Genomic DNA, 72,089 nt, shown 5'->3' with positions numbered 1-72,089 from the left:
ACCAAGACAATTCTTAAATATATCCACATTCCTAGGGCTCAACAGTAGGGCCAGAACTGTTTAATATAGTAAATATGCAGTTGATTTCTGTAAATTAGATTCATGAAGGAAAAGAAAAGCCTGAGTGTGGCACATAAAGTTGATCTCAGTTTACCTAGACAGCCTTTCCCTGTGTTGGAGCAGTTGGTGTTGAGTCACAGTGCCTTGGGTGGCAGTGTGCTGTGACAGGCCTGAGGTATAACCCTTTAACATAAATGGATGTGCATCCACCAGTTTCTGCTTTCCAGTTTGCTCTACAGCAGCACGGTTTAAAATCTATTTTTCTTGAACAGGAGAAAAAATAGAGATGTAACAAAAGAACTTCAGCCTACTTGGCTCTTTGTACTTGGTGGAACCCCTTATTTGAAACATTTTATCCTTACAATGTCACATTTTATAGCTAGTGGAAACAAATGGGCCCAGTGGTACTCTGTACATATACTCCCGGCCAAAAGACATAATTGAAATAAATTGTAAGAAACATCAAATAGTTTTTAAAATATTAAAAGTTCCGAGAAAAACCTGCTATCTCATAGCTATAGATATTTTATTTTAGTTTTCATTTTCTAGCAAGTGTTTTAGGAACACCTAGAACAAACAGCAGTAAGTAATTCATCACTCGCAGGAAGTAGAGTTCTCCACAATACCATTTTTGTGATGGCAGAAAGGCCTGGAGAGCAGTTTTGAGACTGGTAAAGACAGCCAGTCAGGGTGTTAAGGTTGCTTTTTAAGATGATAGGAATGACCTGTGATTGCATAGTGAAAGTAGTGTGACAACTCTGTAAATGTCACTGAATGACAAAATCACTGGAATATTAGAACAAAGCAAATAATTTGGGGTAACCTTCAGTCCTCTGAGTAAGCCACAAACCAACAGGACTTTTCATTTAAGGACATTTGTAAACTTTCCAACCCTTATCTCTTTGAAGGACTTTCCATGCTAAAATTTTAAAGACAAAACTCATGCAATACTCTTAACTACCAATAGGTTTCGAAAGCAAGAGTCCTTGTACTGAAATATGAAAATTACAATATTTGTGTAGGAGCCTTTTCTTAGATTGAAATTAATGGTGTGTCATGGAAATAAAAGAAAGATAGGCATCCCTGGAAGCAGAAGGATCTCTATTCAGATCTGGCTCCATTGTCAATTAGGCAATGGCCACACACCTGCCCTGAATTTGGTGTTTTCAAATCCTCACTGACTTAGATAAACTGACTAGTTAAAACAGCAAAAGGTCTGAAGTCTGCACCTTTAAATCTTTTTTCTATTTTCACTGTTGTCCTGTCTTGTGTTCCTCCATTTCATCACTTCAGATTTTACCATGTTAATCCCAAAGATTGAGGAGAAAGACCACCCACACAAATCATCATGGCCAAATTAATTAAAGCAAGTTTTTTATTCCTGCAAGTGAGCTGTTTCTCCCTAAAAGGTGGATTCAAGAGATCAGCATTGGACATGAGAAAGACAAATATATATATATATGGAGTAGGGGCTTTCCAAATGGGGAATTTGGTGAGCAAAATTAGGGTTATAAGAGTAGAACATAAGCATAACAAATTAGTCACAATGACTTCCTGAAACAAAGACATGATTGCAAGGTAGTCATAATAAGGTAGTCATAGCAGCAGGTAATCAAAACAAGGTAGTCATAACAACCTTTTGAAACAAAGGAAGGGTTCCAAGATGGTTTTGAAATAAAGACATGGTTGTAATTTCCTGGAAAGACAATTCAGAACCATTTGTAGTTAAGGTTTAATCATAAACAGGAATGAGCTCAGGTTGTCTTTACTATAAGATGGCTTTTAAGTCTAAAATGGAAGCAGGCTAGTTCACCAACTACCTCAGACTTCTAAACCTAATTCCATAAACTCTCCCAGATGCCAATCTGGCTGACACGGCTCCTCCCTATCAAAAGCAGAACATATTAAGTTATATTATCAAAATTGTCTGTGCTGTTCAAGTAGAGATACTGTGTCTAGATGGGATATTTAGCCTTCCTATTCCAGAATAATATGTTTGTCCTCCAAATCCCTGTTCTGGGTCAGGCTGGCCCCCTGACTCTGACTGGATAAAAGAGAACAAAATAGTGCAATTCTCTGCTCACCTTGGAATTGGGCTGGTAACATCCCTCAAGAAGTTATTCTTCTGCAACTCTGAGGGAAACTTCCTGCTGTGACTCTAACTACTGAATCAATTACAAATAGACTCGTCTTCCTTAATTTAAGACCATGAAATTCCTCTCCTTTATTTTGCTATTTTGGGACTACCTGCTTAGGCAATAGGTACCCTCTCCTTCTATATTCATATAAACTTTTACCTAACTAATGTCTTTTAAAGAAAAGAGTGTAGCAATCCACATTTGATCTACAAAATAGCAGATTACATATGGATTTGGAATTCCTGAATGAAGGGGATGGGCTCACTGTGGGGCTGAGTTCACCTTGAGTAGAATACAACAATGTGGTTTCCTGCCATCTTGGCTAAGGGAGGCCATTGAAATGGAAGCAACCACGTGACCTGGCTATCTTCTTTGCTAACTATATCAAAAAGAAGGCTGACAAATATCATATGACTTCACTACCATCTTGGTAATGTCACCAGATGGTACAAGCCAAAATTTTGGCACCTAATAAAATTTCATATTCCCACTGATACATCTGGGCATCATCAAACCCCTTTTATATTTAACTAAGTAATTAAAAAATTAAATATTAAACTATATTTAGTTATATTTAACTGTATTTAGTTATATTTAACTAAAAAAATCAGACCTCCAAGTGTTTAATATTTAATTTTAATGTTTTGTTTTGTTTTCATTTGGGTGCAGTTTTGTTTTTTTTTTTTTCAAGACAGGGTTTCTCTGCGTAGCTTTGCGCCTTTCCTGGAGCTCACTTGGTAGCCCAGGCTGGCCTCGAACTCACAGAGATCTGCTTGGCTCTGCCTCCCGAGTGCTGGGATTAAAGGCATGCGCCACCACCGCCCAGCCTTGGGTGCAGTTTTTACATGATACATTTACTACCTTCTAAGACCTAAAAGTTTTTTTTAGCCAAGTGTCTCCAACACTGGCAGACTTATGAATGAAGCTAACCCTTGAAGGTTTACAGGTGCCTGGTGTTAAACTAATTAAAAAAGAAGTAATTGTAGAGATTGAAGGCAGCGAAAGAGACTTGGTCTGACCTTAAGTGGGACTACATCTATTCATGGTGAGGGGGGATTTTGTCACACACTTGTGCAGATGGCTGAAATGCCTACAGAGTTAGATGGGAGGTGGCCCTTCATAGAGGTGGAAATGAATTCAGTAGACTGTAGGGCGTTAAGTCTCAGAAACCCAGGACAAATGGATAACTGTGATGCCTATTAGCATATTGAAGCAATGCTGGCCAGCTCTCCCAAGATCACTCAGTACCTGTGGCTTCTCACAGCACTTCTTACCCCACCCTCTACCCTAAACTTCTCCCTCCCACAGGTCAGCCTTCTGCTTCCCTTCCCCTAGGCAGATCTCTATATAAGCCAGCTATTTTGGCTACTGGCTACACGGGTCTCTTGGCCTCTTGGCCCTGGCCACCTCGCTTGGTCCATATCTCCTCTCTTCCTCTCCTTCCCCTTTTTTCCTCTCATGGTCTGGTTTAGCCTGCCAGCCATATTCAGTCTGGAGTCTTCCTTCTGCCTGCTTTCTCCTTTATATCTTTAATTAAAATCTCCACACTTTAGGAGGAGTCATGGCCTCTGTCTTTAATTTCATTTGTACATTCACAAGGGAAGCTGGGAACCCTTCAGGAAGAGACTATAGTTCCTAATTCTGAGAGGATATTTTTAAAACGCAGAGCAGGGTGTTATAACTGCCTTAAATTTTTTATTTTTCTGAGGAGGGTCATTGTCAGAGGGTGTAATTATAGGTTCACTGAAGGGGGGGGTGTCCTGTGGTCATGTAGCAGAGGAAGAGTCTTAATGATTCACTGAAGTGGGTCAAGCGATTGATGTCTTGTATTCCTGAAGAGACATGGATAATAATTACTAGATGGCTGTAAGCAGATGATATATTAGAGTAAAGCAGATATTTCTCAGGAAGGTTGAGGAATAGGGTGGAACAGAAGCAGGAAAAATGAAGTAGGCTGGGGAGACAAGGTGGGCATAGTGTTCAGGGTGAGAGTGGCCAGTCCCAATGCCAGGATTAATGCAGTGCTCCAAGCCAGCAGAAGCAGCAGGGAGCTACAGATCATAAAAGAAAGGGAACAGGAGAAAATAGAGGATTAATGTAAAGAATTGTATATGGCCTGGGATAAAGGGATGAAGGTCATTTTTAGCCAGATTTTCTTCACAGCATCTAAAAGATCTTTTTGCAAATAGAGTTGTAGGGTGAGAGCTATTGGGAAAGCTTGTGTAGAACATTTTGTTTTAGTATAGGGTACAGTAAAGTAAGTAAAAGATTTTAAAAACAGGGTAGAAACATAAGTATGAGGATGATAAGGAGGAAAAAAAAAATGAAGAAAGGAGCCAGAGTGTGCAGGAACCAAAAGCTCATACACAGAAGGAAGCTTGAGGTTGAAATTTTTTCTGGTCCCTGTCTTTAGGCCCTATTCCAAACCAGTTAGGATTTGTTGGTGTGGAAGCAGCATGTTTGTGGAGGACACAAATCCCATCCTTAGCACTAGTCCTTTCTAATTGTGAACACTGCAGCAGCCATGGAGTGGAACTGCTTTTGAAAGATGTCCAACTGATCTGAGGTGGTGAGAGAGAGGTTCATGGATGCAAAGAAGGCTTTAGCCCAGCTGTTTTAGTTCTAAGTCAAAAGTGTCAAGAAGAGGGATAAGTTGAATGGCCCATGGCCCATTAGTCCCCTTTAGAGGTCACTTGAACTGTAGCCGGAAGTTATCTGAGGTCCTGCCAGGCCCCACAGTCCCTCAGTCACTTATGAAATAATCATTCAGAGGCTTGATATTAATTACCAACTTATGGCCTATGGCAGTCTTCTTGCTAGCTAGCTCTTAGAGTTTAACTCAATCCATAACTATTAATCTATTTATCGCCACATGTTCCGTGGCTTTACCTGCATCCAATTACATGTTGCTCCTAGAATGGTAGTCTGGTGTCTCCCCAACTCTGCCTTTCTCTTTCCTGTGTCTCTCCTTGGATTATCTACCTGCCTCTAAGATGCCTTGCCATAGGCCAAAGCAGCTTATTTATTAACCAAGGGGAACATAGGCCAAAGCAGCTTATTTATTAACCAAGGGGAACAACATATATTCACAGTGTAAGGATATCCTCTAGTATGTTTCGATAGGTTTGGGGGTGTTGATCTCTCAGTAACTTCTTCAAGGCTAACAAAGGAGCCATGAAGGAAGAAATAGTAGTTAGAGGCAGCAAAAGAAGGTCCTTCCAAGGGGCCATGATAAGACTTTTTAAAAATTTTCTAAAATTCACCCTATTAACAGAATCTTTGGGTTAGGCGGGGGTGGGAATGAGGGAGGAGCGATGAGAGGGGGATCTGTGGTTAGTATGTAAAATGAATAAAAAAAAATTTTAAATAAAAAAGAATCTCTACATTTTCATTCCTTCATTACACTCAATCAACGGTCATGTCAAATACGTAATAAATAGTTTACATCATAGGCTGAGTGAACAAAGAAGGCTAAAACCAACTCTACTCCTTTTGTTGATGGACAAATTTCTAGGTTGCCACATATGGACAGCAGTAAGTACATGTCTTATTCTATTTAAAAAGAGATTCATTGTTTAGAGGCATAATTTGTAAAGCAAGACATCAAATTAAACGAGCTTGAGCAGACATTGGCATCACTGCCAAATCCCAATACTCCTTGTATGCTTCAAGGCACTGTCTCTGGAACTCTGTATCTGGGTAGAGAATAGAGTATATTCTCAAAACACCAGAGGTGAGCCCAGGTTGGTGACAGTCTTCTTTATCTATGTCACCCCTTGCTGAAGAATCTGAAAGCTTGGATTGCCACTTAATAGAATAATTTGTTAAGCCTACAGTTATAAAGCTGCCAAAGACTGCTTGGATATTCTGAACAACTTTACAAAAATATGAGTTTGATGATAGAGGATCTGTCATCCTCCTTTAACCAGGGAACATAGGTAGTTCTGGTGTGGACCCTGAAATTGACTTTTGCTAAGAGAAAGAAAAGAAAGCAGAGAAAAAATAATGACCAATTGAGCTAGCAAGAAGGTTCCATCCCAGTGGGGTGTTAGGCTTATGTACAAGGTTCCCCTAATCATAGCATCCTCATAAGCCAATTAGGGATAAATTGAGGGCAGAGTAATTGCTATTTGCGTCTATGTTGTTTAAGGTATTTAGGATGTGGATCCTAAATTAGAGATCCTCCATTTAGCAAGGCAATCCATTCCCCTGTCATGTGAGACAAGAAGGTAGTTCCTGTTTAGATGAGGAGGTTTTTGTTGTTGTTTGTTTGTTTGTTTGTTTGTTTGTTTTCTGTCTTTGCCTACATGACCAAAGCTGGCCAGGTCTATGCAGCTGGAGGCAGAAGTAGTAGACTCTTAGCAGAGCTAATTTCCCATGCACTCTTGTCCTGTAATATAACTTACTCTGGTGGGATGGTGTTCTGTTCGAGGGAATTTGTGCTCCATTCAACGGAACTACTTGAGTCTGGGGGTGTCTTACCATGCAAGTATATTGTAGATTTAACCCATTTTACTCCAGTATTCACTCTTTTATATCCAATTTTTAATATACCTGAATTTGAATGTTATTTTACATTAAACAAAGTTAACTTTAAACCTGTTTTGACTTACTTGTTTTAGTTTTACCTTTGACAACATATACAGAAAGCTATCTAATGGGAGTTGTAAATTGGTCTCTCCTTCTAAATTTCTCTTTGCAAATAAATTATATTTGAACTTAGCATGGCTGACCATTAGCTTGTATCTTAATTATCTTTAACAATTTACAATAAACTAGTAACTATTTTATAAGATTAGGATTTTATAATTTTATCCCTGGTAAGTTGGGGCATTAAAAATTAGAATTCTTGAATTAAAGATTCCTTAGTGTCAAAATAAACTTTAAATCATAAATACAGTCCACAGAGAGACTGGAACTTCATTTCCCTGATCCTTTTATAATGTGCTTATACAAAATGCCAGGTTTTCATATGATTCAGTTCCAAAACAAACTGTCTTGGAGCTGGTTTTGCCTCTTCAGTCTAGTAAGCAGAGGGCTAAGTGAGTCTAGCTGTTTTTTTTTTTTTTTTTTTTTTGGGGGGGGGGGTACTGTCTTAGTTGGTTTATACCACATGGTCACCTTAACCAAGATGGTAGTGCAGTCACATGGCATGATCTTTCTAACCTTAGTAAAGATAGTGGCTGAGTCACATGGCTGCTGAGATTGTAGTAAGCCACATGGTTGTTATTTACTCAAAGGGGGAGCTTAGGTCATGAGCCAAGATGGTGGCAAGCCACATGGTACTCCAAAGTGAGCCCATCAGGCATATACCCTTTTCCTAAACAAGAGTTGAATCCAAGTTACATACAGGATATGCCATGGCCAATGAAGATTATCGATACAGTCTTTTTAAATCATACTCAATGAATTTACAGATTCTAAAATACAGAAAGCTAATGTTTCAACAAAACTTTAAAGGTAGTAATCAAAACCAAGGGAGAAAAGGGCAGCAGGGACTCAGAGTGTTACGCACCTTGACATTTGTAACCTCTATGGGAAGTAATTTACTTCTTAGCTGTTCTCAAGGGCAGAGTGTCTTTTTCTAGTCTGTTCTGTTTTTCTCTTGCCCCTGTCACAGAGTCAGGTGGATGCCCTAACTCAGGACAGAGATTTTGGAGAAACTTTTAAATAAACATGCTTCGGGCTGGGCCAGATGGGCCAAAGTCCAGTCCTGGAGCCAGTCTTCTCAGCGGAGTAGAACAGCGTGGAACAATATTTCAATATTATCCATACTTAAACGACATTGAAATCTCTGGAAGACTGAACCCAGTGATCCACATATCCATCATGAGCTTGTGTGTGTGTCTCCAGACGAAAGGAGACAACCTGGAATGCTTTTGCCTCTTAGCTATTTGTTAACAGCTAAGTACCTTTAAAGGTACAAGCAGGGTTTTTCTATGCTAGAAGAGGCAGGAAGACAAGTAGGCCAAAAGCATAAGGAAAAGAGGCATCAGGCAAAAGAGTTCTATGAAGATACAAGTTTGGAGGCCCAGCAGAAACAGTGGGCCTTCTGGCTGTGGATGTGGTTCTAAGTGAGAGGCTTGAGAAAGATTTAAGTGAGTTAAGAGCTTTACAGTGCAGAAGGGCCGTGGGCTTTACAGTGCAGAAGGGCCGTGGGCCATGCTGTCATTTCATCTTATGTAGTTATCTAAATCAATTTAGGTATGAGAAATCGACATTTTCAAATTTGGGCCAGCTGTAGACATTTGTCCAATGTGTATTGAGTCCATATTTGTATTGACATACTAAGGAGAGTTGCTTGCTTCAATTCTCCTAATTAGAGCTCCTCTAAATTAGCTCTCAAACAGGCCAATCTTTTGGTACAGAAAATTTGGAATTCATGGCTTGGCCCAGGACAAAGGTACAGACAAGGGTCAATGTCCAGTTGTTTTGAGCATCCTTGTGGTGGTTTGAGTGAAAACAGTCCCATAGACTCATAGGAATTGACACTATTAGAAAGTATGGCCTTGTTGGAGGAAGTGTGGTCTTGTTGGAAGAAGTGTGTCACTGGGGGTGGGCTTTGAGGTTTCAGAAGCTCAAGCCAGACCCAGTGGCTCAAGTTTTCCTCCTGCTGCCTGTGGATCCAGATGTGGAACTCTCAGCTGCCTATCTAGATCCATAGCCACCATATTCGCCACCATAATGATAATGGACTAATCCTCTGAAACTGTAAGTCAACCCAAATTAAATGTCTTCATTTAAAAGAGTTGCTATGGTCATGGTGTCTCTTCTCAGCAAATAGAAACCCTAACTAGGACAATCCTCTACATCTAAAAATGGCCAAATGTACCTGAAACATAAGGGACATCCCAACCTATACAATTCCAGAGATAAGGAGCTCCAGGGCCAGTAGAAGGTTGTTAAGAGTTTTGTTACCTGTCTCTCTCTGACCAGGGCGGAGGAGCATATGAAAGGCATGGAGGTTTCTGGAAGGCTCAGATTTCCCATTCCAGGTTTGAGCACCATATGTTAGATTTTTTTTTTAAGAAAAGGAGACAGCTGTAGAGATGTGGAAGGAAAAAAGAAAGAGAGGCTTGGTCTGATCTTTGGCAGTGCCATGTTTATTCTCGGCAAGGGGGCATCATGTCACTGGCATGTGTGGTTGGTCAAAAAGTCCACAGAGGAAGATGGGAAGTGGTTCCTTATAGGAGTGAGATGAGTGCAAATGACTTCCATAGTCTTCAAGGTAGGCTGAGAAGTGTGGCCCTTCAGCCAGCAGTTACCACTAATGGAGTCTCAAAGGATAAATTGCCTGATGCTAGACAAGTTGCTGTCAGTGAAGAGCTGTGATGGCAGGCTCTGCTGTGTCTTGATGCCTGATATTTCTTCCTGATATCTCCAGGCTCATTTTCCTCTAACTGAGATGAAATGGTCTCACCACCCCCACCTCAATACTCTATTGTCCCACATGTGTCCACTTTTATCCTTGCCAGATCTAGCGGTATTTTTGCTATTAAGTTTCCTTTTCACAATGAAAATTATAAAAATATAATTCCAACAAAAATCAAGTTCAAAATCTTGGCTTATTAAAAACATATCATATGTGTAATTATATTTATATATATATGTATATATATATATATATATATATATATATATATATATATATATACTATCTGTACACTTGTGATTATGGTTTGTTGTCCATCATGTAATATAAGTAAATTGAATATAAGTAAATGCTCATATAAGCTAAATTTATACCAACTTCATTCTGTTCATAGTAAAATTAAAATTTCGAGAAACATGATACAAGACAAAAACATATATTTAATAAGTGTGACTATGTGAGTAAAACAAATAAGGATGGGTAATGGTCCTAAATCTCTTCAAGACAAATAATATGAATTTTTAAATTTAAAAGTTTTAAAACTGCTTTAAAGGACAGGATATGTATAATTATACAATTGTGGTCAAGGTGTCATGTCCTTGATCCTTATTCCAATTTTGGTCTTACAATATGGTCCCTATTGCTCTGGGTATAAATTAACTTTAAGAAACAATTACTCTTACTTTAAATATGTATTTCCCATTAGACAATTCCCCTCCCTCAGATACTAAACTCTTTATTGAAAAGATTAAGAGAACAACTTACATCTATGTTGTATATGCATATGAGTATATATAAATACAAACATTTTAAGAATATTTTTGACCACTACTGCCTCTTTAAAAATAAACAGGTTTTTCAAAATCCTCATTTTAGCCAGACCTATGTAAGAGAATAATCTAATTATTTTTAAATTATCATTTTGAAACTAACTTTGATGGTCATAGACATCTTAGAGTTTACATATCATCTTAATGTGTTACAGCATAATGATATGTTTTTAATTACTCATCTCTGGTTATTTTGTGAAAAAAAAGATAGTCATAAGTGCTAATCTTTATCTTGCTTTTGATGCCTTATCTTACCTTGGATGCCTCATGAATACTAATAAAAAGTTATTTTTTTCCAACAAGAAACATTTCAAGCTATCCGTTATAGTAACTTAAAATTTTAATAAGAAATTCCAATTTGTTTACAAAAATAAATAGTACTTTACCTGTGTTTAACACTGTTAGATATCTAAGATGCTGTTAGGTCATGACTGAGGTAATGGGAAAGTAATATGAATCAATCTTCTCAGCAGTTACTTAATGGTTTTAAATGATTTTTCAATGTTCCAGTCGATCTTTGAAGAGAGAAGTGAATGAGATAAACTGGAGATGCCAACACAGCCCCCATGTAAGGGCTAGAAAAACCCTTATTCTTTGCTTTCCATTCTATATTCCCTTCACTCTTAGCTAGTAAATATATTATTCACATATGGACCATCCATCCATCCTTACCAGGTTAGTTCACCACTGTTGCCCATGTATCCTTACAAGGAAAGAAGGGAGAATGAAGAGCACTAGACAGCTTCCACAAGACACCAGATATATATCCTTTTGACAACCAGGGCCAATAATGTCAGTTGGAATGATGATTTTGCCTTTCATGGAGTGTCTGAAAAGGAGCCTAAAATGCTCAGCTAGCAAATGTGGCTTTTTTTCCCAATAGGGTTCCTGCTGTATGCACTTGCAGATTTGCTTCTGCTCTGGGAACTGGGATTTCCCACTCTGTAGAGCTCAGAGCTTCAGGGATAAGGAGCATAGACAACCATTGCATCAGTAGGAGGAATGGTCACTAGGCCCACACCTGCTTCCTCATCCCTTGCATCCCAGATCCATTCATTTTTGCCTCTCATGACACAAGACAATATAAAATCACTTGGCTTAGTTATATACTGTGTTCTAGAGAGTATCACATGCCCTGTTAAGTGATGATCTGAAGTGTTCTTCATCTCTCCTTCCAGTAACCCACTTCTATACTATGACAGGCTGCACCCCATGTCATGGGCTACTCTCACATCTCCTCTGTTGAAAAGTGGAACATTTAGTAGGTTGATGAGGTCTAGTATTACCAGAACTGTGCTTTATAATGAGATATTGTATGGTGGTGCTGCTAAGAAAGCCAGAACATGGCCAGAGTCTATGTCTTATCACAATAAGAATTAGACTCTCTTTGTGAGTGGAAGGGTCTAATTGAATAGACTTGCCATATAGTGGCTCATGGTTCCCTCAGAGAGTAAGGTCATGTCAGGACTCAGTTCTTTCTCACAGACAGATGAGACTAGGCAGTAGTATTTATATTAGCCTGGCTAAGAAGGAACTTATATGTTTGTTCCTACCACATAGCCACTTCTTGCTCTTTACTCATGATATTGGCTGATGATTGGGCATGGCTGGCATCTTATTGACTTAGTCTTTGCATCCCCTTAGCATTCATATGGAAATAATGCCCAAGACACAGAATTTCACAATTTGGCAAAGCATCCTTGAAGATGGTATAAGCTCACCACTGGAGTGGCTGCTAGAAACATGGAAACATTTTGACTTAACTAAAAGAAGTAGGAATGTCAGAATTGCCATGTTATGAAGGGGTGAAGAAATACAACCTTCTGGGAGGCAAACTTGTAGAAATAGGGATACTAATGGTGCTGGAAAAGCATCACATGATGTGTCATTGAAAGGTCCAGAGGGTTTACTATTGGTCAGAGCAACAGAGAAGGTGCAGTGGAGAGCTTCCAGCAGTATCAAATAGATGGTAATGGGAATCACTGGTAACCACTTGGTATGACTGGACCCTAAAGAGTAGCATCTGAACCAAGACACCTCAACCATGGGAAAACAAAAGATATGCACATTACAAAGTTATTGCAGTTTGACTGTAAGAATCCCCAAGATAGAGTAGCCATAGAGGGAACGTGACTTGTTGAAAGTCTTGGGGAGGTGTACAGATCTAGCAAGCCCAAGTGCAAAGCCAAGAAAAATGATTCATTTGTTTATGGAAGGGAAGACAATTGTCTCCTCACCTCCTGTGTCTCCTTGGAAAGGTCATGGGGGTAGAAATAGTTTGAACCTTTTCGATATTTGAATAAAATATAAAATTCAGACAGCCTGTATGTCTTGGCATTTATGACCTAGAAATGTGGCAGAGCTGTGGGGTTTCATTTTACCTGAAATATTGAGTAGGCAGTAATCTTCTACTGCCCATCATAGACCAGAACTCTAAAGTGGGCTGTGGTCATCTGGCACTCTAAGCCACGTGAGAGAACTTTTATTACATCTCTGGGTCAGATCAAATAGGTAGACAAATGGTCACAGAGCTTGTTGTAGTGCTTAGAGTCCTCAGAGAACCAGTCTGTAACTGGTGTTTGGGTGAGGGGTCGGGGTGGGGTCTTTCCCTGAGTCCCATGTGAGAGAAGTTTGTTATACTTCTTCGTCAATCACATACCTAGACAAATGGCCACGAAGATGACTGTAGCATTCAGAGTCCTCAGAGAACAAATCTGTAACAGGTGTTTGGGTGGGTGGGTGAGCTACGGGGAGTCCTTTCCTGAGTCCTATGTGAGAGAAGTTTATTATACTTCTTGATCAATCAGATAGCCAGACAAATGGTTACCAATATGGTTGTAGCATTCAGAGTCCTCAGAGAACAAATCTGTAATAGCCACTTGAAGTAGACAGTTAAGGATGGGGTGTCTTTTCCTGAGTCCTATCTGATCAGAGCAGATGTAAAATATGAATGACTATAACTACAGTCAAAGTATGGCACACCAGCACACCAGTTTCTGTTGTACTACCAGTTTTCGGGTGTTCTAGTGTCTCTCCCTTCCTGTGGATTACTTGGACATTTTGTCAACTTGTCGGTAGCTAGAATCATTTGGGAAGAGGGAATTTCAACTGAGAAAATGCCCCACCAGTTTGGTATGTAGGCAAGCCTGTGGGACATTTTCTTCACTAATGGTTGATGGGGAAGAAGAGGCCCCGGTCCATTGTGGAAGGGGACATTCTTAGAAAGGTGGTCCTGGGGTCTATAAGAAAGCAAACTAGTGAGCCAGAAGGATCAAACCAGTATGCAGCACTTATCTGTGGCCTGCCTTCCAATTCCTTCCCTGTTTGAGTTCCTGCCCTGACTTTTCTCAGTGATGGACTTTGGTGCAGACCTATTAGCTGGAAAACAAACAAACAAACAAAAACAAAACCTTTCTTTCACAAGTCACTTTTAGTCATGGTATTTTGTCATAGAAAAAAAAAATCCCTCTGACTTAGACAGAAATTGGTGCCAGAATTAGAGCAACCCTGTGACAGATTAATTAGGGAGAGGGTATGGAAACACTTTTGAACTTCAGGCTGGCTGAAAAAGCCATTTAGTGCTCAGAGCTCAGCATAAGGTCTGTAGGATTTAGGTGACAATGACTAAGGCCATAGGCAACACTCCTTCATTCCCTTTGTTCCAGTTCCTGCCCTGACTTCCCTGAGTGATGAAGTGTGACCTGAATGTTGTCAGCTTAAACAAACCCCTTCCTTCCAAAGTTGCCTTGGCCATACTGTTTTATCACAGCAATAGAAACCTTAACGAGACTCATTTCATAAGTAAGCAGTCTCAAGTGGCCTTAAGCACATGAATCACAGATCCTAATGGTCACTAGAGTCTACAACCAGGAAGGAACCAACATAAGCAGTTCAAACTGAATGTAGTCACCTCTCTGATTCTTCAAGTTCAATTGACTGTGAATGGAAATACTTTATCTGCACTCAATAAGAAGGATCTTTTGTCATTGTTTCATAAACATCAGAGTGTAGCAATTATTTCTATAGCATTTTCCTGGCATTGGCTGTTGTAATATGGAACTGGTCTAATTAAGAAAGAGTATACATAGGCTATCTGCAAACATCATGACATTTTACACAAAGGCCTGATGGATTTCTGTAGACATAAGATGGTCAACATAAGGAGCCTGAGACCCAATTCCTCATAGACACCAAGGGACAACTATATGCCTTCTCCATCAGCTCCTATGCTCATCCCAATAGGTTTAAATCAGTCTGCTGAGCCTCATAGATGATCTGGTGTTTTCTTTTTAATCTTACATTTATTTATTTGACTGTTTACCTGTGTAAGTGTGAGGGCTCACGCATGCTATGGTGCATGTGTTGAGGTCAAAGGACAATTTAGGGGAGTGGGTTCTCTCCTTCCACCCTGTGGGTCTCAGAGATTGAACTCAGGTCATCAGACTTGGCAGCAAGCACCTTGACCAGCTGAGCCATCCTGTTCCTTTTTTTTCTCTTTTGAGAATCTGCTTCTTGTCTCTCGTTTTCATTCTATCTTTTGCCTGCACAAGGCCTATGCCCTAGTTTAGCTGATGCTCCTTTATCTCTTATCCCTTTTATGTCTGTTTCCAATAAAGATTCCTGTTTTAATTTCTTCTTCTTTATTCCACCATTTCATGCAATTTCTCGAATTTTGCTACCTGACACATGGAGTAGCTAAGACCACATTATGACTGAACAAGAAAGATGGTGGTAAGCCTGGGAGTAGGCTGTAACCTGATTATAATCACAGGTTACATTCAGCAGTTAAGAAAAGGTTTGGTAACTCAAAAAATTTATTGTGAGATTCCTATTTTTAGTACCTAGGGCTCACCAGCACAGAGAAGAAACTGGTTGCGAGAACGAGAACATGAAATGTCTGGACCATTGGATTTCTAAGGACATAGCTTCCTGTTCCTCTTCTGAGGTCATCCTCTTCCCAGTCCTCCACTGACTCACTGTTCTCTGCACTTTCCAAGGTATTTTTGCTGTTCTATTTCAAGTTCTGCTTCTTGGGGCCTCCAGAGTTCATCTGATGCAAAGTAGCCTTTTGCCTTCTACATAATCATCTATGATGCCTCATACACTTTATTCATTAATAATTATCATTTCTGGATTTTAACTTGTTATTATTGTCTCACTGTCCTTCTCTCCTTAGCCCACATTTTTTTGCTCCTAACAAAAATATAAACTTCATGAAGACAAGTATCTATTTATTTGTGTATCTTCAGATCCTGGAACAACACATGGCTGATATTTCATAAAAACTGTTGAACAAATAAGTAGAAAAACTTACATAGAAACTGATGTAGCTTTTCAAGGATTTGTGAATCTTAGTTCAATTTAGCCTGGGGGCCAAATGTTTCAGAGTTGACTAGACTATGCCAGCAAACTGGAAAGACCACCAGTTGTATAATGTCAAATTGTTCAATACTTTACATTTTGGAAAACTGACTAGGTAAGATGAAGGTGTGGTTATGGAAAGTCTTAGATATATGTTGCTATCATCTGCAGATAGTCTGAACACATAAACAGATAGACTATTCATCTCTAATGATGGGAGGGTAGGGTGTGGAAAGAAGGGGTAGGTTTTATTTTCCTAGTGATGTCCCCCTCTTCTCCAAGGTGGAGTAATGGATCCTTACTTATAAAGGGGATGAGCATGAGAACACTTCAAATCATAGCAATAGTCAATGTGAGATTTCAGAATAATTCAATTTGTTCCAGTATGAATAACAATGTGTGTCTGGGCAGACATGGAGAGATATTGATCAGTGCATTTGTTAAATTTCAAGTCAGAAACATCTTAAAGATTATTTATAACATTTACAGAAAATGATTTGAAATCAAGATACATCAATTCACCATCAATATCAAGTAGTTGAGAGACAAAGTAGAACTGAGAGCAATATCTCCTAACACAGGAGATAAAATAACAGAATTAGTCTCTTCAGAATTTGCTAGTGTGTTAGTCAGGTGACTGATAAAACCTGCTTTCATATTGGATATTGTTTTTTAAAGCTTTTAACTTTTAAAGCTTTTAACTTTTAAAGCTTGAATTAGGAAGTAGAATTCATTCAGATTATGGATTTTAGTTTTTTCTCTTGAGTAGCCATGTTTCTGAATAACTGTGATATCAGAATTGTTTTGCATATAATAGACAAAAAATGAGTAAGAGGTTAGGTCAAAGTTGAGAGAGTCTTGACTGGCCTCAAATTTGTGGTACCCCTGCTTCTACCTCCTTCTGTAAATCCTACCAGCGTGTGCTACCACAACTGGCAAAGTGAATATGTATGGATAAAGGGGTATACTGTGTGACTCTGTGTCACATTGCAGCTTCCATGATGAGATTTTTCCCCTTCTTCCTTTTTTTCACGTTTTTTTTTTTTCTCTTAAATTTTATTTAGTTTTATTTTTGGAGGGGAAGGGAAGAGGGAGATGGGTGGGATCGGGAGGTATGATACGAAAGACACAAAAGAATAAATAAAAGTTTTTAAAAAAGATGAGAGGGTCCCAACTGTGCTTTTCCCTTCCTGATACATTCTTAAATCTCCAGTTTTACAAGTGAACATTCTGGATATTTTGGTGTTCTCTCCAAAAAGTAAAATGTGGGAAAAATCTTTGCTAAACATTTAACTATGTGAGTTGGAGTAAAATGACAAGAACTCTGCTGTAAAATGGACCCTATATAGGTTAGGTTTCTCCTAAGGGCTGAATGTGAACTTGACGTTGATTCAGACACATGGTATCCACTGTGCGCTGTGGCTCTGTGAACACAAACAAATGGCTTAGCACAGCAACATTCTCTCATTGGCTCAGCCCCCATTGTTTGCTGCACTTAGTCACAGCTCACAGTTGATGCCGATGGCTATCTATGTCTGGGACATTTTAACCTACATAGAATTAGACAATTTGCAATATTTTCTTGATGTTATTTTTTTTAATTTCAAGTAATATTGTTTGGTTGCCATTAGCACTTGGTCCCACCCCTCCCTGTCACTCATGTGCTTTTTAAAGGCCAGATTTGGCTAGTTAGTTACCAAATTTTAAATTTTACAATATCAATATCATAGCACTTTTACAACTCTGTAAGATTCTTTAAGTAGGATATGGTGATGCATACCTATAATCCTAGTACTTGGAAGGTAGAAGCATGAGGTCATCCTTAGCTACATAGTGAATTTGAGGTCAGCCTGGGCTATGTGAGACCCATGTCCCAAATAAAAAAGAAAGTTTAAAACATTATATGCTCTCATTCAAATAATCAGCAGCACATATGGCAACTAAGCTAAACCTTTTCACTGCCATTTCCAAGGCTCCAAAGGCCTTTTTCAGTTTTTATTTCTTCCTTTGCACCTAAAGTACTCTTGGCTTGGCAGATAGTATTTATCAAAAATCCAACATACACAGTGAGGTAAATTCAGCCTTCTTAGTTAAGGTCATTGTTATACATAGAGTTCAATTTGTGTGCACATGGGGCAGCCTGAAAACTCTGTTCATCTGTGTCTGTGAAGCAACTATGATCTGTAAGACAGTGCACACTAAAACAGGACTTTAGCGTCTTCATCCATTATGTAGATTCCATAATGACAATGATGATAAAGTAGCTAGAAGTCACATTTTGTCACATGGAGAACAGAGTTTATGGTTCTATATCTTCCTGCCTACCATATGAACTTGTATATATCTTATAGCTTACTAATAAGAGGTACATGCCATCCTTATCAACAAGACTGAGACCCACACAAGTGTTTAAGTGGTAAAGGACATACAGCTGTCAATACATGTGCCTTCCTCTGTCATGCCAGCCTTAGCTGCTATCAAGTTATGCTGTACCCAGCCGAATAGGATATAACCAAACTAGAGTGAGCCTTCTAGAGCACAAAGGTGTTCAAATCAAAAGTACTGCATAGCTGAAACAGACCTCTATAGTTTTGATAATTCTAAAATCTTCCTGTGACAATAAGCATGATTCCTAGATCTTCTTTCCGATGGGTTAATTCAGCTGCATCCTGTGCTATTAAAGCCTGTTTGCAGTTACTTCTTTTGCTGTACCCTCTACTCCAAATTCTGTCTTTAAATCCAAATCCTCCTTGGTTTATGTGTTTTATTGCTTTCAGATAACAAATGGTTAAATCAACACTCAAGCTTGGCTCCAAGACACACAACATGGTAATTTTTAAACATAGGTCACTATAGTTTTCCAACTAAAAATCAAAACAGAATCATCATGATTTATTATTTATTTTGTTGAATCTGAATCTTATTTGAGAGACTACGAATAACATAAGACAGCATGGCTATTTTCGCTGCACTGTGTGGGACTTCATTTGCTGATGGTACACTCTTGGGAGGGGTATCATTTTCCTCTAGCTTCCTAGGTTTCTTTAGAATTTCCACTGCCATCCCCAATAATAGTGATTAAACCTGGGATTTCACACAGGCTAGGCAAGCATGCTACCCACTGAACTATATCCCCAGCCAGTTTTTTAAAAATCCTCCTCTTGTAGATCAGCAGTTCTCAATCTGTGAGTCACGACTCCTTTGAGGATCAAATGACCCTTTCTCGGGGTTGCTTTTAGGTATTTTCTCAAGGTTAAACAGATGTATTTAGATAGGTAGATGGTCTTCAAACACTTCAAAGACCTACAGAATATGGCACTTAATATGTTTAAAAACATAAGGCTTTTCATGACAGCGATACAAGTCTGCTCATGACAGCACCAATTTTCTTCAGAGAAGATAATGGGCATCAAAGAAACTCCATATGGAGTTTGCTTTCCTTATAGTAAAGTCCAGCCATTTGGACAAAAAACTGCCCTTGCCTCAACTGCTGACAGTATACTGTCCAAACTGGACCAGCAGGACTCAAAAGAAAGCAAATCCCAGAACTTGCCAAGAGAAGGTAGGACAGTCCTTCAAAATTCCCTGCTTCTCAAAAAAAGTCTGTCAGATATACTAGGCCTGTAGGCCAGAGATGGATGCCCCAACATTACAGAAGAACTTAGGGTGACTGTCCAGGTAGCCAGATGTTCTCATCATTAGATAATATTTCACCCTTCTGGGGTCTTTGTTGGAGTTAAAGACTAAATAATTAGATTTAAAGTTTTCCTTAGTTATAAGAGCTAAATTAGGTATAAAACTTCAGATTCACAAAGATAAAATAGATAGTAGAATATTTTCTCTAGTTTTGCCCAACACAAATGGACTAGTATTATCACTGTAATTCTTACTTATTAACTGTTTTGGTTGTATATAATTTTACTATGTTAAAGTTAAAACTTGCTTTTTTAATTAGAGAAAAAGTGGGAAATGTGGAATACTCCTTTACACTGTGTGAATATGCGTCACTGTGGTTGGTTTAATAAAGAAGCTGACTGGCCAATATCTGAACAGGATAAAGTTAGGTGGGAGAGCCAAACTAAGAACTCTGGGAGAAAGAAGAGTAGATCTGGGGAGCTGCCAGCAGATGCAGAGAGAAGATAGGTGTACTGTACTGAGAAAAGGTACCAAACCATGTGGCAAAGCATAGATAGAAATATGGGTTAACTTAAATGTAAGCGTTACCTAGTAACAAGCCTGAGCTATTGAGCAAACACTTGTAATAATAAAACAAGACCACCAGAAAACATATTTACATTATGACTCATCACAGTAGCAAAAATATAATTATGAAGTAGTAATGAAAATAATTTTACAGTTGAGGGTCACCACAACACGAGGAACTGTTAAAGGGTCACAGCATTAGGAATGTTGAGAACAACTCACTAAATTGCCCAGGGTGGCCTTAGGCTCACTCTGAAGCCTGGGCAGGCCTTGTATTTCTAATTTAGTCCTGAAAAGGTGGGATTTCAGGCCTGTGATACTAGTTTGACTATGCTTTTATGCTTTCAGGATTTCCATTTGTAATAATTCCCAATTGTAGCATGTTTGAGATAAAGCAGAATTGTATACCAATTATGGACATATGGAAGAATATCATCTAATGATGATGAATATGATATTCACCATATTTCCATGTCAGACACTTCATTCTTCCATAAACTTCCTCCTCCTTTTATGTGTCTACAGATGTAATACTTATGTTTAAAACCTAACAGGTCAAAGTTCTTCTGAGGCTACATACAATTTCGATTTTAAAGACTCCCTGAAAATGTTAGACAAGAAACAGGAAACTGTCCTTGGAGCATACTGAGAACCAGTTTGTCATTGTGTTTGTATGTCCTGCATCAACAGTGATCAGGCAGCCTTGTTTTTTAAGATATGTGTTTTTATATTTATGGAATGGACAGTTTGTTGATTTATTTAATTCAAAGGAAGGGCCTGTATATAATGTTTAATCTGAGAAAATATGAATCTTGTTATGAGGTAAGATGTATAGGTTGCCCCAAGACTTTACAAGTTGCAGTTTTCCCACTTGACATTTAGATATCTTTCTATACATTGTTTATTTCACTTTCAATGTGTAATTGTCTTTAAGCACCATTTATATCTAAAAAGAGGCCCCCAAAACATCAAATATAGACATGATATGCTGAATTACAATAGCATAATTTAATACAATATCATTACATTTAAACACATACATATACACTTGCAAATCTACTTATTTTGAGTATAATTCTGTATAATATTTTGACAGATAAAAATATAGGTTTTGGAACCATTATATGCATTTGTCTATGCAGTAGCAAACATACATTATGGCAAACTTAGAATAAATTATACATGATATCAGAGTAAATTTTGTAGAAGGATAAAAAGGAAAATGATGATTTAATGTTTAAAATATAATGCTAATTCATTATTTACAAATAAAAATTTCTATACACATTATATTAAATCCACTCATTTCAAGCTTACATTCATATGATAGTCACATAAAATTCATTACTTTAAGTGTAGCAATGAAGTTGGATTTGGCACTGAGCATTTGACAGCTTGTTGAAATATCACTCCAGCTACAAGCTTGATGTTCTGAACATGTGGTGGGGAATACAATTTACCTAATAAATATGGTGCAATTATTGGTAAAGTGTGGAAGTGAAACTCCTATCTTGTTCCATTGCTATGTAAGGTTATTACCTCCCAAGTGAGAGTGAAACACCTGGGCTATTTTGATTTCACTGGGGATGGATTTGAAAATGAGATCAACTCATGAGTCTGAAATAACTTACAGATGTTTCCATGCCAAAACAGAGCAGACCTTCGACAACTTGAAGCTTATTCCCTTGCTTGGAAATCAGGGAGAACTCATGCCAGAGTATATGATGAATGTCTTGGGATTCTTCATTCCACCTTTTGGTATTTTAATACTTTAAATATCATCTTACTTCTCTTTAGCAAATTTAATGGGCATGTGATTTTTGATAACTGTTTTGATAGTGTGTACTAGTGCTTCAAAAACAAAACAAAAATATACTGTTTATTAGTTTATGCTCTATTTAGCTTTAGCATTCTGAGGTAAGGCAAATGTTTCTCTCCTAATTACCAGTAATATTATTTATTCACTGTAATTAAATAAGGTTATTTGGACAATTGTTGACTATGAACATTACAATGTAATGTCCGTGAAAAGAGCCTACTTCGCTGTGGACTCTACAGTATGAGTGAGGATTGTTGATATGCATAATGGAAGCACATACCTCAGCCATCTGAGGGAGGACATGTGATGATAATGTGGGCAAAATTCACTCTTTTGTCTGTGATGGGAGACCTGGTGGGTCTGAGATACCATATTCACCAGAAATTTCATCCCTTTCCTTAATTCCTTTTTATGCTGTTTTATCTTTTTTTGTCTGTGTTTTCCTTGACTCTTTTCTCACCCCACACTGAGAATCTCAGACTCCATACTTGCAAGTACAAGACTGGTGGATGAGGGAATTCTCTATTCCTTAAGCGTATACATGATTCACTGAAGAGGCTCAAGTATTGAGATAACAAAAAAAAAAGAGAACATTCCAATATCTAAAATCATTAAACTTCACATTTTGAACATCACACTGGGATTTTAAGCCACATGTTTTAAACAAAGGAGGTCTGCCTATTCATGATTTGAGACAGTTTCAATGGTAAACTATAGACAAGAGTTCTAGGGCTTGGAGCACAAGGTTTGTACTTAATGCTGAATACTACAAACAGGAACAAAATTACATTTAACCATTGACCTCTTGAAAGTCATGTGCACACCAGATATTAAAATGATGGCTTCTTCTCTTTAGGATTTGTTTTTACTTTTTTGGTTTCTATCACATTTTGAAATTCAGTATATACACTTGTGGGGATCTTTCCAGCCCCTAAAAGTGGCTTATGTGTAAAAGGGCTGGAGTAGATCCTTAACACTAAACTATTCTATTAATGAATGTCCAGAAATGAGTGGGGTTTGTTGTCCAGTCTCTCTGTGAGTTGTTTGGGAACGGCTGGTAATAAATACGCAGTGAATGCAAGCTGTTGCAGTAATCATCACCTGCAACAGGTGTTAGACAATGGCCTTTCTTTACATATGGCTCAACTTTGTCTCCAGTACTGACTTGGAAAATAAGCCAAGACACTATATTTGTAAGGAATGACAATACTTTATATACTAGAGCTGGATATAGAAATATGTTTTTCCTCTTCCCTTTTCTTATTTTTCTTCTAGACTTATTGCTGTAATGCTGCCCAATAACCTTCCATGCTTTGCTTCGGGCATTTTTCTTTGAGCATATGGCAATTGTGGACGTCATCAAAGAGTTCAGTGCTTTTTTTCCCCATCCCAACATGGACTCTATTTTCCATCATTTATACATAAAAATGTCTCTATTAAATAAATTATGTTTGTGTTGCTTGTGCTTAGAATAATATATGGCCTCACTGGAAAAAAATACAACAAATTGTGGAGCTGGGTGTGTAGCTCAGTAGGCAAGCCCTTACCTAGCATGTGCAAGGTCCTGTTGTGTTAGATCTCCAGCACCACACAAAAATAAAATCAGAAGAGAGAAAGAGAGGGAGAGTTTGGGAAGAGTGAGGGGAGAGAGGGAGAGAGAAACATGGAGAAGGGGACAGAGAGAGGGAGGGATGGTTGGATGGAAGGATGGATGGAGAGAGAGAGTGTGTGTGTGTGTGTGTGTGTGTGTGTGTGTGTGTGTGTGTGTTCATGCAGAAGAGCAAGAAAGGGTAAGTAAGAGAGTGCACACTGAAAATCGAGCAAAAGTCACATTCAAATCATGGAAGAGCAGGCCAATCCACACATGGAGAGGAGTAAATTGATTAACTCACTGCATCGTTTACAGCAGTGGTTGCAAATCAATGCAGCCTATGCATTGTAGCAATTAAACTGATGTCCAGAGCTGTCTTAGCCAGCAAAGATGATCAGAACCATTCAGTCTCCTTTCCATGGGCTCATTAATAAATACTTCCTCTTTCCATAATAAAGATAAGTAATATTTGGCCATTTTCTTTGGCTGGGGCTTTACTCACTTTTATATGCTTGACAAAGCTATTTAAAACTAAAAGTGCTGTGATGAGAAACAAAGCTGTTACTTTCACACTTCCTTCTCACTGTGCAATTGTTATTTTTTTTCTGAACTCGTCCATTATAACTTCTTTATTCCTGAAAATATTCCCCCTCTAAAGATTTATATTTTAATATGTGTTAGATATGCTCCAAACCTTCTTTCCAGGACTATCCTACAGCAACGTTCTGTTCCGTATGATTTAGATGGGGTCATTGTAAGTTATCTTCAGTTCCAGATCCCTCTGGACTAGAATCAACATCAAGGAGGGCCTCTTTATTGGTGAAAGTTGAGCTGAGAGTTAGGCTCTGTCGAGGCTTCACAGGTGCAAGTTCATTTAATTTGATGTTCTCATTTCTGACTAGAATAGTCTTGTCCATGTTCTCTTCACTGTGCCTCGAGACGACGGCATCGAATACATCTAGTTTCGGAGGCAAGGTTCCACTTTCAAATAGATATTTGGCTAGATAAGAAATGCAAATGTTGGTCAAGAATGAGGTAACCATGGAGAGAGTTTTAAAGGGGAATCTCTGATTGTATATACCATTCTTGTCAGAGTAATAGCCAGGGTAGAAGATTAGGGGCTGCAAGTACAGATATGGCTCTCCTCCAGTAATTCTCAGGAAAAGTCCAAAAATGTAACCTGCAACAGCCCCGTAAGTGTTGGTTCCTTTGATGAAGAGGACACAGAGCAGCTGTGGGAAGATGATGATGTAGACAAGGTCAGAGCTCAGGTACCAGAGCCCATACACCGTCTTCGTCAGCAAGGCCATGGCTGTTGCAGATGCTCCAAACACAAACACCGTGATCCTCATGACCCACACAATTTCTTTGTCTGATGCCTGTGAGGAATCAGTGCAGGGTCAGCTTTGCAAACAATGTGCTAGCTCTTTAAGTGATGAACAGGATAAATGTCTACGCTTTAAAAACTGATCTTATGCAGTGCCCCATGTTCAAAGCTGGTGTAACCTATGACACTTGGGTATGAGGGCTTCTTGTACCATATGAATGAAGGGAGACTATGGAGCCTTTCTCTGAATGGACGGGCACAAACTGAGATGACCTAAGGTCAGATGTCACACATAAACTATGGCAAAGTAAGATCTCACTTATCCACATGAGGCACTGGGAGTATGAACATCTTTAAGGCTTGTCTTTTGTAGGAGTCCTGCCATTTTTAAAGATAACTACTTTTTTTGGTGCCTTAAACCAGGTATTTCTAGGGAATTCCCTTGGTAAAACATCAATGGGCCATTTTTTTTCTAAATTGCATTTGTATGTAAACACGTGTGTGTAAAGGCACATGCTATGGTGCCTGTGAGAAGGTCAGAAGATAATTTACAAGAGTCAGTTCTGACTATGTGGGTTCCAGGGATAGAACTTGGGTCACCAAGCTTGGTGGCAAGCATATTTTCCCTACTGAGCCATCTCATTGGCTTCAGTGGACTTATTTTGCTGACTATGACCTAAAAAACCCGGTGAGAGGCCAAGCTTTATATGATAGAGAAACACTCATGAGAGGGATTCATTGTCCCCTAAGGACCACAGTAGCAAACTGTACTAGAACCATTTGGCTCTATAGAGAAAATCAAATTGAAAGGCTACTGTATGTTAGAGGTATCCTTCATAATTCAAAGACCACAGCAGTTGTTACAAAAATAGTGTGAAGCAGCTCACCATGACTTATGGCTATCAGAACTCTCTAGGACCCTAGCATATTTAATCAGATTAAATGATTTTCTAAAATTTCTGAAGCTGTATTTTCTTTCACCAGAAAGACAAGAAGTTTAAGATAAGGTAAAATGCCAATCTCTTATGAAATAGTTACACGAATATGTTCCCTTTAGTGTGAAAATAAAAAATAGCATGCATTACTATGATTCATTTGCAGGATAAATAAATTCACTACATTTAAATATGTGTGTTCAATCAAATATAAGGGCTGGATTGCAATATAGACTCAATGTGTATACATAGATTGAGTATCCTTTATCCAAAATGCCTGAGAGCATAAGTGTTTTATATCCAGAGGGGTTTATTTTTATATTTTGTAATATTTGCATGCTCATAATGAGATGCATTAGGAAGGAAAGTCAAGTTTAAAACAGAAAACAATTTACATTTCATATATACCTTGTAGGTATGGGATGAAGGTAATTTTGTAACACTGTGTTTAGTAATTTTGTAAATGAAACAAGGTTTCATAGTATGGGACCTCCCACTTGTGACATCTAGCTGATTTTCAAAATGTTTGGGATTTTGGAACTTTCCAAATTTGCCATTTCAGCTGATAGAAATTCAACCTACAATGGTTTTATATATATATATATATATATATATATATATTATATATGTTTATATATATTATATTATATATATATTACACATATATTAACAGCAAATGCAGTGGTAATGACAAAAAATAATAATGACAGATTAGAAGGCTGGTCTTACATTTTGTCTGAAGGAAAGCTGGTAGATATTCCGTGCAAACATGGAGCTCGCAGACAGGATGGAAGAGTCAGCTGAGGACATCACAGCAGCAGAAACAGCTCCCAGCCCAAAGAAGGAAATGTACACAGGGCAGAGGTACTGCAGCACAATCGGGAGAATCATGTCTCCTTCCTCCTTGGTCTTGGGATCTGGAAACCCATATGCAGTCTGGTTCCAGTCTGTGGAGCAGAAACAACCATCACAACTGAGAGTCTCTGTGTCATCTACTGAGGTGGGAAGTCCATATGCTGGTCATGTAAGAGTCTGATCTGCCTGGCTCCTGTGTGTGTGATAGCATTCAGGCTTAGTCACACCTGCTGGGCCCTCGCACACAGATATTCTTTGTGTGCTGTGGAACATACTTAGAATCATAGAAAACAAACTTTCCTAAACCAAACATTTCCTTTAGACCACTTAGAACTGAATGAATGCCTACAGTTCATTCTGTGAGGCCCACGGACCTGTGCACACACAGAGATCACAGCAGATTCCCCCCAACCAGACCACCCACCCCGCTCACTCTTTTCCTGAAGATACTGTAACAGCCTCCGAAGAAAATGTAACAGCCTTGGAGCTGCCTTTGAGTTAATTTTCTCCCAAGCAATTCTATCTTACAGAGGGTTTTCTTTAGGAGAAAGGGGGCAGCTTCTTTTCATTCATGAGGCTCAGGTTTCTTGGAGGTCTTTAAATTTGGTCTAATAAATGACTTAAAAATGTCAGTTTATATTTGAATACACTGCTTCCATTTTGTTATTTTTTTTTGTGTGTGTGTGTGTGTGTGTGTGTGTGTGTGTGTGTACATGTGTGACCATGCATGTACAGCACTCAAGTCAGCTATAGCATACTAGTATGGAGGTCAAAAGACAATCTGTAGAAGTCAGTTCGCTCCTTCTACCATTGGTTCTAAGGATGGAACTTGGTTTATCAAGTTCAATGTCAAGTGCCTTTACCCTTGGGCCATCTCATTGTCCCTGTGTTGTCTGGTTTGGTGGCAGGCTGTGTTGACAAAGACAAGGGACATGGATATGTACATTAGTTAGCTTCTTTGATACTTGGTGATCTTCCTTGATGTTGTAATGCCAGGACCAAGCAGTAGTGGGTTCCTTGGATGCTGCCATTCCCCCACTTCCCATTATACTCATCATTAAAGCCATGGCCATATTCTAATAGGGCTAATGCTGCAACTGAGGGAGTTATTAAAGAGCATTACCAAGAATGTACACCAAATCCAAGAAAACAGTAGGCTGTATGCTGCTTTTGTTATTCTGCTTACACCTGCATGCACACACAGAGTGGGTGGCAGAAGCAAACCATAGTTTCTTTTTACAGAAACAGACACTGATGAGGACCTTTGCCAATGTTTTTATCATTTAGTTATTGTTTTATGTCATGTATGAACATGGAGGGGGAAGATTATGCTACAAATCATGACTTCCGTTTTAAAAATTAAAATCAAAATAAACCAAAATAATTCAATAAATGTTATTTTTATAAGAGACAACAGGGTGGATGATGAACTCTTTCAAATCAGTTTTAGTTACCTCTACTTGCAGAATGCTTCTCAATATGGGTTAATATTACATATTTTCATTCCCAATGCTGAAAACTGCCTCCTAATCACACTTAAAACAGCCGTAACATAGTTCTGTAGTTCATAAAATGCTCTATTGATCACACATCTCAGTCTCTGTCATTATGCTTTTATGATCTTGTGTTTATCCCTCCCCTGGGTCTTTGAAACCCCAATCCTCAAGGTGATGTTATTGATAGTAGGTAGGGAGGTGATTAAGATGCAAAGGTAGAACTCTCCTGGCCATGACCAGTGCCTTTACAGGGAATCTTGCTTCCCTTTTCTACCATGGGAGAAACATGAGAGACAGGAATGATTAAGTTCAAGAAAATTAAAGACAATATTTCATAAATGTTTCATAGAAGCCAACAGGGAAATAAACATTTTATATTGCTTTTTCTGTTGTCTTAGTATTTAGTTTATCTTTACCAATATATTTACTGCTTAGTTTCTGCAGGGAAAATAAATATTCCTCCTGGTGAGCCAACTATTGAAAATAGAAGGCTAAAATCTCAAGTTCACAATGGTCCATGAAGACCGAATGTGATCAGGATTGTCTCCTAAGCCAGTGGCTTGCAATTTCTGCTTTTCTTTGTTTCACCAGGGGTCTGTAGAAAGTTTTCAGTGTCCATTTTTACCATTTGTAGTTAGACGCACCATGCAATAGCCAAAAATGGAGTAGTATTTTTAAGCCCCTCTCCATCCTCAGGTTATATACTGTGTGGATCACAGTTGATCTCCGGTTTGACAGAAAGGAGTTACTGATACACCAAAGTTGAGTGTTTCCAAATGTTTCATCATTGAGTGAGCAACAAAAACCAAGTAGAGATCATGGAACTAGAATTCCATTTGGTAAATGATGTAACAAAGGCATAGTAGGGCTATGCAGAAATAATTAATTTACTGTGTGGGGGAAAATGGGATGTGAGATAGAAAGAACTGCCTTTCGAGATTTGGGACACTACCTTGAAAATGTGACAAGGTGCAGGAGGCTTACCTGTGGAGGCTCCAATGGCTCCTATGCATATGGCAGGTAGAGCCATCACCAGGCACCCAAACGCTGCTAGGAAGGACAGCACCTGAGCGTAGGTGGCTGAGGATGAAGAGAGAACCCTCTGGAAGTAGGCTTGCCAAGGGATTCCACCCAGCATCTGCATGAGAACCCAGGGATTCAGAGTAAGTCAAATGAAGGAGGAGGCAAAGGAGAGGGTTCTTTTTTAGGAGCTTTGTAATACAGCATCAATCAACTGCATTTAGAGTAGTTTTAGTAGAGTTGTGAAGTATGGAACACACTCCACAGATGGCAAATCTCAACTGCTACCACTGTGCTTGCTGGGTTGTGAAGTTTTGGCCACTTCCACATGTCTCAGGTTAAATTCTGGTCTTCTGGTTGAAGGAATCCGTGTCATTATTGCCTCTGGGTGAATCCATTGTATCATGAAAATGGAGTCAGCATGAATCTAGTTAGTATCCTTGTTAATAAAACAAAAGAGCAATAAAAAAGTGAAGGGAGGTTAATTGTCTTTTCTACCATGTAAGGACACAGCAAAAATGTGTTCTCTATGAAGGGCCAGCCCACACCAAACACAGCCTGCCATCGCCTCAATTCTGGACTTTGGTTGGTTCTAAGCCATTCACGTAATGGTAGCTTGTTAAAACAGCCAGAGAATGTCAAGGCGTGCCAATGGTGAATTTTTTTTAAACACTGGACTCCTTGCATTGTTTCCCATTGTGACTATGCTAGACAGTGTTTTTTCCCCTTAATTTATCTGCTCTTAGTGCCTTAAAATTACCCAGAAGTCTTCAGTTTATACTGCGATGGAAATTTCAACCATCATAAAAATTTTTTAAATGAATTGAAATTCTGAAGATCTGTGATGAAATCCTAATCATGTAACCCAATAATGTCTACAGACATTAAGCGTGTTGTGGGCATGAGAGTGGAATGGAAAGACACTGTTTTCACACTTCTCTGGGAGATTCAATGCACTGTGGCACACATTGAGTGGGCACAAAGCTCAATGACACATTAAAGGGAGTATCAGAACTTTTGTCTATAATCGTTTTTACTGAATATCTTACTGTGATGTGGTTTTTCAATTAAATGACATATATGTTAGCACAGAGTATGTAAACAATTGGCAAATGTTCATAGATACACCAGAAGTATGCTGGAAATTTTCACTGAAGACACAAAATCAAAAAGATCGGTGGCAATGAACTGCAGTATAATTGGCTACAAGACATCTGCATGGAAACAAAACTGAGAAACAATTATTTGGGGGTTGAGAGAGAAGGAGATAAGTGGATGCCTACATATCGATCAGGAAAGCCTGCAGAAATGACATCTGAGTTGGATCTTTAGGAAGATGAGAGTCCCTTGAAGAGATGTTAATATGAAAAAAAGTAAAAACACCATGATACTCAGGTACTGTGAGACCAATGCACACATCATCATGATACCCAGGCAGCTGTGGGATCACTGCATATATCACTGATACCCAGGCAGCTGTGGGACCACTGCATATATCACTATAATGCCCAGGCAGCCGTGGGACCACTCATACATCATCATGATACCCCGGCAGCTGTGGGACCACTGCATACGTGATATTAGTAGAGTTCAGTGTATGAGTAGTGGTCAGAGAGAAGCTTGGAAGATTGTTGACTGTCCCCTGAAGTACTGATCCTTTTCCTGCCGTCAGATGAATGGAAAGCTGGTATTCAGTAAGTAGCACACAAATGAGGGAATAGACGAAGGCGCTTGCTGTGTCGCCCTGTGTCTTTCCTTCAGGGATTTAACTCTGGGGTGGCTGTCTTATTTATATTTACTTCATCTTGCCAAGCACAGTTCCTGATATACTGAATCCAGAGTACTTTCCCTTCCTGTACAGGTCACACATATTCAAAAGTAAAAACAAATAGTTAAAAATAAATTATAAAATCCATAACTCCATTCCTCAAATATATTATCTTCCAAAAACATTTTCCTTTCTTTAAACCCATACATTGGTATGTCATTAATATCTCCCACGCCCATGAATGATATGAATTTATGCACTTTTAGGTACAACCATCCTGAACATTCCTGGTTTTTAAGTAAAGTAAAATCTGGCTATGTTTTCAAAGAGACAGGTTTACATGCTGAGAACCTGACCCCAATCTGATGGTATTTGGAGCTGAATTGAGCTTTGGGGGACATAATCAGATGATAAGAGGGGAGTTATTCCAAAAGGGATTGGTGACCTTTAAATTATGCACTTATTTTTTACACCATGGGAGGGCACAGTCAGATGTTAGCATCCTAGAACCTGAGGCGAACCCTTGGCAGAACCCACCTATGTTGGCTCCCTGACCTCAGACTCTACTGCTAGTGTGTGGAAAAATAGATTTCTGTAAGTGGTACTTGGTTGTGGTAGCCCTATTGATGGAGACAGGGGGTAATTTGGAGAATGTGTGTAGAAGAATGACAATGAAAAACCAAGGTAGTGAGGCTTTAGGTGCAATGTAGAGCCAATTAGGGATGCTGGGGCTGAGAAAGGCCTCCAATGCCATTGGCAGGACTTAGGAAGCATGTTAAAATAGAGATGTGTGGAAAAATAAGCAGATCGAAGATCATCAGGATGACAACGCAAAGCTTATTTCTATACTTTCTCCTTCCACTCAATGTATGCTATTTAATTTCTACTTGTCAAATAATTGGGATCATGAGTCTAAGAACTGGATATAATGTTTTGTTTTATGGATGAGTCTTATGAGAATTTCAATGTGTTACGGGAGAAAGGACCAGGAGATTCTATTGCTCTGCTTTAATTCCCAGCTCAGCACAAGGTTGATAGTCAACAAGATGCCAGCTTCTGCCTTTCATCATCTCCATGTAACTATAAACACACTGGTGGGCAGTGTCACTTTACATCTCACTCTTTGTATTTATAAATATAAAGCACACCAGAAAAAGAAAGCCAAGGGGTTATCTTCACAATTTTTAGGAGGGAAGCCACCATTGGAAACATACTTTTCCCCAAGTTTTCCTGCCTTTTATTGGGAAATTCTTACTGGGAAAAATGCACCCACTCTGAGGGTTGAGGAACTGCTAATACTCAGCAAAGTGTCACACAATGCATACATAAAATATTATCCATTCTCTAACGAAGAAACAAAAATAACCAATTTCTCCTTCACTGTGTTACAAGAAATAACCAATTTCTTGCCTTAAAATCAGATGCCATGTATTATTTTTATATATAGTCTCCTTAGTTAGCAGAGGCATAAAATCTGGTGGAGTTTGCATGGTTCTTCCCCCTTCCTCAGCCTGCACTCTGCCATGATTTCCTCTACGCCCTTCTCTGATAGGGCTGTCACCACGGTTCTATGTGTTTTAAGCCACCTCTACCTCTTGAGGACTCCTCTTTTGGAACAACTCCCTAGTTGTTCCAAACTTACCTCATGCACTGAGTGCCTAGACATGAGGTTCCAGCCTTGTGAGACAGAAGTCAATTCAGATACGGCCATGAATCAGCAGGTGAAGCTTTAAGTATACATGTGAAAAATCCTGAACATGCCTTTGATTTTATGAACAATTAGACCACATTTTTTTCAGATCACAGTGTCACTTACCAACAACAGAAAATTATCAAGCCAGGTGTAGACTTCAATTGGTTCAATGGTTCCCAGCCAGGGACTCTGGTATTTGGTGTGCACAGCAGTGAATCCAATGTCGGTGACTGCAGGATGTGACAGGGCAAAGGGCACACTGATCCACTAGAACAAAGAGTGACATTGGAGCATTGGCTATGAGCTTAACTGTTCTGGATATGCATGAGTCATGTTTCTAGTTCATCTTTCTCAGAGCTTGTGCAGTTTGATAGTTTCTCTTTCTTAGAGAAGGACCTAAAATTATGTTCTCTAAAAAATGCTATGAAATGGGGGTTTAGATAAAAAAATTAACTACTCATGTGTTTGATGATATTGGATCATATAAATCATAGAAGCAGTCAGCTAAATCTTTAAGGAAAAAAGCATTTCATCACACACACACACACACACACACACACACTTTAGTTTTCTGTGAGTTGGTCAAGGATATACATCCATTAATATGATACGGAAAGAGGTGATGGAAAGATGTGCCACACATTGGTAGAGAGGGACAGAGCTGAAGGAATTGGGGGAAATGAGACAAAAAGAAGCAGCCAGACACTATTCAACTTACAACAGGCTATGTGGATGAAAGCACTGTAAGCCAAAAATGCTTTTAACCCACAGGACCTACCGAACACTACTGCTCAGCAACAAAGAACACTGAAATATGTTGGTTGTTTCCCTGTGTGATTGTGTGGTGGACTTGGAACAACAGTTGTCTCTCACTGCTGAGAATCAGAGAGGGTTGAGCTGAGTTTTTCAAGTGCAGGAAAAGATGTAATTTCAAACTTCAAATAGATTTTTTTTTAATTGTGCTTGGCTTTTGGACCATTGTAAAGTCAAATATCCTAAATGGAAATATCTCAATTAAAGTCTCATTTACATATGGTGTGTGTAAGTGTGTGTGTGTGTGTGTTTGTGTTCAGATTTGTTGGGCAACAAGGTTTGCTTGCAGAGGGGTGACTTCTGGAAATTAGAGACAAAGATAGACTCAAGGTAACTGGAAGCTCGAGGACATTCTCTAAAGCTTGACAAATATTTAGATCTAATGTCACAGATATTAACAATGCGTTTCAATACATAAACAAATAGGAGTGCCACAAGTGGTCTCTTCTACCTCCTGACAAAGGTCTGAAGGCCAGCAGAGACATTGGCAACTGAAAGATGTTAGTAAGAACAGGGAGGTAGAGTCAACAGCCTCTGAGTTAGAACAGGGAACAGAAGCTAGAAAGGGAAAACTAAGCAAACCAAGTGTTCGGTTTCAGATCTCCAAGGATGATTACAAAACCCACAGAATAATGCAGTATGAGAAGGTATGATTAAAGTATAGACTGATTATATATGCTTGTATAGGAATTTTTTTTTTTTTTGGTTTTTCGAGACAGGGTTTCTCTGTGTAGCTTTGCGCCTTTCCTGGAGCTCACTTGGTAGCCCAGGCTGGCCTCGAACTCACAGAGATCCGCCTGGCTCTGCCTCCCGAGTGCTGGGATTAAAGGCGTGCGCCACCACCGCCTGGCTTGTATAGGAATTAAAGCTGGAAAAATAAACTATTTAGGCAGATAATTCTATAGTGCTTTAATTAAGAAACCCATAAGTATGTAGTATTCTTTACTAAATAACACACACACACACACACACACACACACACACACACACACACACACACGATCTTATTTAACCAAGAAATAAAAAGACATGATCTTATTTAACCAAGAAATAAAAATAGTTAACCCCCATAACTTATCCCCTTAGTTATGCCTTATGGCCCAAAAAAATCCAACCATATATCCCTACATAGGTTTGCCCTTCCACACCTACACCAACACACTTGACTCATGAGTCTGTATGGCTTTCGTTCTGGTCTCATGCAAAGCAATGAGGCAGGATATATATCATTGGTAGATAGATTCATCCCCTGGGGTTGGGCTTCTTGAGATAACAAGTGCATCAATTATGAGAGCTGCCATCACCGCACTGACCTCGCCTCTGACACTCCCGGAGAACCGGTTTTGTGTTCTCTGCTTTGTTTATGGATATTTATAATGATGCTGAGTAAAAACCGGAATTCTGCACATCCACTTAATTTGGGCAATTTAAAAATAAGGAGTGGGAATTCCTGAGCAAATTAAATTTTCTCAAATTTAATTTTACAATGTGTGAATGGCACTTTCACAAACACAAACAGTGTCTAGGAGATGAATGAGAAATGCAGGTTTTGTGACTAGATGGGAATTAATATTTACTGTGTAAGTCAGATTGTAGTCAATGGATTCCTCTGGGACATTGTTTTTGATGATACAAAGTTGCAATAAGAAGTTATGAGAGTCATTCTTTTCATCTCCAAACATGGAGGGTAAAAACTAAAATAGTAGAGATTTTTACTGTAAGAAAAATAAATAACAGAGAAGAAAATCGGAATATTTTGATCCTGATTGGGAAAGTGAGTACACATGCTTTCTCTGTGGCTCTGCATAAGGACAGCTTGACATGATACTTGTATTTAATGAGACTGTGCACATGGACCCATATCAGCCCATGCCATAGAAAGAACACACATTTGTTTTTATTCTTCTTCTATATGAATTAGGTTTTGTATACTATCATAAATGTAACTGTTATTTTGCATTTTAAGGTTTGAGGATGCAAAGTGTCAAAAGTAGACTAGAATGTATTTAACATGCCCAGAGTGCTTTCACTGTCGTCCTGATATTACTCATGCTTCATGGTGATTGTATTCTTTACTTAATAAGAGGAGTGTGATCTGATTTATCTAGGAATAACAGAAAGAGTAAATCTTGCTAATCCCTTATGTAAGTAAGCCCCTCATTTTTAGATCCCTGCCATAGCTTCCATGTCCTGCTAGTCACCCTGTAGTAACTAACAGAAGATGGGGTGAAGTATTTTGTCCACATTACCACTGGATTAATTTTGTTCATGAAAAGAAAGTGGTGCCATTGAATACCAAAGAGGGTCACTAGCAAATTTGATCCAAACTAATAGGGGTGGAAAGCAGGACGCAGATATTTGTAGCAGTTAGAGTTACATACCTTTCTGTCAAACACTAACAAAAATAACCAGGGCTTTTGATTTAGCCAGCTCATAGAGAAAAAATTAGTATTTCAAATAGTATTAAATCTACTGTGTATTTTTCATGATGGAAAATCATATATCCACTGATTTTTTTCTGAGTTATAATAAATATTATTTTTTAGCAGAAAATAAGGCACACAGGGAGGGAGAGAAGGAGGAAGGGAGGGAGGAAAGGAGGAAGGGAGGAAGAAAGGGAGGAGAGAAGGAAGGGAGGGAGGGAGGGAGAGAGAGAGAGAGAGAGAGAGAGAGAGAGAGAGAGAGAGAGAGAGGAAGGAGGGAGGGAGGGAGGAAGGAGATAAAATATGAGGGTGATGTCACTTACCAGTCCTATAAAAATGCAGAAGAGTTGTACAACATCAGTATACGCCACAGAGTAGAGCCCACCCACTAGGGTGTAAAGAATGGCAATGAGTGCAGAGACTATGACCGATGCATTCACATCCACATCAATGATCACACTGATGGTGGCTCCTAGAAGAAAATGACCAGGCATCTCAGTGGTCAAGGAACACATGTGATTCTGCCTCCAAAGTGAAGTCACAGCAGATATGTCCCTGGGGCTTGTAAGGTGTACAGGATGACATCAGTGGAAAAGAACTGCTGTATTAAAATGTGTATGCCTTAGTCAATTAAGTGTATCTCTCTACACACAGCAGGATACACTTAAAGTTGGTGTTTTGCTATATAATCTATGTAAGACATATCTAAAGCACATGACAATAGAACAATTTGAAATATGGATAAATACAACTCCATTCTCAGAACTTGTAATGCTTTGACTGTATGAAATTCTGACTTAATTAAACCTGTACGGCAGACTTCCTTACATCCATAAAAAGTCTTTCTGAGAGGCATGACTACCCCTTTCTCTAATTTACAATCAATTCTTATTTCTACTTTGCCTTCTGCTAGCCCACAATAACAGGCAAACCCTACAAGGTACCAAAGAACTCAGTCAAATTTATAGGGGAAAATAATAAAATGGGTAAATGGAGTTATCAATTTCTTTCTCTCTCAAAGTCTTCAGAGATCTCTTTAAATTGTTTAGTTGGTAAATGTGTGGACTCTACCTAGAACATACTGAGAGTCTTGGCTTTGAAAAATCATAGTTTAGGGACTGGAGAGATGGATCAGTGGTTAAGAGCACACATGACTCTTGAGAGGACCCTGGCTCAGTTCCCAGCAACCAAATGGTGGCTGGCAACCACCCATAATTAAAGGTCCAGGAGATCTGACACCCTTACCTTCTGACCTTCATCGGCACACAGTACACATATATACATTCAGGCAAAATATTCAAACATACAAAATAAATAAATCTAAAATAAAAAAGAGAAAAATCATAGTTTAAGCAGCTTTCATCTTCAATATTTTTGTTTTCTTGCCTTATGGCATTGTTTGTTGGTACCTGTCTTTCCACTGAGAATTTTATGAATAGGCAGTTTGGAACACTGTTGTCTCTTCCTACTCCTTAACAGGAAAGCTCATAGTGTATACCAACCAGCAGGGAGAAACATGCATTATTTAAAGAGCAACTCAGGCTGTTCTAAAACAGCAATACAAAATACTTTTAGAATTGACTATGTTAATAGAACAATTTCCTTGAGTAAAACGAGCAATATAATAAAGACCTATTACTCAAGTACAAAAGAGGTCAATTATTTATTAGTGCTTTTAACAAATGGTGGAAATATTGTATGGACATTTAATAGGGTGTTTTTTTCTTTTTCTGAAGTTCGTTTTCCATGTTGGAATTTTTTTTGCAAATCTCTGTCATTCTTTTGGTAAAGTTTTATGCTTTCATAATATTTCCAAGTTATAATGCCATAATTATAAGCAATTTAATCACAGGCAAAGTTCACAGCACTAGTCTTTGGAGATGCTACTTTTGTTGCAACTCATTGACTTTAGAGCAGTCATCTGACTTTCTATTACAACTATATTTGGGTTGATTTTTTTTTCCCTGAAAGTATTTTCTATATGATTACATTAATTGTAGTGAGAAAAACTGCATCTACCAACCTGTTGGTGTAAAGTTATGAAACAAATCATTGATTTAGCTACTAGAAATATAAGCACACATTTTATTCAAGCATCCAAAGGTGTTATCGACAGTTTTAATTTATTCCTGACTCAAAATTATGATGAGGAGGTGGTGGCGCACCCCTTTAATCCCAGCACTCAGGAGGCAGAGGCAGGCGAATCTCTGTGAGTTCGAGGCCAGCCTAGTCTACAGAGTGAGATCCAGGACAGGCACCAAAACTACACAGAGAAACTCTGTCTCAAAAAACAAACAAACAAACAAACAAAATATAATCAGACATAGCCTGGCAGCACTAGGCTCATATTAACTGGTATTAACTGGTATTGGCTGGTATCCCAGTGGAGTATGATTCAACAATTTAACGTCAAATGAGAGGACACAATAAGAAAGGAAGAAGATGTAGCAGAAGACACGTGATCCAGAGAACTTTCACAATGTAGTGTTACCCATCCAATGACTGCTGCAATGTACCATGAGGCCACTAGTCTTGCTTAATATAGTAAATAAAACATGAGAAGGATAAATGCTTGTGAAGGGTTCACAACGCGGTTCCATTTACTGGGCGGACGCTTCCGTCTAGCCATGTCCGCATCAAGAGCGTCCGGTAGCTAGAATACCACAACACGGTTCCATTTACGGGGCGGACACTTCCGTCCAGCCACTTCCGCATCAAGAGCGTCCCGTAGCTAGGATACCGGTGGGCCCGGAAGTCTCCACCCATCAAGTTCCGGGCCAAGGGGTCTCGCGTGATCAGAGTCCTGTGACGTTGCATGGTGATGCAAGTGCGCAGTACCACCATGTGCCCTACGTACACACGTAGAGTAGTGACGTGACCTGGCCATGCCCCCAGCCGGTTTTAAAAGTCCGGCGCCATATTCCCCACTCCCCTTCTCCACGCACGTGTCTCTCCCAAAGGCCTGCACACTTTCTATCCTTCGTTTCTAATAAACTCTATAAGCGGATTCTGTCGTGTTTCGTGACATTCCTTGCAGGGTAAGAACACAACGCAGCCAGAAAACTAACAGCTTGGGTCATGTCTGGAAGAGGTTATTTAGGAAAGAAAAGTGAGAGAAGACCAGACAAAGAAGGGATGATGTAGGTGAAACCCGTGAATGCAACCTTCCTCAAGGGGTTCTGTGGAGCTACTTACACCTGGTATATACAGTGAGAATGATCTCTTTGATAGTTGTATTACCTTAAATAAATGTTTATTGTAATTATAGAGAAAAGATTCTCCTATGTTTTCATTCCCCATGCCCATTCATAGTGAGGTGGAAATGAATACAGATAGAATTTATACTTGTTCTTAGTGTCCCAAGATTGTCTTACAAACACTACTTTTGAAATATAGCCAGCAATTACACCTAAAGAACAGAGGCAATAACTTTATAATGCACATACACTGCTAGAATGTAGATTTCTACCTGGGGCAGTACCATATGTATATTTGTTGCTTATAGCGCATGTGTGTGTGTGTGTGTGTGTGTGTGTGTGTGTGTGTGTGTGTGTGTTTGTGTGTGTGTGTATGTCTGTGTGTATTTGTTACTTCATATGTGTGTCTATACAGAGAGACTGTTTATATGTTTTCATACATCCTGAAATATATATATATGTGTGTGTGTGTGTGTGTGTGTGTGTGTGTGTGTGTATACATATATATACAGACATAGACAAACATCTATCTAATTATATCTAAGTACAGAGTTTATTTGCTGTTGCTTTGTATTTGTAAAATGCTATAGAAACTCCAGCTCATTACTTCTATTCACCTTTCAGGACTGTTGTTCAGGACCTCTATTCAGCCAGCCTGAGCATTTTGTGTTCTGTTATTTAGCCCACTCCTTCCTGTCATAGCTCAGCAGGTAGGCTGTTCTTAAACCTGAAATGTCTAATGCCAAAACCTGTGGCAAACAAAAGCCCCTTGTTTCTCAGCTAATGAGAGTGAGGTTGTGGGGACTGTTCTTTTTATACATTATGTCATTAGACTTTAAGTTGTCCAGCACAGAGGAGTGACATTTTTCACCAAGTTATTGGTATATTTTATGAACTAGCAAACTGTCTTCCTTTTCTCACTATTACTATTTTGTAGGACAAAGTAGGTGTGAACTAATCTCAGATAGTACAGAGGCTACATAAGATAATACTGGAACCAGGAGACAAATTTGCGGTCTGGCATATGTAACACAGAAGGAATTTCCTTTTGCTCTAACCACCTAGCACCTGGCTGTAGACTTAAGCCTTTCCCTTTCATTTGGAGAAGAGATGGTAATCCTGTGTAGGAGAGTGCCTGGGTGTGGCCACCTGGCCCATTGAAGAGGACTGTGGGGGTTCAACTCTGCAGCTGCTCACTAGCTCCACACTCAGTGGGTTGGGATAGGCCTGTCTTTGATCTAAAGGCAGTGGATTGAGACTGAAGATCTTCCATAGTCCCACTGAAAACACAGGAGAGAGTCCAAAGCCCTGGCAACTGGATTTGTAAATTGTCAGAGGCAAGATGGAAGGGTCACCATTGTGGAGGAGAAATTGTAGAGGGGCATTATGAGGAAGAAGCAAAGGCTCTGTCATGTCTATAGATTCTGTTGAAAATTTTGTTTTTAAAAGAAAAGAGGGTGATGAAGCCTGAATTTCAAAAGAGCTGGCTACCAGAGAAGAGCAGAACTGCAAGGAGGGAGATCTCTGCACTGACTCCAGTCAGGAGGTCTGGCTGAGGCAGGGAAGAGGGACAGGTGGACAGAGATGAGGAAGGTGATTGACAACCAGGAGAGGGACTGAGCAGTTAAGAATGGTCCGAGAGCTGAGGTGAGACTGTCAGAATGCAAGTAATGCAGCACACAGCTTCTCCAGCGAGCGCATTTGCATCTCCAGTTGCCTCAACAGCCTTAGGCTGTTCACATTTTAGCAACCAGCCATGGTTGTTTTCACCTCTAACTCTGCATCTCTAAGAGTAGACAGCGGGGAAGAGAAGCGGGGGACTGAAAACTTCATAAGTGAAACAAAAAGCTCTTAAACTTGTGAGAGAATCCTTGCTGTATTCTATCATCCTCAGTTTTACCATTAATTGACCATAGTACTATACTTCCACAAAAATTTCTGTTGACATGTCAAGTTAGATGGCTCTGCTTGAATGCCTGTCAGTTCTGTCCACAGGCCATGAGGTTCCATTTCTCTGCAAATGTTATTTACTGTTGGGATTCTAACATTGTTTTGTATCTGCTTTTAATATCTTATGGAACAGTATTACTACTTTTAAAAATCTTTAATGGACTTAGTTTTGCCTACCTTTATCAGTTTTAGCATGACAGTCATTAGAAGGGAAAACAGGAAGAGATAAAGTGTGCTCACAGAAGTGAAAATAGTTACTGGGGGGAATAAAGGTAAACAAATTTATTAAATTTATTTAAGGCCAAGGATTCCTCTTAATTTTTGGCTCATGAACATTTCTCTTTTTTAAAGTTCTGGTTCAAACTGTACCTTTTAATTGTGCTTAATTAACTTAATTAAGTTGTGCTTAATTGTGTTCTAAATCTAAGTGTCATACAAAAGCAACTCCTGACACCTTTATAACTCATTGCCACACTGTAATGATGGGAATCATGTTCAAGACAAATGAAGCTGAGATTAGTTTCACCTCTACAGTCGTGTTTTCCTAAGTATAGAATTTCTATTCAGAGTTTATGAGAATAAATGTGGATCTGGACAGGACTTTAAAGATTGTTTTAAGAGGCAAACTCTACATTCAGGAATTGGAGCCCCAGTAGGACCATCTTCTTCAATCCTTACCTAACGCAGAGAAAATTGCTGCCGCCCAGAACATCTCTCCCATCAGTGCAGGGATGAAGAGCAGCCCGCCCATGCGCTTTCCGTAGATCTGCTGAAATGGGTCTAGCATGGTCACATATCCCTTGGAACGCATAGGTTTTGCGAAGAACAGACCGCCTGAAACCAACAAGCTCTTGTGAAAACAAGTCGCAATAGATACCTTTTTACTATGTATCTCCCTCGTTCCCCCGCGCTAGGAAAGTGAATCTTTAAGATATCCATATGCACTAAGAAACCTGTTTTACATGTCCTACCAAGACATATTTAGCAACCTAATGTAAATTCCTCAGTACGTCCAACACTGCTGTGTCCAATGGGCAACTGGATAACATGAATGAAGCATGTGAATTGAAAGACATGGACCAGGTCAGTGTGCATTAAAATACTTTGAGGCATTTGTGTCACGCAATCCAACATTTAGATACTTTGAATGAGGACAAAATCCAATAAAAGCATTTTTGTATAGCAAAATAAGGCACTCTCTTATATAATATTCAAACTTGTAAATAGTTTCACTTACCAAAAGGAACAAAGGGGCAATGGGGTTGATTAGGTTTTAATGATCTATCCATACTCTCTTTTGAAAAAAATAAATCGCAGTTGTTTAAGAAATTCACTGTTCTAGTGGCCACAAGATCAAAGAAGTTTTCACACCATCAGGAGACTAAGCATCAGTGTTGCTACATAACAATTTCTGGTAATTGCTACTTAGAAATTTTCTCTACAATAGTTGTTCACGTCATTTGACTTATTATTTGTACTTTATGCTGAGTACTGAATGAGTCACTGGGATCTCAACACCCACTTACCTAAAATCAGACTCAGAGAATAGCCAATGGGTGCCTGAGCCCATGCTAGACCACAGCCTGGTCCATAAACTGCTTCAGCTGTCCCATTGATATAACCTCCTCCAACCCAGGTGGCTGAAATGGAACAAACAGCGGGGTCATAACACTCTCTTCACCTGCTGTGCCCCGAGCCTAACTGTCCAACACAGCGGCAACTGGCTTCATGTGTCCATAAACTATTCCGTTAGATGTGGGTTTTTTTTTTCAGATATATAAAACTTCTGTAGCACAATTACTGAATGAAAGCAGTTAAAGACCCAAAGAAAACAGTGTAGCAGGAATCTTCAAAGTTCTTATTAATAAAATCAAACCTGAGGTGAGTTATTGGGGTCCATGCTGGTAGATCAGAGAGACAGAACAAACCACAGCTATCTCACCTCGCCGGATCCTCAGCTGGTCTTGTCTCCTCAGACTGGAGGACTCTGAGTCCTCATCCGGAATGGGTCTCAGCTGAATTACTGCTCAAAAGCCTGAATGCTTAACCAGCCACATGTTTAATTAGCCAAATGCTTAACCAGGCCAAAATCTTCTAGTTTCTCGTCCTCACGCCTTATATATCTTTTTGCTTTCTACCACCACTCCCTGGGATTAAAGGCTGGCTTTCTGGGATTAAAGGTGTGTCACCATGCTTGGTTATTTCCAATGTGGCCTGATTATTCTTTTGCATGCTGCATTCGCATTCTCAAAGGCCAAAGATTCAATTATTGCCTTACCAGCTTCTGAATCCGAGACCATTCTCTTTACTGCTGAAGCCAGTCTTTGTAAAAAATCTGTAAAAGACTCTTTTGGGCCTTGCCTCACCTTTGTAAATGACTTTGCCTAAGCTAACTCAAGCCAAAACTGACTGACAAGCTAGTACTTTTCCCCATGATAACAAATCTGATTCATTTTTTATTATAATATTTTATTAATTCTTTGAGAATTACATATAATGAATTTTTATCATATTCAGCCCCAATACCCTCCCCTAATGCTTCTCAGACCCATAATACTTTGCTCCTACTGGAAAGAACAAAGTTAACAGACCTCTAAGGTTTTGTAGTTTATGCACTTCTAAGAGTATAACAGAAAGATTCACAGTGATCCATCTGCACAATGTATGTGGGGTGATGAAGGTCCCAGGCTCTTAATACTCTTATCAGACAGGATACTGAATCATCCCATTAAGAATGCAACATAAAAGAATACATCTCTATGTATAGAAAGCTTGTCTATACCACTAGGATGTGATTGGCAGTTTTCATGACGGAATTTGTTCCTCTTTTAATTCAACAGGCAAAGAAGAATGTGCTGGGATCAACATTACTTAAGTGTGTGTGTGTGTGTGTGTGTGTATAACAACAATTAAAGAAAAAAGCAAAAAAGAGGCCATGCATTTGAAAGAGACCAAGGAAGGGGGCACGGGACTGTTTGGAGTGAGGAAAGTGGAAAGGAGAAATGATATAATTGGATAATTGTATTAAAATCTGAAAAATAAAAGAAAAAACATTAACTTAGAAGACTTTCCTGATTAGAAATTTTAGCACATGTAAGGTGAAATGTAGGTACTAAATCCTGAAGGGAGCAGGGAATGTATAGCCGCCTCTCCCATCTTCACACAAGCTTTCACACCTGGTGTGCAGACAACTACGCGCTGCCATTCATTGACCTTCTCATTCTAAACCCTGCTGACATTTTAAATTTTTTCTTCTCTGTCCAGCACACGGAGTATGCAACAAGGACCAGAAGAAATCTATGTTTACAAGGTGAGACTTCATCCTCAAGCTAAGATGGCTGAAAGCAATACCTTGGCACAGAATGAAGATGGCTCCAAGATCTTAGGAGCACAAAGCTTGTTAGCAATTGCTTTTCACTGTGTGGCATCTCAGTCCCTCTCCTACAATCAAATCTGTGCCTGAGTGATTTCATTTATTGTGCTATAGAACTGGAAACTTGGTCACTTACCATAATTAAAGTCTTGCCATTTTTTATTGGTTTAGTCATTTCTCAGCCATAATTTGTTCCCCACATTTGCATATATTTATGTCAAATAGAGAGCAAGAACACGAATTCTTTTAAACTATATATTTTTTAAGAATCTACCTATTCACTCTCTATTTCTTATGAAATGCATGCAAGCAGCCTGAAATCTGGTGAGGCTTAAATAATATGGTTCAAATTTTAAATGAGTGGTCATATTGATCAATAGTCTTCTGAGCTTGGAGAAAGAACTGTTAACATGTTAGCTAGACTATGATAACACTTTATAAGAAACAGCCTCATTTGACTATTTTCACATACTTTAATGGTGTGCCATATTTTTTAAAAATTGCATATGATGAAAGAACAAATTCTGCAACATTGTGTAACTATATGAAATAGATTATTACAGAATAGTAGAATGGTATAATAATCAGCAGTGAATAAAATGCTTAGACATTCAACAGCTCATTTATTCTTATGATGTTTTAGAAACAAAGTGCTTTTCTAAGTAGACATAGTACACCAGTGAGAGAGCTGCACACAGCACAGCATGGAGAGATCTTGAATGTAGTCAGCTTGGCCCTGATCTTTGCTAACTAATCAACTCCGGAGATTCCCTTAACTCTGAAACCCTTTCACAGGGTCTGCTGTACAGAGCACATGAATCGTCTATAGTTGTTGAGTGAATGCCTGAATTCACAAAGGGAATACTTGACAGATAAAAATCTACAATCCATGTAGGATACTGTAGATTTCATATCCAAAATGAAAGCGTTCAGAACATGGAGACCACCTTATGGGATAGTTATATCCCTAGATGACACACAGTGTAAACTGTCTTTAAATAGTCGTCTGCACAGAAATGGATATTCTATTTGGTTATGATTTCTAGTAAGATATTTTTCTAATGAGATGTCAAGAGTTCCAGCTAGAGTAGATTATGTCACAGGTGTTAAATATTCACTAAGCAAGGCTCAGACCTAAGGGTTACCAATCATCTACAAGACATAAGTTTATATTGTTTTCTGAATTATTTTCAGTGACCAAGACAAATATGAAAAACCAAAGAAATCGCTCTGAGTTCAAAGGAAGCCCCTCGTAGCACAAAGAAAATTATAAAGGAAGAGAAATGCAGATGCTGGCCTGTGGATTTCTTTGGGGACACACCCTGACTTTTCCCTTTCTATACCAAGGATCCAGGAAATCTTCCTTTTAGTGTTGTAGGCTGCTTCCTTTAAGGAAAAGGGTTATTAAGTGAGAAGGTAGGCATCTGACAGGCATTAACTAGATTGGAATTGTAGTACCTCTAAAATAATTTACCCAGGCTAAAAAGTTTAACTAGTTAGTATTCATTTATCGTTTAAGAGAACTCAGTCACAACCCCATGCTCGTATTAATGGATGCATTGAGACACCATGGCGTTAAACCACAGATTCACAACTTGAAAGACTATGACTCTGCATTCCTGCACCCCTTTGTTTTCACAGTTCCCACCCACTGACCAGTTAAGAGACTGTTTGTTTCACTAGTATTTAGTCCAGTGATTTATTGTCAAATTCATTTCTCGCCAAGTACTATTGAGATTAAAACTTTTTTCTTTGAAATTAAATACAAAATTACTTTAAACTATAGTCATCGTGGACTGAAAGAACTCCAAAGGACAAAGAGCAATGTTTGCTTTCTCACTCAGAGCACAAGCCAGCAGGAGAAGCAAGCATGGGATCACCTACCTGTCATGGTAAAGCCACCAACCAGCAAACCAATGTCTCGACCCCCGACGATGATGGCTTCGCTGCGTTCTTCTGCATTGCCGCTGTTTTTGGTTTTCCAGGCAGCCCATATTCCAACCAGAAATATAAGGAGGTAGAACAGGATGATGGCCACCAGTCCTTCTACATGGAAAGCCATTTTTATTTAAGGTAATGTGCAGGTCCTTCCACAGTGGGTTACTTCATCAAGCCTTCTGTAGAAAATACAGCAATGCATTATTAAGCAGCCAAGCACTATGCCTGCACAGGCTGCCAAGAATAAGCAGCTGGCTCCAGACATCCCTTAAAAAAAAAAAAAATGCCTGCATTGAAATTCCCGTGAAACTAGTCATAGTCATGGCCAACAAGTGTCCACTACACTGATCTGCTTCTACTGAATAAGTTAATGCTTTGAATTTTGAAGAAACAGGTGGGGAAAAAAAGGAATGACCATAAATACAATTATAATAATTTTTGTATTTTATAAGTTCTTTCAAGTTAAAATTAAGTCTGATTTGTATTATAACTCCTTTTGTCAAGAGATCATTTGCGATGATTATTTGCCTTTTGAAACTAAGTCGATATTTCATAAGTGTTTATTAATTTAAATGTATCCTAAAGGAATACTCTAAAAACATGCGTGTGTGTGTGTGTGTGTGTGTGTGTGTGTGTGTGTGTGTGTGTGTGTTCATTATTCATCCGCTACTTATCCTTTCAGGCGACTTCAGGAAACAGGTCCAAAAGTAACCCAATATGCTGGGAGTGGGGCAGGGTGGTACTAGGAAAATTTATTTAAAATGCATCAGCTGTGGTTTAATTTACTACGTATGTGTTCGTTGTTTAAATGAATGACCCTCGGCCCTGTCAATCTTCCTTTGTCCTTAGTTCATATCATGCCCCACCCCAAACCCCTACCCCGGCCACCCCTTCCTGGTCTCTATGAGAAAAGGATTTAAAACAAGGTAATGTCTAAACCACAGTCACGGATACGAAGAGCAAAGAGCGAAACGAAGAGGGACTGGTGTCAAGTTCTAAATTAAAGATTCATCTTATGGAATTCTTGTTCTTTCATTCCGCGCACTACCTGGGCTATTTCCTGCACCCAGTTCACACGCTCAAGTTTCTGTGGGAGTCTGCGCTTTGCAAGTGGGTGGTGAGGCACTGGATGCAAGCCCTCACCTCCCGGATACAAGGGAGCTGGGACCCGAGGGCTCCGCCTTTGTGAGCGCAGAGCCACCTAATTCCCCCTCCACTCAAACTCCCTGGCGCTCAGCTGCCCTGGCCCCCCGCCCCCCGGGTCTCCCGAACCCGGAGAGTCTGCAGCCGCTGGCAGCCCGAGAGCCACAAGTGCCTTTCAGCTGAGCAGAGGGGTGCATCCCCACCAGGCAGAGTCCGTCCCTCCTCTCAGGCCCCGAGGGCGCGGCCACAGCTCTTGTTCTGGGCTCTTACCTGGGCGTCACCCGGAGCTGCTCTGGGGGTCCGGGCGCCCCCTGATCCCGCGCTGTGCGGCTGTGCGGGACAGCGAGGGAGGGAGGCTCAGAGTGAGTGGAGGGGGTCGATGGGAAGCCCGGCGAGGGCTGCGAGGGGCAAGGCGATCGATCGGAGTATTGGGAAAAGTCTCTATATAAGCGTGGCGGGCGGGGGCGATCGTCAGAGCTCTGGAGACGGACGTCAGAGCAAAGTGGTGCTGGGCGGGAGCTGCGGACTGTGCCCTAGCGTGGCGCCGGGTGCAGGAGAGAAGAAGCCTGGCTCAGAGCCAGCACTTGCCCAAGTCCTTGTTCCCATCCCAAGTCAAGTCACCTGCTCCTCTAGAATGGAGGGCTCCAGACCCTAAGGTCATTCCCAAGCCTAATTGCCCACTTTTTCTATCCCCCTGGGGTGCAAAAGACAGCGATGGACTCAGAGGATTTCACCTGGAGATAGAGTGGAGGTTTCGCAGACCTGCCTTTAGGTGTCTCCATGAAAGCTCTGTCTGGGTAGTTGACCCCCCACTGTTTTTTGTGGGCCTCAGTGGGGGTGATTTCAAGCCCTTGTTGATCGGCTTCACGTAGAGTATTTATTCAGAAGGTTTAGACTAGTCAGCGCTTTCCCTTTTCTTTTATATTCATACTCCCTTCACTTAAAAATTGGGTTACAACAAAAGTGTCTCACAGTTGCATAGTTGTTTAAAACAAAGTTGGTGTGTATACCCTGGAAACATCGTTTCTAGCCAAGGAAGACAGTTGCATCTTTGCTTAAATATTCTATTCTAGTTTTACAAAAGCACTCAGCCTGTCACTTCAAACACATCTACAGCTTTAGTGCACACCTATATATCTGGTATTTTGTGATTGGATTGCTTATGTGTCTGTTGTGCCTATCTGTAGATGACTTTATCTTGTAATAGCTGTACATTGTAGACAGAGATAGCTGCACATCTTTTTAAGTGCATGTGTGTTGCAGGAAGGTTGTTATGAAGAGGGTATGAGCAAAAGAATAAAACACTGAAAGCCACAAAATCTCAGCCCTGGGGCCACATTCTCACTTCTTTCTACATGCCACCAAGCCAGTCTATTAAACAGTGAAACAGTGCATGTGATAGCTAATGGGGTGAACTCAATACTTAGCTGCTATCCACCTCTCTAGGCCAAGCTGCAGATCAGCACCCGTCCTAGACTGGATTTAGAGAAGGTCTTTCAAATGTACACACCCCCCTGTTCCTTTGTTCTCTGTGTAAACAATAACTTCCCCCAGCTCTCTTACCTAGGTGTGAAGGCTCAATGGAATCCAGACTGTAATGAGGGCAGGGCAGAGGCCTGTGTGAACAGTTGTCACAGCTAAGGTTTATGGTCAGCTGACTGAGTTTCTGGAACAGACATCATTTGAGCTCAGGAAGGGCATTTTAAAGCATTTTAAAGGAACTGTCGGAAGACAGACGTGCAATTTTATATAACCACTCAGTGTTTTTACGTGAGATCCATTCATTCATTTCTTGTTTTATTTTTGATATGTACAAATCAATTTCTGATTCTGGACTTAGGCCACAGATTATTCCACAGTTCTCCTTCTGGAATGTTCTTTAAGGTAATGGCACAAATAGTTCAGTTGCAGCAGGGCAGGCATCAGGAATTCAGTGCCAGTTCATGGGACGTAAGGTCAGAGAGTGTGACTCAGGCTCAGAGAGACAGGAAAAGTAGCTGTCCTCAGAGAACATCACCAGGGCTTAGGGATAAGAATCCGGAGTGCAGCCAGGGCTCACACTCTGGGGGAGGTGGGGCTAGGGGACCTAATTAACTTTGAGAAGCCAAGTATGCCAGGATCTAGACTGACTGGCAGATCTCAGTGACGGTGACCTTGAAAGTGGGGGAAAAAAGCCTGGAAGAGAAACTGTCCTTCATGACGAAGAGCACCAGTTGAAAATGACAACTACTGATGTATTGAGTCTAGCTCTGGGCAGACATGTCCTCATCTGCCCAGTCTGGTGAGCACCATTGTCTGACCAGAGAGTGACGTTGCACATGTACTTCTGTTGAAGCATTTTCTTCATGACACATGCTTGTCTTTTGTTTTCACTGTATACCTCTTCTCTACTTTCCTGGGACCATGTGTGCATACCTGGAACAAGGGAATTACATGCCCCTGCGAGATCAATTCCAGATTTAGGAGCTGGAAAGCAGTTTTGCATTGCAAATCATTTATTTATCATACATTTCCTATGTACCTTTTGCACTCCAAACAGTGTTCTAAGAACTGAGAATATATGTAGCAAATGAAATATGGTGCCCTGCCCTAAAAACCTTCTTGTCCTTAATATGAAAATAAAAGGAATCCAGATAAATGCCTCATTTAGCCTCTTATTTTCATTGCTGAGGAGGACACAGCATTTCTCTCCACACACAGATTTTAAGGGCAGCACAGACATGCCTTTATGACTGACAAATTGTTCTTGGAGGAGTGGACACTGTTCACACAGCAGAGGCTGCTATGTACTAAGATTGTGAGAGGTGCTGGATCCTTGTCCTCAGTGAGTTTCAAGTAGCTAGCCTTGCCACCCACACCATCATTTATGGCTAAGAGGTATCAGAAGCACTTATATTTAAAAAAATATTTTTTTTAGAATCAATGGCTATGACTTGCAGTGCAAATTTGAACATGATGAGAATATTAATCTAGATACATTAGTGAGATTCTGTGTGCCCCTTTCCCACAAGTCCATAACTTCCTGGGCTTCCCACATATCTTTAGCTTGACCCTTTTATAAGTTTTAATTTGCTACATTTTCAATTGCAATTGGCAAATCATTTTAAACCACAGTAAATCGTATAATCATAGAAAGCTTTAGAAATTATACACCAGTAATAATTCTGATTTTGTAAGTCCTAGAGGAAGGTTTGGGAGACTCTTTCCTTGTGATTCTTCCCCAGCGTGGTGGTTTAAGTGAGAATGGCCCCCATAGACTCATATGTTTGAATGCTTGGTCCCCAGTTGGTAGACTATATAGGAAGGATTAGGAGATGTGGCTATGTCAGAGGGGGTTTCATTGGGAGTCGGTTTTTAGGTTTCAAAAGCCCACTCCTGGCCTGGTCTTGTTCTCTCTCTGCCTGCAACTTGTTAATCAGCTTAATCAGCTCTCAGCTACTGCTTTAGTACTGGCTCAACTCAAAACTTTCAAGTTTTACAATGGCATGAAAGCATTCATATTTCATATTCATATTTGGATGTTTCCATGGGCTACTGATACGTCACAAGACATTCTTTCCTGATGGCCAGCAGCAGAGAGAGACATGGCTTCCACTGTCACAGGGGCAGATAACCAGTACACTATGCTTTTTGTACTCTTTAAACCATGTGGGATATTCAACCCTCCATGATAACATGGGCTTTCTGCTAGATGACATGGCTCAACTAGATTCTGAGTATGTTTAAGGTTAATTAGGTTCAGCTACAATGTGCAGTGGGTTAAGTGCATGGCACTTTAAATTTATGATATTTTCAACTTCCAGTGGGTTTACTAGGATAGAATTCCAAGGTAAGTCATAGGCTATCTGCCCAGTACTTAAAAGCACTTAGTGCAATGAATATTTTCCTTTTGGTGCTCAATAACATGTATCAAGCAGAGGACATTTTGGCAGCCTTATATTGTTCTTAGATTTTTTCTTTGTTTAAATTCCTGATGCCTTAGCCTTGAGCAGCTTATTACATTGCATGCATGGTAGACAAATTCTCCTTCCTCCTTCTTAATGGATGCATGTATATGTATATACATGTACATATGTATATAGTGTTTCAGGGTCCTCTCAACCAATTGCCAGCAAATCTATTTTGTGTCATTGGAGGTACAGCTGGGAGGGAGAGTAGAAATAATGTGCCTGGGAAAGATGTGTGTAGAAGAAAGCATCAGCTCCATCTGTCTGACCTCTTCTGCCTCCTCTTCCTGGCACTCAGGCTCCAGTGGTTTGAATAAGAATGGCCCCATAAACTCAAATATTGAACTTCTTTGTCACCTTGGAGTCAGACTGTTTTGAGAAGGATTAGAAGGTGATACCTTAGGTATCATGGCCTTGTTGGTGGAGCTGTGTCACTGAAAAGCCCATGTCAGGCCCATTCTGTCTTCCTCTACCTGCTGCCTGTGGATCAGGATGTAATGCTCTCAGCTACTTCTCTAGTGCCATGATGATCATGGGCTAAGCTTCTGAAACCGTAAGCAAGCCCCCAATTTAATGCTTTCTTTTTATAAGAATTGTCTCGGCCATGATGTCTCTTCTCAGCAATAGAATAGTAACTAAGACGCAGTCTTTGCCGAAAGTTTCATCTCCAGTTGAGTGAGCCACTTCTTGTGAAGCTAATTCTTCTCTTTGCTTCAGCCTTATTCTAGACATGGAAGAGAACCTTCTATGAGCTCCATCAATATCAGGCTGGGTTTTACATTACCCTCCACGGTACTTCAGTCATGAAGTAACATGTTTCCATTATTTTGTCATGGGGGGGTATGTTTTATTCTTTACATATTAGGATCTTAGTACCACACCTGGAATAAAATAGTGGAAACTAGCAGAATCAAATAATTTCCTTTCAACAGAAGGAAAAATGTTAGACCTAGTTTTTGGGAAAAACTAGAAAATTATTTAATCTGAAGCTAAATGAGAAAACTGATGTTTGGAAAAAGCAAATGTGGCCATTATAGTAGCTATGTACATATACACCATTGAGAATATCATTGTGAATTCAATTGAAAAATGTCCTTATTTAATTATTGTAAAGGCATGAGCTGTGTTTTGCCTGCTAGCTAATGTTTGTGTCTATGTGTCTATGTGTAAACATGTGTGTATATATACACCAGTATGTGTGGAGACCAGAGGTCAATGCTGGGTGTCTTCCTCAGACATTCTCCATCTAGTGTTTTGGACAGGATCTCTCACTGAACCTGGAGCTCACCCATTCTGGAAGACTAGCTAACCAGCAGTCGAGGGACCCCCTTTTTGTCTCCCCAATGCTGAGATTATAGGTACATATTGTCATGTGTAGCTCTTTACTGGGTTCTGGGTTCTGGGCATGAAAACTCAGGTCCTCATGTTTCTGCAGCAGTCACCTTGATGACTGAGCCATCTGTCCAACCCTGATAGCTAATGTTTGACAGGTTTTCTTGAATGCCAAATAGCTAAAACAAAAATAGAGATATCAATTGTTTAGAAATATTTCCTAGGCAAATAACACACACCCCGTTCACCAGAGAAAGGAACCCATTATAAACCAAAGTAACAATTGCTCCAAAGTTCAGCTTGGTGAACCAATGAGTTTTTACAGTAGTCTCTAAGAGGAATATAGAAGGATTACTTTTATGAACAAAAGTAATTCTAAAGGAACTTCATCACTAAAAAGCCCACCCTATCATTTTCATTACTTCATAGTTTCCCATTGTATGCTTACATCTAGTGTTGTTCATTCATTCACCTTTTTATGGGCATTTAGTTGTTTCCACTTTTAAGCCATTTTAGTTGTCAATATTATTTGGAATACATACGTATGTATGTATGTATGTATGTATGTATGTATGTATGTATGTATTTGTCTGTATAGAAACCTATTTCTATTTTCTTTGGACAGAAACCTAAATGTGAGGTAAATTGCATTATATGTTATGGTTTTGAGAGCTTTTAAAATAATGCCAAACTATTTGGGGGGGGGTCATTTTACATCCCTGCTAACATTTCATGAAAGCCACATTTTCTACATGCCCTTGCCTCACTTTTTGCTGTTTGTCTTTTTGGAATTATATCCACATCAGTACTCACAGTTTCTGTTAGACTGTAAATTGCATTGCTCAAAGGATACACTTAAAAAGCATCTTTTCATGCATGGGTTTACCCTCAAGCTTCTGCTGAAATGTCTCTTCAAATATTCAAATTTTTTTTTCGGTTAATAACTGTCATTGAAATTCATATTAAGACAATTTTAGATTCACACGTAGTTATTGGGTATGATATACAAAGATCCTTTTTTTTTTAATGGTTTACTCCTCTGATCACATCTGGGAAAAATAGGATATATACTACAGTACCACCATCTCCGAATCAGGACAGTGACACCAGTCAAGGTGTAACCCTACACAGACTTCCCTTCCCTACTTGTTCATATCTATGCATACTAATACAACCTGCAAATCTCACTCAGACTTACTCATTCACCTATGTGTTTATTGGTGCACATGTGTTTGTGCACATTTATCGGCCATGTTATCACATGTGAAGGTCTGCACACTTATCAACAGAATCAAGATAAGGGAATGTTCTATGCGAGTATTCCTCCTGTGGCCTTTGGGCACCAGCTATCTTTGTATACTCTTCTCATGCCATGCTGTGGCAATCACTGCTCAGTTTGCATTTCAAAAATTTTATTACATATGTAATGGAAGGCGCTGGATTTGACTCAGCAGTTAAGAGCACTTATTGGCCTTGCAGAGGATATGAGTTCAATTCCCAACATCCACATGGTGGCTCACAGACATCTTTAATTTTGGTTCTGGGGGAATCTGACATTTTTTTTTCTGACCTCTGTGGGCACCAGGTATGTGCTTGGTATACATTTATGCTGTTTAGTTTTATGTCAACTTTAAGTTATAGCCATATGAGAGAAGTGAACTTCAACTGAGAAAATGCTTCTATTGGATCAGACTGTGGGCAAATCTATGGGGCATTTTCTTAATAAGCAGTTGATGTGGGAGGACCCAGCCCATTGCGGGTAGTACCACTGTGGACTGGTGGTTCTAATTTCTATAATAAAACAGGCTGAGCAAGCCATGAAAAGCAAACCAGTTACTGTAGCACTCTACCATGGCCTCTGCATCAGATTCTGCCTCCAGGTACCCACCAGGTTTTAGTACCTGCCTTGGCTTCCCTCAGTGGGAATCAGGATATGTAAACCAAATAAACCCTTTCCTCCTAAGGTGCTTTTGGTCATGGTGTTTCATCACAGCAATAGTAATGCTAATTAAGACAATATATGTGCTATATATATGCAGGCAAACACTCATGCATAAAAATAAATAAATCTAAAAGAAAAAGTATGATAGAAATTAAATATTTCAAGTAAACCCTAAAGGACTGTCTTCATTCCTTATAAAAATCCTTGGAAGTTCACCCAGTTTGCTTCATTTATTATCATTTCCTTCTTTTGAGGATGATGGAGACTGAATCTAGGCCCGATGCTTGCTAAGCAAGCACTCTACTCTCTCAGCCATAACCCTTTGCAATATTGACTGCAATATTATTGTGGAATTGATGTGTTATAGTTGGTTTATACATTTGTCCATTCAGAGAAATCTAGACTATTTCTAGTTCAGGCATGCTAAAAAGTTATTATGAAAATTCTTGTATATTTTAAGTTTTTATATGCATATATTAATTATACAGTAAGTTTCATTATGACATAATACACAAATATAATGCATATTTTCATTTTACAATCAATTTAGTTTATTTAACAATTTCCTCCATATATTTAATGTATTCTGGTTGCATTATCTCCCCACACTCTCCTATCTTCTTCCTTCCTCCCTCCACTAATACTCCTTTCCCTAATTCTACCAATCACTTTCCCAGGGTTACGACTTTTGGTTTTGTTTTGTGACTCATTAACTTTAGCCAAGGACATTTGGGAGAGCATTTGGATTGGAACTATCAATTGAGAGCTGGTGGGGTCATTGGTGCAAAAGAAACTGAAGGCAATGACTCCCTCTCTCCTTGAATCTATCAGTAGCAAATAGTTTAGCAGTGAGGAGTAGGCCCTCCGAACCCCACCTCCATCTATGACTGATGGGCCCATTCTTTTGCAGACCAAGTACAAGCACCTGAAGTTCTTTAAGCTTGTAATTGCAAAGGCTGTCTTGCCCAGAAGCTGGCATTTGGAACTCTTCTCTCTATCTTCCAGCTTTTATATCCCTCTCTTTGCCTCCACAGTGTTTGCTAAATCTTGAAGGATCCATACAAAAGCTGACCTTTCACTTATTCTCACATCTTATGCAGGTATAAGTTTCTGTATTTACTCCTGTTCACCGAAGAGATGCTTCTTTGATTAAGGCTGAGCAACATTTGAGCTGTCTATGGTAAACTATATCTCAGTTATACTCACACCCCAGTTATATATAAGATTAGTATAAAAAGTTTCTTCTGGAGTTAAAGCCTGAGAGTGCACATATCTCACTTTTTGGAAATACACTCATGTATACACACACATACATAGACACAACATACACATATACACACAAATACACACAGACATACAAACAGACACACATATACACACACACATGCATACATACAGATGCACATGATCACACAGAAACACACCTACACACGGACACACAAATATCTACACAGACACTGACATATATGCAAACACAAATACACACACATTCACTTACACACATATACATAAACAGATAAACACACTGACAAACATGCAGACATACACAAACATACGTATAAACACACTCAGACGCAGACACACATACACATATATACACAGAAACACGTACATACACAGACACACGAGCACACACACACATACACCCACAGACATATAAAAACACAGACACAGACACCCAAACACAGATACAAACAAACACACACAGAGACACAGACACAGACAAACACAGGATAGCATATCTAAACCTTTTCACTGGCTTTAAGTTTTGCATGAGGGCTCCAGTTTATTTTACTTCATTTAAGGCAAAAATGATAAAAACTCCTGGGATGCCTGGCTAAGTGATATGGACTCTTTACTTACCATCCCTGGGGCTGTTCCAGGCAGCATAGTGGGAAGTAGCTGAGACCTCCAGTTTGTTTGAGTAGTTAAGGCAAAATCTATAAATGTGACAGAGACAAAAGGGCAGCTGTGAACACGTGCAGCAAGTAAGCCTGTGTACAGAAGCAGAGAGATAATGGTTCAGTAGTCAGGCATTTCTCATAGCCTTGAGGCCAGGGACACATTGTATAGGAATTTATGGCTGCTCCAAGGACCAGAGACCAGTCTACCCAATTACCAGTTTCAGCACTTAACAGCATTCTTAGGAATACTCTCACAAGATGTTGTAACTATAGCTCAGTCACCCACTATGATGACAGATACGAGTATTTTGTTAACAATTATTTAATGCTTTTTTAAAAAAAAAAATCATAGCACAGTCAATAAATCTACAATGCAATTGGCTATAGTATGAAGAAAAAGATGGGCGTTGGACAAAGTATGTGCTTGCTATTTAGTGTTTAGGATAAATACCCAGAGCTTTTTCTTACATAATCTATTTCTACCCTTATTACAAAAATGGATTTTCTTGGTGCTTTTATAGTAAAAGATTATTTGTTATTTTCTTTTTCAGTTAAAATATAAGCATAAAATTGACTTTTTATAGTTTATAAGAATATTGGTTTCTCCTCAAGTATATGTGAATATATTTTATTGTATTGTGTGACTGTTACTTTAAAGAGAGAAGGCTCTTACTTGTTAAAAGTAGAATAGTATTTCCCTTTGACTGTCTTTGGGAACACTCTCCCCTTTAAATTTAAATTAGGCTTTTGTAAAAGACTCGTTATTTATGCATGTGTCTTTTATTGATTGTGTAAGATTTCATTTATAGAGAATACAATTTTCTACGATACATAATGGATGAGTTGTCAAAAGAATTAAATAAGTGATTGCTAAAACAGAATAGCCAGTGAGATGCCTGAACACAATATGGCATTGATTGGGATTGTTAGGATTGTGGTATTGGATTTTTTAAGAGCTTGTATTTCAGACAAGTTCTAAGTTTACAGAAAAACAAAAGGCAGAAAAGCACACAAATTGCCATATTCTCTGTGCTCCATTCATTTATCACCTCCCCATGTTCAATGTCTCTCATCTGAGTGGTACATTTCTTGTAACTGACAAAACTACGTTGATTTATTATCGTCTAAACCTCACAGCAATGTTAGCATTCATTCTTGGTGTGGTGTGCTTTCTTGTGTTTAGAAGAAGCTTTAATGATGTCTTTGGTCCCATATGGAGCAGTTTCAATGCTCTGAATGTCCTAGACCTGCTTCCTTTTGGTGATGACTTCCTCTTAGCCACTATTTAGGCCCTGATGTCTTCATTGTTGCTCTAGTTTTCCCTACAGAATATCAAATAGTTTCCATTGTCACACATAGACTTTTGCACTGGCTGCTACCACTTAACAATATATATATTTGATATTTTTCCATGTTTTTTTCATGGCTTGAGAACACATCTCATCACACCATATTGATAACTTACTTTATACTGGGTCATAAAGTTGGAAAACATTAAGCCTCTGAATGTCTTGTCCTTCAATACTGAGTTTTCTATTCTGAATATTTTGCCTTCCAACACAAACTTTAGACTATGTTATTATTCACAATCCCACCTATGGATTTTGTTTGTTTATTTTTAAGATTATAATTCAATCACAACATTTTTCCTTCTCTTTCCTTTCTCCATAGCCTCCCACATATCCCTTTCTGGTCTTCTTCAAATTCATGGCCTCTTTTTTCATCAAATGTTATTGAATGCATATATGTATTCATACATACATTGCATATTCATAAATATAACTTGTTGGGTCCATATAATGCTGCCTGTATATACATTTTCAGCATTCGCCACTTGGTTGTTATCTCATTAAATTTATAGATAAACTAGGTAGCAAATTAGCAGCTTGGTGATACTGAGACTTCCTGTCTGTGAGCATGGAATCTGCCCCCCCCCATTTGTTAATTTCTTCTTTCATTTCTTTTTTACATTGTAGTCATTTTCATTATACATATTTGTGAATATATATGTGTGTGTGTGTAGATTTATTAGATGAGAATATAAATGTTATTATGTTTTAAATGTCAAATTCTATCTCATCATTGTTGATGTAGAAAGACTGAACTTTTGTACATTAACTTTGTGTCATTCAATTTTTCTAAAATTGATTTTTAGTTTGAAGAGCTTTCTTGGTAAACTTTGAGATTATTTTACAAATATTACTGTGTCCTCTGGAATCAAAGACAGTTTGATTTGCTTCTTTTCACTCTGTGTATTGTTTAATAACTTTTCTTATTGCATCGTCTAAGACTTCTAGCATGATACTAAAACACAATGGTGAGAATGCAGTTCCTTGCCTCTGATAAATTACATTAAATTTGGTTTAAAGCATCCTCAATTCTTTAAATTTGTATGCAATGAAGTATGGCCCAATGTAGATGTAAATAAGCTACAACCTAACTTAATAGTCTTATAACAAAAAGCTGTGTCTTACAACAGAAATTAAGCTTCAACTAATTGCAGACTGCAAACTGGTCAGAACCTTCCTGTTTAAGATAAATGACACCAACACCATCTCCAAATAAAGAACATGACTACCTATGACCACTGAATTTGTTTCTATATCTGCTTTTCTATAAATCCTTTCTGCCCATACTGTTGGCTGGACCCCTTTGAATCTTTACTGAGTCAAGGTACTGCATGATTCATGAATCACTCTTTGATCAAATAAACTCTGCTAAATATAATTTGTCTTCAGTTTATACATTAGCACAGTTTTTCTGGTCTTAAATAGAAACCTTGGCCCTTCTGACCACTGAGTTTAATATTAACCAGAGAACAGCCATAGCTATTCTATAGAAGTTTGCCTCTATTACCAGTTAACTGAGCTTTTGCTATTTTAAAAACAAATATTGGTTTTCCTCAAATACCTTTTCTGTATTAGTTTAAAGTATCATGTGACTTACATCAATTATTATTCAGATGTTGAACCAGCCTTGAGCATTTTGTATAAAGCCTACAGTAAGTGTTTGTAAACTGTTCTAACATTTTTATTCAATTTGCCTATATTTTATTGAAGATTTTTGCATATATGCCATTAAATCTATTGAATCATAATTTACCATTAAGAAATATTTATTTGATTTTGATATTGGAGAATTTATGGCCTTTTGAATGAATTAGGAAATATTCATTCTACATATCTGTTTGGAGAGAGATTAAGAAAATTGATCCAGTCTCTTCTTTAAATATTGGTAGTATTTCTCAGTAATTCATGCAGGCCTAGAGTTTTGTTATAGAAAGTTATAAGCTGTCAATTCAGTTTCTTTAATAGATACAGTTCTTCTCAGATTGTTTATTACTCTTGTATGGTTTTTGGCAGAACATATTTGAAAGAACTAATTCATCTCATCTAGGTTACCATCTTTGTATAAAGTTATTTAGAGCTTTCCTTGTTATCTTATGTCTATAGGCTCCACACTTATGTGTATTGTTTTATTTATGAGTTACAAATTTTGTTCTTTCATCTTTTCTCTTGATTAGCCTGTGTGATTTTTTTTTACCTTCTCCCAAAAAATCAGCTTTGAATTTCTCTCTTTATTTCTTCTTTTCAATTTCATTTATTTCTGTTATGATTATTTTTTTCCACCTTGTTTGTGACTTATTTTTCTTTCCCTTCCCTGGCTTTCTAAGTCTTTTATATATTTTAATGTATTTATTTTCTTCAATCAAAAGCATGTGACATTCCACAACTATAGGTAGATTATCTTTTCATTTAGATGAAACTATTTAAAAATGATTCTGGATATTTTTTTCTTTAATAGTTGTCCTGTGTAAATATATTTTAAGTCAGACATGGGGACACCTGCTCAGCAGTTAGCTCTTGACACACAGAGGGTCAAGAACATCAAGGTCATCTTGATCATGTAAGAATGTGTTATTTACTCTCCATTCTATACTATATTTCTTATTTCCTTAGTTTCCCCTAACATTCTTTTTCTTCCCTATAATATCATCCAGGATATGGCATTGCATTGAGTCAACATATTTGTTTAGCCCCTGTAGACTGTAGAAGTTTTGACCAGTTCTTCATACTCCCAGTACTGGATATTGAACCTAGGGCCTTGTGTGTGTTAAGCAAGCATTCTGCCACTGAACTCAACCCACTTTTTACTTTGTTTGACAATGTGGCACTTTAAATGAGAATGGGCCCTTAGGCTCAAACGTTTGAATACTTGGTCCCCAGTTGGTGGAACTGCTTGGGAAGGATTAGAAAGTGTGGCCTTATTGGAGGAGGAGATTTACTGGGGGTGGGCTTTGGGGTTCTGAAGACCGCATGCCACTCTCAGTGTGGTCCTCTCTGCCTCCTGTTTATGGATCCATGTGTGATTCTCAGCTGCTCCTGTTGTCATGCCTTAGCTCCTCCATCATGAAATCTAACCCTCTGAAACCCTAAGCCCAACTAAATGCTTTCTTTTCTAAGTTACCTTCATCATGATGTCTCATCAAAACACTAAATGCAAAGAAAAACAGAGAGTCTAATTAACTGCTTGGGCTAGACTTGAACTTACTCAATTGTAGCTGAAGTTTCCCTGTGTCCCACCTGGTCTATGGTCAGGACAAATCTCTCTCACCCTCCAGTCCCAAAGCTGCTCAGACCCAAGTAAATACACAGAGGCTTATATTATTTATGAACTGTATGGCCATTAGCTCAAGCTTATTACTGACTCCCTTTTACATTTAAATTAACCCACAATTCTTATTTATGTTTAGCCATATGCCTTGGTAGCTTTCCTCAATTCTGCCTTCACATCTTGCTTCTTCTGTGTCTGGCTGGCAATTCCTGATTCAGCCTTCCTCATCCCAGAATTCTCCTTGTCTACTTATCCCACCATACTTCCTGCCTGGCTACTGGCCAATCAGCATTTTATTTATCAACCGATCAGAGTAATATATTCACAGCATACAGAGCAACATCACCCATCACTCAATAGTTCAGGCAGGCCTTCCACTAGCAATCTCTCTGTCTCAGCCTCCTGAGTAGCCGGAACTAGTCTATACCAACAGACTCATTGTCTATTATTATTTTTAATGACATCATCAGTTTTGAGGACAATGGTGAGGTTTTTTTGTGGAGTGTCTCTCAATGGGAGTTTAATAATTTTCACGTTTGGACTCTGATCAGGTGTCTGAAGAAGAAAAATACTTTTAAAGAGAGGTAAAATGTGTAATACAATAACATAAGAATATGCTGTCATCTATACAACTTATCAGTGATTAAGCTGAACTAGGCTGAGGTAATGTTTTTTATGTTTCTCAACTGAAAATTTACTCTCATATCCTGCTTTTCATACTGCTGCTTTTGCAAGAAAGTCACTATATGCAATCTTTTTTTAAAAAAAAATTATTTTATAATTAACTTAATTTCACATATTATCCACAAATTCCCCCATCCTCCCTCCTCCCACCCACCACCACCCCCCAATCTCACCTCCTCCAAGGCAAGGTCTCCCCTGGGGAGTCAGCCCAACCTAGTAGACTCAGCCAAGGCAGGATCATTCCCCTCCTCCCTACACCAAGGCTGAGCAAAGTGTCCCAGCATAGGCCTCAGGCCCCAAAAAGCCAGCCCATGCACCAAGGACAGGTCCCGGCTCCACTGCCTGGGGGCCTCCCATACAGTTCAAGCTAATCAACTGTCTCACTTATCCAGAGGGCCTGGTCCAGTTCCATGGGGGCTCCTCAGCCGTTGATTCACAGTTCATGCATTTCCACTAGTTTGGCTATTTGTCCCTGTGCTTTTTCCAATCATTGTCTCAGTATCTCTTGCTCATATAATCCCTCCTCTTTCTCACTGATTGGACTCCTGGAACTCCACTTGGGGCTCAGCCGTGTATCTCTGCATCCACTTCCATCAGACACTGGATAAGAGTTTTATCATGACAGCCAGGGTATTCGGCCATCTGATTACCAGAGCAAGTCAGCTCAGGCACTCTCTCAACCATTGCCAGTAGTCTACAGTGAAGGTATCTTTGTGGATTTCTGGGGACCTCTCTAGCACTCTGCTTCTTCCTATTCCCCTGGGGTCTTCATTTATCATGGTATCTCCCTCCCTTTCCTCCCACTCTGCTCCTGATCCATCTGGGACCTCCTGCTCCCCTAAGCTCTCTTTCCCCCAACCTTGCCGTCCATTAACCCCCACCCCCAATTTGCTCATGTAGATCTCATCCATTTCTCTGTTGTTGGGCCATCCATATGTCTTTCTTAGGGTCCTTTTTACTAGGTAGCCTCCCTGGAATTGTGAGTTGCAGTCTGGTTATCCTTTGCTTTACATCTAGTATTCACTTATGAGTGAGTACATATCATGTTTGTCTTTCTGAGTCTGGGTTACCTCACTCAGGATATTTTTTTCTAGTTCCATCTATTTGCCTACAAACCTCATGATGTCATTGTTTTTCTCTGCTGAGTAGAACTCCATTGTGTATATGTACCACATTTTCTTTATCCATTCTTCAGTTGAGGGACATCTAGGTTGTTTCCAGGTTCCGGCTATTACAAATAATGCTGATATGATCATAGCTGAGCATGTGTCCTTGTGGTATATATGCAATCCTTACTTGAAGGGATATACATCCTCTTAAAAATGGGGTATGTATATAAATGACTTGCAATTCTTTTGTTTAGATGGTTTGCTTATGTCTCTCAACTTATTTACTTAATTAATGAATTAATTCACTAACATTAATATTTTCATAGACATTGATTTTATGCCTTTTTTTATCAGAATCCCAATTGAATTACTTATATTATTATACCTCTAGAATTATGAGCTTTCAGATTTGGCTATTTTGTACCAATGACTATTATAGCATTTTGTTTGCTTTGTTGACTGTTAAACATTCCTTCTACTAAAAGTAGATATTTCAGGCTCATCATGTTCATTCTCTTGCCTTTTTATAGAATGAAACATAAAATTCTACTCTTGCTTTTGTAGAAAATGGAATTACTAAGCAAGCTACTGCAGCTTTTCAATGTTCTTGACGTTGCTGATAGATGACTGCTCAGAGTTCCCATCAGAGAAGAATGTGAAGACAACGTGAATTTATAATTTTGTCTACAATGCTAATCCACTGTAAAATTATTATTAGAACCTCTCCTCACTTATTTACAATTTCCCCCTTTTTAGCAGTAGAGCTTGTTTATTCAGTCCCAAAAGACTTTGTGGTGGTTTCAGAATCCTGAGATCAATTTTCAAAACAAACCAATTAATCTTAAGGCAGGGCCATTATTAAATCTTCAGTATTTTTCTATAGTAGGGTAAAGATCTCTGTTCTATCTAGTCATGAGACATATATTCTTCACTTAAGGAAATTAAAATCGAGCTAAGATAGCTATATGAGAAGGAAACATGATTTATTTTTAACATTTTGTACAAATGAATCATTAGTTTTTGAAGGGAAGAGGTAATTAGGAGAAAATACATCCGCCAATTTCTTATTCACTGTTGTGGTGGCCAAAAAGAAATAGTGTTCCCAGTTTAGTGATAGAAGGATGCTGAAACATTTTTACAGTTGTCCCAGGAAAACACAAGCTAAGTGTAGTGATGTAATCTATTGTCTCAACAAATGCATGTTGAGCTCACCTCTCTGTAGACCGATGTGTGTAATAGCTTTAACTTTTTCACTTGTCATGTAAACTGTATCACAAAACTATAACTCAGGGATGGGCAGTTTCTCATGTCATGCTGTCAACCCAGTAAGGAGAGCAAACTAATTTTTTTTTCCCCTTGACTTTGCCACAAAGAGTCAGAGCTTTCTATTCCTGTAACACATGGGATACAGAGCATCAGAGTAACTGTATGTTTCTAATTCTTGGCCAAATATTATAAATGAACCTTTCTCTTTCCCATAAAATTTCCAATTTGAGAATATATTTCAAATAAAAACAGAATTGGGCTTGAAGCCATAGACCTGTAGTTCCAGCTACTTGAGGGAGCGTGGAGGCAAGAGAATCAAAAGTTGAAGCCCCATCTGGACTACAGTCAAAATAAAACAATCCATGGCAGGATTGGGGAAATAGTTCAAAGGTAGTGAGCTTGCCCAGAGTGCCCATCATGTACAAGCCCCTACTCAATCCTCAGGACTATAAAAGAAAAACAAAGCAACAAACAAAAAGAAAGAAAACCACGAGATATTATGACATAACTTATAGAGAGGACTTTTGTTTGGGACAGTAAATTCAGTAATTATTCAAGTCTATATATTCTGTATTGACAGGCTGTCATCAACACCATATAGGCCTCAATTGTGCCCCACATTTTTGTTTATCTTTGATTCACTTCTCAAAGGCAGATCCTTCTATGTGTGCAATTCCAGGTGGATAAATATGATCCTTTTCCCTTTATCTAAACCAATAATTTATGCTTATTATGTGAATATAAATTTGTATTGTTTGTTATCATTAATTATAGCTAAGGGGACATGCTTCGAGTAAGTGTCCATTTCATTCTTGCTCCATGCTGTAACATTGGCTTTCTTGGAAGTAAAGTGACATTCCATAGCCTAGAGCCAGTGTGCAGATCTGTTTTGCTTAGGTCATGAGTCTGGTAAACCCAAACACCTTAAAATCAAACTTTATATATATATATATATATATATATATATATATATATATATAGAGAGAGAGAGAGAGAGAGAGAGAGAGAGACCCTCGAATTTCTCAGGAAAGTTGAAACAATGGTATATTAGAGTTCTCTAGAGAAACAGAACTGATAGAAAACACACACACACACACACACACACACACAACCACAAACAAAGGGAATGCATTAGAATGGTTTACCAGCTACAGGGTCTTGTGTAGGCTAGCAATGACCATCTGCATATTGGAGAGACTATGAACTTGGTAGTTTCTCAGTTCATGAAGCTGAATGGCTCAGCAATCCCAGTATGGTGCTAAGGGCCTGGAGGAATCCTGTGGAGAGCTATTCATCTTTCCTGTATCCTGGAAAACCCAGAAGCTGGATTCTGGTGTCAGTGAAGGACTGTGGCTCTGGCAGCAGCTACAGCACTCACCAGCAAGTAGAGCAGGCAGCCAGGCAAACAGTAATGAGCTTTGTTTGAAGCACTTTTTAATGCTTTTTTGAATATTTTAAAATATTTACTTTTACATATGAGTGTTTTGTCTTCATGTCTGCCTGGGGCTCACAGAGGCTAGAAGAGGGCATCATAGCACCGCCGCCCCCCCCCCAAACTGGAGTTGCAGGTAGTTGTAAGCCACCATGTGGGTTTTAGGAACCCAAGTTGTGTCCTCTCATAATAGCAGCAATTGTTTTTTTGTTTTTGTTTTTGTTTTTGTTTTTGTTGTTTTGTTTTGTTTTGTTTTTTTACCATCAGAGCTGTCTCTCTAGCCTCCTTTTTAGAATATTTCACCTATTCCTTGACAATTTCATACATGCATACAATGTGTCTTGATCATATTCCCCAAACTGCCTCTTTCTTTCTGGCCCTCAAATCTTACTCCAAGACTCATGTCCTCCTCTTATTTTCCCCATAACCCACAGAGCCTGAATGGTGCTGCTCAGATTTCCATGAGTGTACATCAGTCTACTGGAGTAGGGGCAACATAAGCTACACCGGTAAGGGAAAATCACTCTCTCTCCATCTTAGTTAGGATTACTATAGTTGTGATGAAACACCATGACGACGATGACGCAATGTGGGGAGGAAAGGTTTTGTTTGTCTTACACCTCTGTATCATGAAAAGAAGTCAGGACAGGAACTAAAACAGGGCAGGAACCTGAAGGCAGGAGCTGATACAGAGGCTGTGGAGGGGTGCCGCTTACTGGCTTGCTCCCCATGGCTTGTTGAGCCTGATTTCATATAGAACCCAGGACCATCAGCCCAGGGATGGCACCATCTACAAAGGGCTGCTCCCCCACCCCCTTATACACTAAGAAAATTCCCTACAGCCTGATACTATGGAGGCATTTTTAATTGTAGTTCCTTCCTCTCAGATGACTCTAGCTTGTTTCAAGTTGACATAAAACTATCCTGCACACTCCCCAAGCAGCCATCAGCTGTTGATAGCTCCTCAGCTAGGGGTGGACTCTTAAAAGTCCTTCCCCCATCCAAGCTAAAGTAGTGACTAGTTTGATGTGGTGCAAGTTTTGTGTGGACATCTACAGCTGATGGGGGTTCCCGAGCACAAGGGCCATGTCATGTCCAGAAGACAGCATCTCACAGTGCCCCTCCCCAGATTCTGGCTCCTACATGCTTTCCTCCCCTTTTCCTCACTAACTTTCTTTGAGCTTAGGAGATGTTGCTACACCTTACTGGCATTATTCCCATTTAGCACTGAGTGCAACAGTCACAAACTCTCAGCACTTTGGCCAGTTACTGTCTGCATGAGGTATTGCCCACTGCAAAGAAGAAATTCCGTTGAAGAAGGCTGATAGAAGCACTAATCCGTGGTTATAAATGTAAGTATTTAAAATACAGTTTGGTAACATGCATTTGGTCCTTTTTACGTATGGCAGCCCACCAGAAGATACCATCCCCTCTGGGAGAGAGTCTTCGCTACTCAGGAAATCCTTCCTGAAAATGCCCTCACAGACTTGCACAAAGATTCATTGCTCAGAGGACTGCAGATCAAGATCAAGTTGACAAGAGGAAATATCAAAGCTTGCCCAAATGGGTGTTCGTTTCCACAGGTGAATGGTGAGGTAGACTATACAATCACTGCCTCACTTGTGTGTGGCCGTAGACCTTACCACCTGCTCTTGATTGCTGAGGGTGGGGGCAGATAGTACTCTTCAGTTTTACTTTGTTTACCCGTATAGTGGGGTCAGTTGGTGACTTCCATAGTTTTCTTGCTTCTCTAACATAATAACTGACAAGACAGCTTTAGAGAAGAAAAATGTATTTCAGCTCAGTGCTCAGGGAACACTGTCCATCATGGACAGAAAATCGGATTTATGGGAGTGGTCTTCAGCTATAGGAGTGAGCATAACATTTCTAGTGGGAGCAGAAAAGAGGGTAGTCAATTAAGCTGTGGCTAGGCTGTAGCCATTAGTCCTTCAGTGACCCACTTCTTTCAGCTAGGCTCTGTTTCCTGAAAGTTCCTCAGCCTACTAAGTCAGTGCCATCTTGAGGACCAAATGTTCAAACACATGAGCTCGTGGGGGGCATTTGTATTTAAATAACACCTGAAGGAAAGAGAAGATTAATTTCTCTATCAAACTGGAAAAGTAAAAGGCAAGAAGGATCAATCATTTTATCATTTCTACCTTGTTTAATCCATTATCTGATGAAACTCCACCCATGTGTAAATGTGTGACATCTGTTACATTTGGAAATTTTGCTCAAGTTAATGTGTGTGTTCTGTTGGTTAACTTCAGCACAGTTGAGCTGCTGTAGCAAGCTGTCAGCATTTTACCAGAAACTGAGAATCAGAACAAAGGAGACATTAGACTGTTAGAAAAAGGTACTTGGTCCTGCAAATTCTTGCTGTGCATTTTTTAATACATTTTACATGATTTAAATACTTTTTTTTAATCATGGGCTTTACCACAATCCTCTAATTGTTAGTACAAAAATACACTAATTTTTGATGAACCCCTCCCCTCGAAAAACAAGACTTCCAGTTCAAAAGTTCTTTCCATTTAAATCTCTGCCCATTAGCTAATACCTGTTGATAATTAAATGTCTTAATAATTGATTTATTAAGGATAAATACATTTCTATTGGAGAAAAGTAATCCCTGTTAAGAGTTGCAAGTACAATCTAGTTGAGAGGAACACTTACATCAGAAAAATAGACCAATTCATCTCTTGTTATTTGAACATCAGTCATAGGCAATAATTTTACCAGTGGTGGATTTATAACACTGCTAGGGACAGATTTTTTTTTTTTTGTAAAATGTGAGCATCTGTCTTTTCAAGCAGGCTTTACCATCACTAACTTTCAACAGCTTCATTATACACACCAGGGATTCACAAAATGATGGGTTTCTACTTCTTAATCCTGCCTGAAAGAGCTCACTGGAGAGAAGTCAATTCATAAGTCACAATGGCAATGGCCTTAGCTGTTGTTCTAAGAATTTACAGCCATAAATGATAGCTGTGTGGAGAGTGTGGTAATCCTCAAGGTGACGGTGGATTGGTTGGCACACTGATAAAGGTGAGGCTGGAGAGTCTCCCCTATGAAGAAGCAGACTGAAGCTAAGGAAAAAATTTACAGCTTCATTTGAAGACTAGCTGTTAAGTAATGACACAGGAAATCAGAAAAGGAAGTCCTCAAGAAAATGACCAGAAGTCTGCTTTCCCGGCATCATGCCTCCATTTTTTTTCTTTCATTTGTTTTTCTTAAAGTCGGCTCTGTTTAAAAGCAATCACCAAAACCAACTGTAACAATGTGGGGTCAGTTGAAAAAAGCAAATGTTCAGAGTGTTGCCTCTTATGCCTTGGTTGTGGATGGATTCCTTTTTACCTGGGGTGGCCTTTTTCAATTTAGAACACAGGCTAATACATGTTTAAATTGTCTGATTGAAGTGCCATCTGTTAGGCACACATTTGGCAAATATTAACTACCATACAACATTTTTGTAATTTATTGTAGAAAAATCTTTTTTTTTCTTTAGACTACTCCAATCAGACCTGTGAGTGGTTTCTTTTACATCTCCTCAGGCAAATGATCTTTACAAGTAATTTTCTTTTATACTTAGGCTCATATATAAATTATGTTCATTTCACAGTAACATTAATTATTAGATTTCAGAGCCTGACATGAAGGTACTGCCTGGGTAAAATATTGCATCACAGGCTAAACAATTGCTGCTCAAAGACAATACACTGTTATCATTTATCCTCTCGTCTCTTATGATATTAAAAGTTCTTTGAAGGTTCAACATCTTTTAAAAATATCTTTGGATTTCAATGTTCTATCATTGCTTCTGGATTACATTGTAGCTCAATTGCCTTAGTGAATGAACTAAGACATATGTTGAACTCACTATTATTTAATGTTCTACCTGAGTAGGTAAAATTAGAAGAAAATAGAAGGAAAGAATATTATATACCAGTTTCTTATATTCATAAATATTGTAGGTCACCCAAATTACCATATGGCCATATCATTTTTTTTATTTTCAATGAACAATAGAGACTCTCTTGAAAATTAAGTAATTTGCTTAAAGTCATACAGGTTGGTGATAACAGAACCAGACTGAGAGAAGTCCTCCAGTTCTCAGCCCACATTCTCTTTCTATTCTGATAGTCTTTGCACAGCCAGTTCAGACTCTACCCACCTTAGTCCTGAACTCAGACATGGTTTTTCATGGGGGTCTTCCTTACACACATGAACAGAGTCTGAAAAACTACTGATCCAGCTCTGGGACACCTGTGAATATTGTGTTCATGCATTCACCAAATCTCTATGGTGAGACCTTTGGATAGTATTATAAGGCACTACCTCATACAACATCATCTAAGATAAACACATCTTATGAAATACAATTGAGTGGAACATTCTAATCTACATCATTGAATTGAGAATAAATATAAATCTGGGAAAAGGAGATGGTTTTAAGTAACAATAGATTACCACTTGTTAAGCCTTAAAAATAAAAAACAAATAAATGAATGCTGATTTTTCTACAAATTAGTAGGTGTTGCTAGAAAATAAGACTCCTGTAGAAAATGAAGCTTGTCTGGGTAGGATAACCGAGTATGCTTGATGAGTTGAATTCATTGTGAGAAGACTTCTAAGTATAGCTTTTCAGATAACCTTGGGTTTCAATTTCCTTCAGAATGCTTTTGCTATCTAGTCAGTCTTTTGGAGGCAACAGTTTGCTACTAGAAATTCTGGTGAGCTACACCTAGGGTACCACCTGTTACTGGGGACCTCTCCCTAAAAGAACCTAAGAATGGACTCAGAAAAAAGATGGGAGATGATTTTATTACCATTTAGAAGAAAATCCTTAAAATAGGTAAGCTGTAAATCTCACCAGCACATGGAGGAGGAAGATGGGGAGAAGGAAGAGAAAAGGTCATTACATTTATAAGCAGCCACGTGACAGAAGGGTGCATGTGATGTGGATAACGTAGAAAGAGAGAGGAAGCTCAGGCGTCTTGGAAAGCATGATCAAGCTTTGGCAAGGATTCAAAAGAAGGGAACAGATACAAAGAAGGAAAAAGGAAAACTGATACTTTTCTGAGTGAGGAGATAGGGAAGTAGACAAGCTTAACAAAGGGGCAAGGTTATGGCCCATAAATGACTGCACAAAGGGTGGAGATTTAGGAGGGAAAAGCACATATCTCATGAAAGGCATAATTTTCTTTCCATGTCTTCAGCATGGCTTACGGTGAACCCACCTTCTGGAGTGGTCCTCCTTTGGCCAAGTAGTTGACCCAGATGGATTAATTCTAAAGGGAGGAGACAATGACGTATCTCCACTCAGAGGTAGAGTCTATTCTTCTGGCAAGGAGGCAATAGCTTTCTCTTAATGGGCCTCAAATGCTACCATAACCAGTTCATGTTAACAAAAGACAAAACATGTGCTTTAGTATCTCTTCCTTTGATATGCCATGATGCTGTTAAGGAGAATCACTGCCTTTCTGGTTCCTTTGTGGTTCCATTCTGCAACTTTCTCATGGTTTCTTTTCAGAAGAAAGGAACATCTGGGTCTCAACTCAAGTTTTCTTTAATAAATTGTTGTTTTGACACATTTCAGGAGGTTGCCTATTACCGGGGAGGCTCTAAATGCTACCAGTAAAGCCGATTTTATGTGTATATATCTCCCCTCTCTTTGCCGTTGTGTTCTTATGTGGATCAAGTATGATCCAGGCTTAGATGACTGCTTTGTTTGTTGAGTAATGATGTCTGAGGATAATCCCCTTGAAATTGAGCTGTTGAGGAAGCTGCAAAGCTCAATAGGCCCATCACTATGTCTTCGTGGTAGAGTTCTGTGACAATGGATAAAGGATTTACTTAAGGTTAAAGACTCTTACTCTGTCTTTTTTACCAAAATGCTCTATCTCCTGGGTTTCAGAACTGGCTATAATGTTTCAAGATGTGTTTGCATTGTTTAAGGAAAATGTTTTCTTTGTTTCTACATTCTAAAATCTTTGTAGTATCTTTTGTATTACTATTCTCACAGCTAAACTTTGCATGCAAATATTTTAGAAATAAGCTCTTTTTTTCTGAAAAAATTTCATCTTACATATTTTACCTATAAGGATCAACTATAACCATCAGTGTATAAATAGCCATTTTGGAAATAACTATCTCAGTTAGATTACAGTTCTAGGTGTAGAGAGACTAGAAGTAGGACCCTGGCCATTGTCTAACATCTCATCAGAGCTTTGTGATGGCATCAGAGCATGACAGAAGATAGAGGGCATCACAACATGAAACATCAAGCCTGCTGTCTTAAGTTCCTCTTCTTGTGTCCAGGAAGCAACTGCAGCTATCATGGGACCTTACTTTCAACCTTGTCCTTAATTCCATCTCAAAGGTCCCACCTCCAAGTACTATTAAAAGGGGGAGTATAGGGATTAAGCTACCAACAAAAGAACTTTGTGAAGACTCATTTAAACTACAAGGGGTATGAATAATAAGAACAGAGCCTTAACTCCACATCTTTGCATAAGGGATGTTTCAATTTACATCCTAAAAGGTAATGT

The 72,089-nt window shown here is 39.0% G+C and overlaps 1 protein-coding gene across 1 annotated transcript; it reads right to left on the bottom strand.

The window, feature by feature from the left end:
- Positions 1–23,550: 23,550 nt before the first annotated feature.
- Slc5a7 (solute carrier family 5 member 7) lies at positions 23,551–47,757 on the bottom strand. The gene is made up of 9 exons (XM_028865825.2): positions 47,576–47,757; positions 46,109–46,341; positions 42,378–42,491; positions 41,530–41,685; positions 36,028–36,176; positions 32,592–32,735; positions 28,972–29,125; positions 26,366–26,583; positions 23,551–24,753 (listed from the first exon to the last, which is right to left on the bottom strand). The coding sequence occupies exons 2-9, from the start codon at positions 46,284–46,286 to the stop codon at positions 24,124–24,126; spliced, it is 1,743 nt and encodes a 580-aa protein (XP_028721658.1). The 5' UTR covers positions 46,287–46,341; positions 47,576–47,757; the 3' UTR covers positions 23,551–24,123.
- Between the last annotated feature and the right edge of the window lie 24,332 nt (positions 47,758–72,089).

Source organism: Peromyscus leucopus, chromosome 16_21, assembly GCF_004664715.2.
Source record: "Peromyscus leucopus breed LL Stock chromosome 16_21, UCI_PerLeu_2.1, whole genome shotgun sequence".
In the NCBI taxonomy this organism is placed as follows: domain Eukaryota; kingdom Metazoa; phylum Chordata; class Mammalia; order Rodentia; family Cricetidae; genus Peromyscus; species Peromyscus leucopus.
This window is presented reverse-complemented; position numbering and strand designations above follow the sequence as displayed.

Bases quoted from the DNA above. Each gene is read 5' to 3' on its own strand.
- Slc5a7 (XM_028865825.2), bottom strand. From the start codon at position 46,286: ATGGCTTTCCATGTAGAAGGACTGGTGGCCATCATCCTGTTCTACCTC. The intron at 36,177-41,529 runs GTAAGGATTGAA...ATTTTCTTCTAG, and splicing joins AGCAATTTTCTCTGCGTTAG to GAGCCACCATCAGTGTGATC. The intron at 29,126-32,591 runs GTAAGTGACACT...GTTCTCATGCAG, and splicing joins TTGATAATTTTCTGTTGTTG to ATGCTGGGTGGAATCCCTTG.